This window comes from Prionailurus viverrinus, chromosome E3 (genome assembly GCF_022837055.1).
Source record: "Prionailurus viverrinus isolate Anna chromosome E3, UM_Priviv_1.0, whole genome shotgun sequence".
Taxonomy (NCBI): Eukaryota; Metazoa; Chordata; class Mammalia; order Carnivora; family Felidae; genus Prionailurus; species Prionailurus viverrinus.
In genome coordinates, this window is record NC_062576.1 from 8,157,856 (window position 1) to 8,229,944 (window position 72,089).

The window sequence follows — 72,089 nt, forward strand, 5'->3', positions numbered from 1 at the left end:
TTTCAGGATACCAAGAAAGTACATTAATGATAGCTATATTAGCTTTTAAAAAAAATGTTTATTTAGTTTTCAGAGACACAGAGAGAAAGATAGAGTGTGAGCAGAGGAGGGGCAGAGAGGGGGACACAGAATCCGAAGCAGGCTCCAGGCTCGGAGCCATCAGCCCAGAGCCTGACTCGGGGCTCGAACTCACGGACCGCGAGATCGTGACCTGGCTGAAGTCGGACGCTTAACCGACTGCGCCACCCAGGCGCCCCTATATTAGCTCTTTTAAAAGAAAGTTTATTTATTTATTTTGAGAGAGAGCGTGTGCATGCGTGTGCACACGCGTGCACACACACACACACACACACACACACACACAAAGAGCAGGGCACAGAGAGAGGGAGAGAGAGAATCCCAAAGCAGGCTCCGTGTTGTCAGTGTGGAGGCTGATGCCGGGCTTAATCCCATGAGCCATGAGATCATGACCTGAGCTGAAATCAAGAGTCAGATGCTCAACCGATCGAGCCACCCAGGCGCCCCATAGAGATATTAGCTTTAAGGCAAAATCCAGAGAACAGGAAGCCATGAGTGGGGTCACCCTCAGGAGGGGTCCTCCCTGTCCCTGCTCCCCAGGCAGCCCCCAGGTCTCTCTCTGGTCAGGCTGTTGGGGGAGAGGGGTGGCGGTGGTGATGATGACAGTGATGTTTAAGGGTCCAACAATCAGCAGGTGCATTGCCTCTGTGTACCTTACGGTGAGTTAGAGATAATCAGCACCAGCGGAGACCCCCTGTTCCTCAGGCGCTCAGTGTTCTGTGGAAAAGATAACACCGACTCGAGTGAGCCCATTGGCATGCAAGAGTCAGAAAGCATCTCTCTCTAAGTGCAGAGAGCTGTCAGTAGTGGAGAGGTCAGGCAAGTAGAGCCATTCCAGAAGACTCCAGAAGGTCTGATGATACCCAGAGCGCCCCCCCCTTGCCTCCCACCCACAGAGGGCTGTTCGCAATGTCATTTCACAGCATATAGCACATATGACTCTCACAAGGAAGATTGTGTAAGGAAGTGGAGGCAGACAGGTGACTGAGGCTCAGAGAGTGATCTATCTGGGGCCGCACAGCAAATAATTAACAAGGTGCCACCCATTTGACAGAAGGTTTGTACTGCCCCATCCCTGAACTGGAGGACCTCAGCCCTCTGCACCCCCCAGCCCCACCCCCACCCCCACCCCCTGCTTGTATTCTGGGAGGGGTTCAGATGTCAGGTCAGAGACTCTGGCTGGCACCTATAGTTTTCTTTCTTTTTCCTTTTATTTATTTTGGGGAGAGTGCAAGCTGGGGAGGGGCAGACAGAGGGGGACAGATGATTGGAAGAGGGTTCTGCACCGACAGGCTGACAGCAGCAAGCTTGATGTGAGGCTTGAACTCACGAATCGCAAGATTGTGACCTGAGCTGAAGTCAGACGCTCAACCGACTGAGCCACTCAGGGGCCCCTATAGTTTTCTTTCTAATTTGTGCCCTCCTCTGGGTACTCCAGTTCACTGTGAGGACTGATGAGGTTTTGGACAAGCAAACAGTAGGGAGAAGGAATGCCAACCTGAGAAGGTAGGAAAAACACCAGGACAGGGCTGTGCAGGGGACATGTGCGTAGGAATGCCCCAAAAGTAGGGGCGCCTGTGCGGGATGGCGCGTTGGGAAAGTGAGGGAGTGCCCCTGGGCGACCAAGGCATTAAAGCCTGATGGAGGCTTTTGGACACCAGAGGACCTCTGTGGCCTGAGCAGGGGTGGATTGCCCTGCCAGGGAACACTCTTGTCTTGCCCTGAGAGCCATCCTGGCGTGGCTCCAGCCGGGAGCCCCCCTTTGCCGGAAGATGGGCTGTGGGGGCCCCGGGAGAGGCTGCCCTAGAGCCTGTGTGAGTGAGAGGGCAGGAGCCTCTTTCTGGTGCTTGACGGAGGTGACCATGGAGATTCTGGGGGTAGCTGTCCTCCAGACCCCGGGCTCGGGGGCGGATATGAATAGGGCACAGTCTAGAATTCTCCATTCTCTATGAGCTACAGGGCCCATAAAGACCACACAATGCTGTGGATCGACATGAGGATTGGAAGCCCGTGTCCTGTTTCATGTACATGAAGTTCTAAAGTGTTCACGGGAAGGGTATGGGAGGGAAGCTCCTCGGGCTGGCTGGGGGACAGGGTAGAAGTGTGTGTCGTGGAGGGGCTGGGGCCGGGGCCTGAGGGGTCAGAGCTCTGTGGCCTAGAAAGATGAAGGCGGAAGTAGAAATGCCCAAGCGCAAAATCGAGAAGAGTGTGGTGAGGCTGACAACAGATTTGTCCACAATAGACAAAGGGACAACCTTTGAAACTTGCCTGGAATAAATTTCGAGCAATTAAAAGGAAGTGTTTTACACGGACGGTAATAAACTTACTGAGCAAACACAAGAGGCCTGCTCTGCCTGGGCAGGTGCTCGGTGCTGGGGATGAGGGAGGATGAATAAGCCAGTTTATAGTCAGGTTTATTAGATGGCACCATGGAAACAGTACAGAAAGGACCGCCACCCAAGCCCGGTGGTGCTGGAGCTCAGAGAGGGGCTCGCCTCCAGGGAGGGATCCTGTCTTGCCTCCTCCAGCTTCTGGTGGCCCCGGCGTTCCTTGGCCGTGGTGGCATAACTCTGATCTCTGCTCTCATCTTTGTGCGACCTCCTTCCCTGTGTGTACAATCTTCTTCTCCCTTCTCTCCTAAGGATATGAGTATTTGGATTTAGGGTCAGCCTTAAGTTCAGGAGGATCCAATCCTGAGATGCTTAACTTGATCACATCTGCCAAGACCTTCTTTCTTTTTATTTTTTATTATTTTTTAAGGTTTACTTATTTTTGAGAGAGAAAGACAGTGCAAGTGGGGGAGGGGCAGAGAGAGAGGGAGCCCCTCCAAAGACCTTCTTTCCAAATTAGGTCACATTCCCAGGGGGCTCTGGGGTTAGGACTACCACATATCTTTTGGGGACAGTGGGGGATACAATTCAGTCTGTTCCACCAAGCTTCCACGGCAACCAGAGCAGCTGTCCTGTCTTCAGGGAGGCTGTGGGCAGGGGGAGGGGAGAGAGCTGGGGCGGCTTGGCCTGGCCTCAGCCCTACTGCCACTCTGCCAGGTGGGATCGGCCTTAGAGAAAAGGAGACAGGCCCAAGCCACTGAGCTCATGCATGGCAGGGCTGAAAGTGCTCCTGGGGCTGGGTGACCAAAGCACATCCCAGTGGCTCCACACTCTTTCTCTTGTAGAATCTTCTAGAGGGAGCAGTGTGGTCAGGGCAGGCATCATTCATCTCCCTTTTCCAGGGGGAAATGGACGTTTGGAGAGGGTAACTGCACGAGCTCCTACAGCTGTGTAGTGGCTGATCCTGGAGGCACTCATGGGCCCCGCTCGCACCCTAGCCTTTGGGGCTGCTCCTGTGGTCCCCATTGACTGAGTCCACCTCAGGCACAAATGTATTTTGGAGGTGGCAGGAGGAAACAGTCTCACGTCTTGGTGGCGGTCTTCAGACTTGCTTTCTAGGGCTTTTCCCCAAGAAGGCCACCAAGTGAAAGACTTGGCCAGCTACCTGGCTGCCTTATTCCACTGCTTAGCTTTTTAAAGAAAATCTAAACACCCGTAATGCAAAGAAGTAAAAACTGTCAACAGGGCAGGAAAGTAGCAAATTTTGCTTGTTTGGTAGGAGAGCTAGTGTCTTTGATGGTGAGTTAATGCAACTGCAACATGGGCAAATATGGTTGACCCCTGAACGACACAGGGGTTGGGGCGCTGACTGCTGTGTAGTCGAAAATCCCCATGTTACTCTCGACTCCCACAAAACGTAGCTACTCACAGCCTTACTGTTGACCAGAAGCCTAACCGATAACATAAACAATTGACACGTATTTTGGGTGTTCTGTGTATTATATACTGCATTTCTACGATAAAGTGAGCTAGAGAAAAGAAAGTATTATATTACAAAAATCATAAAGAAGAGAAAATACATTTACAGTGCTGTCCTGGAAAAGATCTGTGGGCAAGTGGACCCGCGCAGTTCAAAGCCGTGCTATTCAAGAGTCAGCTGTAGACCATTTTTGTTAAGCATTTTGATCATGAGTGTGAGGAATCCCAGCTTGGGAATCATTAACCATGAGTGATTTTCCTGCATTTTCCAAGGTGTTGGATACATCTAACCTTTTATTTTTATGGCACATATGTTTTAAACATGATACCATGAGTGCATATTTGTTGTATAACATAGGGAAAATATAGGCAAACAAAAGGAAGAAAATTTTGCTTAACCTTACCACTCAGAGAAACATTGTGAACATTTTCGTATATTTCTGAGTATGTGTTTAGATTTATTCTATTGGCAGTATGTGTTTTAATGGCCATCAATATTCCATTCTTTTTTTATACATATAAATTTTTTAATGTTTGTTTTTGAAAGAGAGAGCCGTCAGCACAGAGCCTGACGCGGGGCTCGAACTCATGAACTGTGAGATCATGACCTGAGCTGAAGTCAGATGCTTAACTGACTGAACCACCCAGGTGCCCCTCAATATTCCATTCTATGGAAGATTATAGTTCTCCAACCAGTCTCTTCTTCCTCTATTCCTGGACACTTTTAGCCTATTCATCATTATAATAAATAATGATGTAATAAACATTCTTGTAAGAAAAAATTTAAAAATCTGCATCAAGTTACTTTGTTTATTTTTTAAGGAAGTTATCCTCTTTTTAAAAAAAATTATTTATTTTAAGAGAGAAAGCTTTGGTGGGGAGGGGCAGATAGAGGGGGGGATATCAAGCAGGCTCTGCACTGTCAGCACAGAGTCTGATGTGGGGATGGGGAGCTCGAACTCATGAACTGTGAGATCATGACCTGAGCCGAGGTCAGATGCTTAACATACTGAGCCACTCAGACATCCCAGGTTACTTTATTTTAGAATCAATGTCTAAAAGTGGGATCACTAAGAATGGTACAAGTCTGCCGATGGTCCCTGGTGCATATTTTCAAATTATTCTTTGGGGGCACCTGGTTGGCTCAGTCAGTTTAGTGTCCAACTCTTGATTTCAGCTCAGGTCATGATCCCATGGTTGTGGGATTAAGCCCCTGTCAGGCTCCGTGCTAAGCACGGAGCCTGCTTGGGATCCTCTCTCTTTCTCTCTCTCTCTCTCTCTCTCTCTTTTCTTCTGCTCCTCCCCACTCTCTAAAATAAAAAAAAAAAAATTCTCCTTTGGAAATATAATACCAAGTGAAGTCCATGGACACCCAACACCTGCTGTCATTATACTTTAATATCACAATTAAATGGGGGTGCAATTTGATAGGTAAAAATAAGTAGCATCTTGCTTTGTTTTGAATTTCTTTGCTCACCGGTGAAGTTTATTTACTTTTTTCTTCTTGTAGGCTGGTTGACCATTTGAAATTCTTTCCTTGGAGAATGGCTGTGCTTCTCCTTTGTCCAGCTTCCTAGGGGAGCATCCCTGACCCTGGAGGTTGCCTTTGGGAAGGACAACTTCACCTGCTCTGCCGCATCCTTTGGGGGCACCATTGCCACCAGAATCCTGGGCTGGGAGGGATCTGATGCTCTTCAGCCAGGGCATCGTTTCCTTGTCCCTCCCAGGAGTGAGTGAAAGCCTTGAGCACTGAAGGAGTTGCCCGCCAGGAGGTGGGAGGTGCAGCAGAGCCTATACCTTGGGGGTCCCTCTTAGTGAACAGGAAGAGGAGGAGCGAGAAGAATAATAAGGGTGTGGTGATGTCTTGGAACCTGAAGGGTATGAGAGATTCCAGAAGGTGAGAGGGCAGCTAGGTGAGATGGACAGGGATTCAGGCACTCAGAGCTCATCAGTGTGCCCTGAGAGGCAGCTGTAGTAGAGCTATGGATATTTTAAGGACAGATTGAATGGCAACTAAATAGAGTAAACGGTATGAATCCAGGAATAAAAATGAAAGACAGCAGGATGTCCGAAGTCCATTTCGATGAGTGTCCTGGCCTTAGTTGGGGTCCCTGGTGGCCCTACATGTCCCTGCCATGGCCTCACCAATCTCTGTGCCTCTACCCTTGTTGCCCCTTCACTCCAGGGCTCTCTTCTTCTAAGGTACAGTTGGGACCATGGCCTTTTCGCTGGGCGTTCTTCACTCACTGTTGCTCTGCCAAGTCCAGAGCTGGCCTCACCCCTGCTTTACTAGCCTTTGCTCTGCCCCACTTCTCTCTCTTGGATGCTATCCTGCCAGCTGGGTGAGCTTGGAGAGAATTTAACCTTTGGAACTCTAGTTAATATTTGAGATCGAAATAGTAATCCCTGCCTCACAGAATAGTATTATGTAACATTAAAACATTAGGAAGAAGGGTCCAGTGGACTTTCCAGTAATCATTTACTCATTTACTTCAGAAATGCTCATTGAACACCCGCTGTGGGTCAGGCTGAACAGGACAGAAGTGCTCTCTGTGACTGGGGAGATTCTGCTCTGGGGAGGGGTGAGGGTCAGCGGATTGTGCAGGCAGTTCCCTACACAACCACTGAGTTCCAGTTGTGATAAGGCTAGTATGGGACTCTGATAGGCGGCCAATATATGCCAGCCTCCCCACCTCTATTCATTCTTTGTGATTCAGAGACACCACCATAAACTGCCTTTATGTGTCTTTTCATTGTTTGACTTGTCACAACAAACACAGTCTACTTTTATAACTTAAAGAGTCCAATAAAATTTATAATGCCTAAATCCATGAAACTCTTTTAAAGAATGGGAAAATAGCAGCCCAGATATTACTTTCTTTTTGAAGTCTTTCTTGATAAGAAAGGCATAGGGGCTGTTCCCCTCCCTCCTCACACCCCCTGCCATGGTCGCTCCCACCTCCCTTACATGTGGACCTCCACTACCCCCACATTGCCCTGGGGGGCCAGGAGCCCCAGCGAGGACTGGTTTGGGGGGGCTGAGTGGCTGGCTATCCCCAGCGTCCAGCTTGGTTCTGGCAGTCACAAGGAACTTCTCTTTGGATGAGAGCCTGGACGAGGGTGGGGCAGAGCTGAGAAGCGGCTTTCCCAGGGGCACACAAGGTAGAGAGATTGAGGACTGCAGTAGCCTATAGGTCAGATACAAAGAAGGCTTCAGAGGGGCAAGTGGATGAGGTGCCCTCAGAGGCAGGAGGACAGAGTGGCCAAGGCTCAAGGGAAGGGTGAGAGGAAAGAGAAAGCGGCTCTGAGGTCCTATAGCCATGCCTGGGTTTACTCTGAGCCTTGCCACACTCTGCTGTGTGTTGACCAGAGCCCCTGTGTGCTGCCTCTCTCTCTGATCCTCATACCCATGACTCAAGGATGCCCCCCACCTTGGCAGCCTCCCCAGCTCAGGCCCTCTGCTCCCATCATGCTGAATTAGGCAAAGTCTAACTTGGAGGCAAGAGGATTGGGCAAAACAAATATATCTATTGTCTTAAAAATAGCCAAGCAATCTTTTCAATCTTTCTCATTAATGTCAAATTCTAAAAGTCTTAGCCATTATTACACCTTTGACCTGAACTCATCCACCAGTGATTTGGTAGTGCTCTTCCCAAGATGATGGTCTGCAAAACCAAGGATCCAGAACTGTTGATGTGAATGACCCAACCTGACTAGTTGTCCACTCCCCACTTACCCTGGATTCCAGTCCTTGTTCAGTTCCTGGCCCCTCCCTATAACAGGGGGTGAAAATGTGGTATCTGGAATGGCAGAGGGTGGCCCTGCCCTGAAGGTTTCCATGGTCATTTCTGCCAGTGGCAAAGGTCCATCCTCACGAGAGGTGAGAAAGGCACAGTTCCAAGGCATCTTTGGGGAGGGAGGAGGAACTGACAGGAGGGACAAGAGGCTGCTTCTCCTGCCCTTTTGAGGAAGTCCCCTTATACCATCTTGTAGAATTCCTAAGACTCCCTAGCTTTATGGCACTATTGTCACAAAGATTCCTTCCATATTTGATCCTACTCATTTCATAGGCAGGACAAAGAGGAGACAGGATTATAGTCCCCCTTTATGTAGGAGAATAGAGTCTTACACGTGTAATCACATGTTCTAAGTGGCGAAGAGATGTCAGAATGAGACCTCCAGTCCCAGGAGGCATTCCCAGCACTCTTACTATTAGACAACTATAGTTTATTGCATGGGCTGTGGGGCCAGGGAGGAGGAATAGCTCACCTGGGCTACAGGGTGGCCAGGTAAAAGTGATAGAGTGGCTAGCCCTTGAGTAAGTGTGTCTGGAGAGAAAGGACAGGCAGTGGGTGAATTATCCATGGCAATGTGCTTTAGCTCTCCTATCTTCTTGGGTCTGTGAGAATTGTTAGGATAGAGTAGGGGGAGTCTCACATGTAAGAGATGGGGAAGAGATTTGTCAGACTATCAGCCAGATGACTTAAGGTGACTATGTGGTTTGCAAATCACAGAATGCGAGGAGCAAAAGAATGTGCATGGGGCATTTGTGTGCGTACAACTGTCCTTTCAAATTGATGCCAGAGTGCCCAACTAAATAAACATGTCCCAGAGTGCTTAGGGGAGAATATGTAGGCAATTTTGGGCAGAATATACATATTTTTGGAGGGGAAACAGATTTGTCAAAATCCACACCCATACAACTACTAATCCAAGTCATAAATCACAATCAACATCCAGATCCTTATCTAGTGATACCTTTCCCTCTAGACAAACTAATATATTCTAGAAAAGACAAAAGTTCTAGATCACCTTTGGTAAGGTGTCCAAATATATAGGTTCCCTGATACTTCTTATAAGTTGTCCTTCAGTATCATAGGTTGACCAGCTATCTGGAACAGATTGTCACTAAGATCGATTAGTGACAATTGTGAACAAATTGTCACACTCCTGCTGCCTCAGCATAGACAGATTTAGGCCTCACAGAAGGATCTACTCTGCACACAGGTACCCCTGATTTGTCCAAGAGTGCAGTTATCTCAGACAGAACCGTTACTAAAGAGGATGGACTTTCTGCTTCCACATCAAGGACCACTGAATCCTTTACTACAAAGGATGATCATGTACAAACAACCACATCCTTTGCGGGGGGGTCCACTTCCTACACCTCCCCATCAGAGCTATCCACGTCAACATTTTTCACTAACACCTCCTACAGCACAGATAATGCAAGTCCTGCCTCTGAATCCCGCATCAGTGAGCTCTCTACCCTCACTGTGGTCACTGAACGAACAGACCCAACTCTCACAGGTGACACAACCATCCGCACCTCTGTGTCAGATTCATCTGAGACCACAGTATCACCTGAGGTTTCTCATGCCACAGGCGCTGCGAGTTCTGTAACTCCATGGAGTCCTGGAGAGGCATCCATCAGCCCAGCTGTCTCAGGACCAACCGCCACTGGCGTCACCCAGATATCCACAGACCTCAGCACCATCTCTGATTCCTCTAAACCCACGGACTCATCTGTAACCACCTTTACCAGAGAATATGGAAGTCCTGAGCCCACCTCAAGTCCCAGTGATGCCTTTTCTACTTCCAGTAGTTTGGGCCAAACCACCATGTTCTTTCCAGTGGCTTCCACAGTCTCCTCAACCCTCTCTGATTCATCAAATCCTACATTTTCACCAGATACCCCCCATACCACTGACAAGGAAAGTCCTTCATCCTCTCTGGGTCCAGGTCCATCACCCACCAGCACTGAGGTCTCTGGACAAACAGCCACGCCTTTCACTAAAGAGACAACTGCCTACACACACATTTCAGATTTGTCAACAACACCGACTTCTGGTGAAACGTCCTACACCCAGGATGATGAAGGGACCACGTCCCCTTCGAGTCCTGGCCTGCTGTCTTCCAACCCTGGGATTTCAGGACAGACAAACACAGGCCTGACCGAGGGGCCTTCTGTCTATACAGACACACCTAATGGGTCCAAACCTACCAGTACCTCGGACAGCACAGTTACCAAGGAGGATGGAAGTTCTGCTTCCACATCTGGGCCTGCTGAATCATTTACCACTTCTGGTGTTGATCCACACACAGGCACAACTTTACCTCCAAGATCCCCTCCTTACACCACCACCTCAGAGGTGTCTGCACCCACAGTTTCGACTCACTCTTCCTACATCACGGATGAGGAAAGTGCTATTTCTCAGTCAAGCTCTAGTGATTTATTTACCACCAGTGTGCTCTCTGAACAATCAGCCAGGACTCTCACAGAGAAGCCAACTGTCCACACCATTTCTGATTCATCTGAATCAACAGCTTCTTCCTACAGCCTCAGAACCCCAGGCCTTGGCAGTTCTGCAGCACCCTCGAGTCCTGGAGAATTCTCTTCCAGCCCAGTTGGCTCACGACTGACTGCATCTACAGTCACCCAGCCACCCACAGAGCACAGCACCGTGTCTGATTCTTCTCAACCTCCAGACTCATCAGCAACCACTTATACCAAGGATGATGAAAGTCATGTGTCTACGTCAGGTCCCACTGAATCTTTAACCACCTCTCCTGGTTCTGGACCACCAGCCTCACCCACAGATATGGAGTCTACTTTCTCCACAAGCATCTTAGAGTCGTCAGAATACACAGTGTCTTCCTATAGTACAGATTCTTCAACTCCATCAGACCATGAAGGATTTCCCACCACTTCCCTGACCACTGGACACAGCGCTACAACTTTTACTGGATTGCCCTCTGTCTTTACAACTATGCCTGATTTGTCCAAAACAACCATTTCTTCTGAAACCTTCTATACCAGGGATGATGGAAGTGCAATGTTCCCTTCCAGTACTGCTCAGATGTCTAGCACACTCTCTGTCTCAGTACAGACAACCACAGGCCTCATGGACGGATCCAGTGTGGATACAGGTACCACCCACTCTTCAGAACCTATAGTTTTATCACACAGCACAATGAGCAAGGAGGATGGGCTTTCTGCTTCCACATCAAGAGCGACTGAATCCTTTTCTACAAATGCTGATCACAGACAAACAACTACAATTTTTGCTGAGAGGTCTACTTTCTACACCTCCCCTTCAGAGTTGTCCACGTTAACAGTTTCCACTCACACCTCTTATAGCACACATAATTCAAGTCCTGCTTCCCTATCCAGCCCCATTGAGCTCTCTACCCCCAGTGTAATCACTGAACCAACAGACCTAACTCTCACTGGTGAGACAAGTGTCCACACCACCGTGTTGGATTTATCTGAACTCACAGTATCAGCTAAGCTTTCACAAGCCACAAGTAGTTCTGTAGCTCCATGGAGTCCTGGAGAGGCATCCATCAGCCCAGCTGTCTCAGGACCAACCACCACTGGCGTCACCCAGATATCCACAGACCACAGCACCATCTCTGATTCCTCTAAACCCACGGACTCATCTGTAACCACCTTTACCAAAGACGATGGGAGTCCTGCATCGACCTCAAGTCATAGTTTTGGCCTAACCACCATGTCCTTTCCAGTGGCTTCCACAGCCTCCTTGACTGTCTCAGATTCACCAAATCCTTCATTTTCACCAGACACCTCCCATACCACTGACAAGGAAAGTCCTTCATCCTCTCTGGGTCCAGGTCCATCACCCACCAGCACTGAGGTCTCTGGACAAACAGCCACGCCTTTCACTAAAGAGATAACTGTCTACACACACATTTCAGATTTATCAACACCATCGTCCTCTTCTGAAACATCCTACACCAGGAATGATGGAGGGACCATGTCCGCCTCATATCCTGGCCAGCTGTATTCCACCTCTGGGATTTCAGGACAGACAAACACAGGCCTGACCGAGGGGCCTTCTGTCTATACAGACACACCTAATGGGTCCAAACCTACCAGTACCTCGGACAGCACAGTTACCAAGGAGGATGGAAGTTCTGCTTCCACATCTGGGCCTGCTGAATCATTTACCACTTCTGGTGTTGATCCACACACAGGCACAACTTTACCTCCAAGATCCCCTCCTTACACCACCACCTCAGAGGTGTCTGCACCCACAGTTTCGACTCACTCTTCCTATAGCACGGATGAGGAAAGTGCTACTTCTCAGTCAAGCTCTAGTGATTTATTTACCACCAGTGTGCTCTCTGAACAATCAGCCAGGACTCTCACAGAGAAGCCAACTGTCCACACCATTTCTGATTCATCTGAATCAACAGCTTCTTCCTACAGCTTCAGAACCCCAGGCCTTGGCAGTTCTGCAGCACCCTCGAGTCCTGGAGAATTCTCTTCCAGCCCAGTTGGCTCACGACTGACTGCATCTACAGTCACCCAGCCACCCACAGAGCACAGCACCGTGTCTGATTCTTCTCAACCTCCAGACTCATCAGCAACCACTTATACCAAGGATGATGAAAGTCATGTGTCTATATCAGCTCCCACTGAATCTTTAACCACAGGGTCTTCCTATAGTGCAGGTTCTTCAACTCCATCAGACCATGAAGGATTTCCCACCGCTTCCCTGACCACTGGACACAGCGCTACAACTTTTACTGGATTGCCCTCTGTCTTTAAAACTATGCCTGATTTGTCTGAAGCGGCCGTTTCATCTGAAACCTTCTATACCAGGGATGATGGAAGTGCAATGTCCCCTTCCAATTCTGGCCATCTGTCTAGCACACTCTCTGCCTCAGCACACACAACCACAGGCCTCGTGAAAGGATCCAGCATGGTTACAGGTACCACTCATTCATCAGAACCTACAGTTATCTCAGAAAGCACTGTTACCAAAGAGGATGGGCTTTCTGCTTCCACATCAAAAACCACTGAATCCTTTACTACAAAGGATGATCACCAACAAACAACCACATCCATTGCTGGGGGGTCCACTTTCTACTCCCCCTCAGAGCTGTCCACACCAACATTTTCAACAACTCACACCTCCTACAGCACAGATAATGCAAGTCCTGCCTCTGAATCCAGCATCAGTGAGCTCTCTACCCTCACTGTGGTCACTGAACGAACAGACCCAACTCTCACAGGTGACACAACCGTCCACACCTCTGTGTCAGATTCATCTGAGACCACAGTATCACCTGAGGTTTCTCATGTCACAGGCGCTGGGAGTTCTGTAGCTCCATGGAGTCCTGGAGAGGCATCCGTCAGCCCAGCTGTCTCAGGACCAAACGCCACTGGCATCACCCAGATATCCACAGACCTCAGCACCATCTCTGATTCCTCTAAACCCACGGACTCATCTGTAACCACCTTTACCAGAGAATATGGAAGTCCTGAGCCCACCTCAAGTCCCAGTGATGCCTTTTCTACTTCCAGTAGTTTGGGCCAAACCACCATGTTCTTTCCAGTGGCTTCCACAGTCTCCTCAACCCTCTCTGATTCATCAAATCCTACATTTTCACCAGATACCCCCCATACCACTGACAAGGAAAGTCCTTCATCCTCTCTGGGTCCAGGTCCATCACCCACCAGCACTGAGGTCTCTGGACAAACAGCCACGCCTTTCACTAAAGAGACAACTGCCTACACACACATTTCAGATTTGTCAACAACACCGACTTCTGGTGAAACGTCCTACACCCAGGATGATGAAGGGACCACGTCCCCTTCGAGTCCTGGCCTGCTGTCTTCCAACCCTGGGATTTCAGGACAGACAAACACAGGCCTGACCGAGGGGCCTTCTGTCTATACAGACACACCTAATGGGTCCAAACCTACCAGTACCTCGGACAGCACAGTTACCAAGGAGGATGGAAGTTCTGCTTCCACATCTGGGCCTGCTGAATCATTTACCACTTCTGGTGTTGATCCACACACAGGCACAACTTTACCTCCAAGATCCCCTCCTTACACCACCACCTCAGAGGTGTCTACACCCGCAGTTTCGACTCACTCTTCCTATAGCACGGATGAGGAAAGTGCTACTTCTCAGTCAAGCTCTAGTGATTTACTTACCACCAGTGTGCTCTCTGAACAATCAGCCAGGACTCTCACAGAGAAGCCAACTGTCCACACCATTTCTGATTCATCTGAATCAACAGCTTCTTCCTACAGCTTCAGAACCCCAGGCCTTGGCAGTTCTGCAGCACCCTCGAATCCTGGAGAATTCTCTTCCAGCCCAGTTGGCTCACGACTGACTGCATCTACAGTCACCCAGCCACCCACAGAGCACAGCACCGTGTCTGATTCTTCTCAACCTCCAGACTCATCAGCAACCACTTATACCAAGGATGATGAAAGTCATGTGTCTACGTCAGGTCCCACTGAATCTTTAACCACCTCTCCTGGTTCTGGACCACCAGCCTCACCCACAGATATGGAGTCTACTTTCTCCACAAGCATCTTAGAGTCGTCAGAATACACAGTGTCTTCCTATAGTACAGATTCTTCAACTCCATCAGACCATGAAGGATTTCCCACCACTTCCCTGACCACTGGACACAGCGCTACAACTTTTACTGGATTGCCCTCTGTCTTTACAACTATGCCTGATTTGTCCAAAACAACCATTTCTTCTGAAACCTTCTATACCAGTGGTGATGGAAGTGCTGTGTCCCCTTCCAGTCCTGCCCAGCCTTCTAGCACACTCTCTGCCTCAGCACAGACAACCACAGGCCTCATGGAGGGATCCAGCATGTATACAGGCACCCCTCATTCATCAAAATCTACAGTTATCTCAGACAGCACTGTTAGCAAGGAGGATGGACTTTCTGCTTCCACATCAAGAACTGCTGAATCCTTTACTACAAATGCTGATCACGGACAAATAACAACATCCTTTGTTATGGGGTCCGCTTTCTCCACCTCCCCCTCAGAGCTCTCCAGAACAATAGTTTCCACCCACTCTTCCTATCTCACAGATTCCGTTATACCCACAGATCCATTAACAACCATATTTACCAAGGATGATGGAAGTACTAGATCAACACTGAGCTCTAGTGAATCGTTTACCAGTTCTCAAAGTGATGTACAAACAACAGAGTCTTTTACTATGGAATCTGCCGTCTCCACAACTGTCTCCAATATGTCATATCCTACCGTTTCCCTCAGTACCTTCTTGACTACTGGCAAGGGAAGTTCTTCATCTCCTTTTGGTCCTAGTGTATCCTCTACATCCAGTCAGTCATCTGGACCGACAGCCACAACAGTCTCCTTTACAGAAGAGAGAACTCTCTACACAAACTTTTCTGATATGTCTACATCAACCATTTCCTCCGAGACTACCTCTGTCCACGATGAAGGAAGTTCTACATCCTCCTCAAGTTCTAACATATTGTCTACCACCCCCACTGTCTCAGCAGAGACAACCACAGGCATCACAGTGAAATCCACTCTCTCTACAGGCACCCCCAATTTATCCAAATCTACAGATACTTTGGCGACTGTTGTTACCAAAGACAATGGTATTTCTTTTTCCTCATTAAATGTCATTGAATCCTCTACGACTTCTGGTGGTGATGCACACTCAAGCACATCTTTTCCTCAAGGATCCACCTTCTATACAATCACCTCAGAGCTGCCCACACCATTATTTTCTACCCATCATTCTTACAGCACAGACAATGCAAGTCCTGCTTCTCCATCAATCCCCAGTGAACTCTCTACTCCCACTTGGATCTCTGAACAAACTACTACAACTCTCACAGAGGAGCCAACAATCCATGCCACCATTTCAGAATCATCTGAATCAACAGTTTCTTTCTACAGCCCCCATCCCACAGACACTAGGAGTTCTGCTACCCCATGGAGTCTTGGAGAGGCATCTACTAATCCAGCTGTCTCAGGAACAACTGCCAGTATGGTCCCCTTGAAATCCACAGGGCATAGCACAATCTTTGATTTTTCTCAACCCACAGACTCATCTGCAACCACTTTCACCAAAGAGGATAGAAGTTCTATGTCCACATCTATCCCCGGCAAATCTTTTACCACCTCTGGTGGTGATGGACAAACAACTTTTCCTCCAGGATCCACATTCTATACAATAACCTCAAAGGTGTTGACACCAACATTTTCTTCCCACTCTTCCTATAGCACAGACAAAGCAAGTTCTGCTTCCCCATCAAGCCCCAGTGACCTCTCTAACCAGACTGTACTCTCTGAACAAACCACCACGACTCTTACAGAGGAGTCAACTGTCTACACCAGTGCTTCTGATTTGTCCCAATCTACTGTTTCCTCTGAAACCTCTTTTACCAGATTTGAAGGAAGTTCCTCTTCAGGTCCTGGCCAGCTCTCTACCACCTCTGGTGTCTCACAAGAGACATCCTCAAGCCTAAGTGATGGGTCTACTGTCTATACAGACACCCCTGATTTGTCCAAAACTACAGTAACCTCAGACACCACCCTTTCTAACGAGAACATAAGTTCTGCTGCTACTTCAAATTCAGGCGAAACTTTTCTCACTACAGGTGGATATCAAGAAACACCCACATCCTTTACTATGGAATCAACTGTCTCCACAATCCTCTCAGATTTATCAAATCCAACAGTTCCACATGGTACCGTCTATACTACTGAGAATGCAAGTTCTTCTTCCCCATCTGGTCCTGGTGAATTAATTTCCAGTACTCTAGTCTCTGGGCAAACACCCACATCCCTTCCTGAAGCATCCACTGTCCACACAACCATAACTGATTTGTCTTACTCCACTGGTTCAGTGGTTACCTCCTCCACCAATGTCAATGGAAGTTTTACTTCCACACCAAGCCCCGGTGAATTATCCACTACCACCTTGGTCTCTGGACAAACAACCACACTTTTCACAGAAAAGCCAACCATCTACACCATTTCTGATTTGTTCAGTTCTACAGTTTCTGTTGACACCTCCTCTACCACTCCTAGTGGGGGTCCTGCACCCTCGTCAGGTTCTGGCTTGTTGTCCTCCATTACCATCACAACCATCACTGAGGAATCAAGTGTCTTCACCACTACCACTTATTCCTCTAATACAATGGATTCATCTGATGCCCCCAATACCACTGAAGATCTTAGTGCATTATCTTCATCAAGGCCCATCCATTCCTTTTCACCCCCAGTCTCTGGACAAATGCCCACCACCTTGGGTGAGAATTTCACTCTTTTCATCACCAGCAGTGATTCTGCCAAACCAATGATTTCTACTTCAATCCCTTCTTCCACAGACAGCCCTAGTCCTGCATCCCCATCAGCTCTCACTTTCTCTTCTACAACTAGAGACATCTCCAGACCAACAGCCACTACCCTCAGAGGAGGATCTACTATTTTCCAAAGCAGCACAGGGTCACCAAAGACAACAATATCATCTGACAGCTCCCAAACCACTACCTCTCATGCTTCTTCTTTAGCCTCAGCTCTTCCTAGCTTGTCCTCAAGGCCAGTCTCTGACTCTTCCTCAGCCGTTACAGCTTCCTCTGGTTTTTCTCCTCCTCTGTCCTCCACTTCACATGGCTCTACCCATGCTCCAGTCCTTGGGTTCAGTACGTCTTCAACTCTCCATCCCCTGTTCACTAGCACCCATACAACTGTGATGACGACCCAGTCTTCAGCTATGACACCAAGTAAGTCTTTTTGTACGTCACTCTGTGAACCTCTCCTGTCCATCTTCTCTCATCAACTAATCAGTTTTGACCTCGTTGTGGTCTTGTTTCATCCTTCCTGGGCCTTCTTGTTGTTAAAGCATGTCATCCACATGGGTGGATGTTGTCTTTTCTTTTTTCTTTTCTTTTCTTTTCTTTTCTTTCCTTTCCTTTCCTTTCCTTTTCTTTTTCTTTTCTTTTCTTTTCTTTTCTTTTCTTTTCTTTTCTTTTCCTTGTAGGGCTCTTGCTTTCTTTGCTCATCTTCTTTCATTTCTTATTTCCATCTTCCCCATTGTCTCTCCTCATTTCCCTCCCCCCCACCTTCCCCGGAGCTTAAGATGGTGGCAGTGGTTCTCATCCTCCTCTTTCAGTACAATGCCTAAATGATGGGACCTGGAATGGGAGATAGTATTTTTTGTCCCTTGGGCTTCCATGGTGACCGCTGTGAATTCTACCCCTTCACAGGCCAGTGCCAGAATGGGACCATCTGGAATGGAAAAGAGTGTGTCTGTGCCCAAGGCTTCTTCGGTTACCAATGCAAGTCCCTTGTGGACTCCTTCTTCCTAGGTAATAAACTTTTCTGAGACCTTCAGATTGTCCCCATATTCCTTAACCACTTAAATAGGAGGGTAACATTGAAAGGACTATCTGCTACCACTGCCTCATTGTGCAGGTAGAGGAGAAAATATGACCTTTGCCTGGGTCTAAATGCAGGTAGAGCATGGGCCTTCTGACTCCTCCTCCCAGGCTCTTTTCACTGGCCCATCTGCCCCTCTCATCAGGATGTTTCTATTCCAACCCTTTCTGGAGCCTTCCACTTAGCTCTCTCTCTCTCTGGGTCATGATCCTGGCCACTAGTTCCTTGTAGTGTTCAGAGATAAGGGGCAAAAGTTTCAGTGACACCTACTTGTCTCTTGAATTTCCATCCACCTGCCTACCCACTTTCTTTGCCTCCATGAGACCAGCAGGAGGAGATTAATCCCAGAAGACATTACTGAGAGGTTGCTGTCTCATGTATAATCTGATCTGTTCCCACAGAAATCCCAGAAATAATCAATGCCACTTTAGGTGTGACAGTGAAAGTGACTAACAAGAATTTCACAAAAGATCTGAATAACATATCCTCCCCAGACTACTGGAATTTCACTCAACTATTCAAGAGTCAGGTAAGAGTAGGGAAATCTCAGATCCCCCAAAGTGGATGTCCAATGTTATTGGGGATACAGGGGCTCATTCTGACTGACTTTGGAGTTTCTCAGCTCATAGATCCCTTCAGTCTTCCCAAGTCCTGAGAGGGGGGCCTCTGAGAGCCCCTTCCTTGAACACCACCTCACCCACATCCTGGAGGAGGTAGCATCCTTATGCCTTCCTTTCCTTCTTTCCTATGGGTTAATCCATGGGTTCCCTGTGGGAAGGGAGCCCTGGGGCTGCCTCTGAGACAGGGAACAGGGGCTGCTGCATCCTCCATTCGTGTATGAACTTGGCTGCTTCATTTCTTTCAGATGGATAAAGCTTACATGGGCAAAGACTTTCCCCAGTACAGAGGCGTGATCATTAGGAGACTGTTGTGAGTATGTGAGGGGTGCAGGAAGCCCCTTCTCTCTGCTCTCTTGTCTTCTCCTGTCTTGAATGAGTATCAGTACCTGGCTGGACCAGAGGGGCCCCCAGCCCACGGGCAACATCAGAAGGCTCTGAGCCATTCATTTATACATTCATTCATCCTTCATCAATTCTGCAAACTTGTATTGAAAGCCTACACTGTGTTAGGTGCAGGGAATACAGTGATCCTGGTCTTCATGGAGTAAAGAGTGGCAGAACACAGCAAAATGGCTATGCAATCTGGTTAGAGTTAATGGTAAGAGACACACAGGGTGCAATGGGAGAGGTCTCAAATGCAAGCTGGGTGAGGTGGAGGGAAATCTTTCTGGAAGAAGTGACAGCTTTAAGCTGAGGCTTAAAGCATGAAGAGGAATGAGCCAGGTAAAGGGAATTGATGAAGGATGGCTCAGTCTCACCCAGAAGTGAGAGATAGGAGGGCAGATTCCAGGAACATAAAGAATAGTTACTGCTTAAGGGCAAAAGGGTCATGGTGGGAGAGGAGGTGGAAAGATGACCCATACCAAGTTACTTAGTCTTTAAGTATCAGCAGTTTGGGCCCACGTGGGAAAATATCTGATTGGCACTGCAGACAGCTCAGTTTGACTGCAGGACTGAGAATGGGTGGACAGGGGATGGAGATTAGAGTGGCCTGGATCAGAGAGGTGACAGTGCAGAAGAAAAATAGTCTAGTGTGAAAGATCTTTAAGAAGCAGGACCAACAAATCATGAGGATTTGATGGGTGTTTGGAGAGGAGGAATGACACCAGATTTCTGGGCTGCTGGCAATGTAGAGTGCCCTTTGATGAGATGAGGAAGGTAAGGAGGAGGAGGATGGGGAAGAAGATGAAGAGTGGGCTATGTGGAGTCTCAAGTGCCTGGGACCCAGCCACATTGAGTGGTTGAGTAATGGAACAGTGTGTGGTGGATAGAAAGTGTCTGCAGCGGAGACACTGGTGTTGGTTTTCCTGGATAGAAGTTGCTGGAAGCCCTGGGAGTAGACCAGATGGCCTGGGAATCATTATAGCATAGGAGTGAACATTTCTCAGGGAAGAATCATGAGAAGCACCAGCATCTAAGGGATAGACAGGAGAAGCAGAGCCCCCAAAGGAAAGTGGAAAGAAGGAGACAGAAGGGAAGGTGGGAAGGGAGCCTGGAAGGTGTCTTCTCCCAGCAAGGAAAGAGGGAGATCTATACTGTCAAATGCCCATGGGGTTCCATGCCTCAGCATCCTCTACTCCACCTTGACCCCCTGCCCAGTACCAGTGCTTGTTTCAGTCTCCATTTTGGCACAAGGTTTTGTTGTTTTACGTACTCCTGGCTCCTGCTCCTGACTTCTCTGTCACAATGTCTGTGTCTGGTGACAGACCTTGTCTCAAGATCTCTCAGTGCCCCATTGGCCTTCTAACAAGGAGCTTCTGGATTGGAATCTTATATTTCTAAAGTGACCTCATGTTTCTTCATTTCTAAAAGCATGCTTGTTTGATTTTCAAAATAAAATCCAACAGCCTCCATTTAAAAAATTTTTAATTTTAAGTATTTTTTACTGTGGTGAAATGCGCATAACAAAAGGTGGCCATTAATCATTAAATTAATCATTTTAAGTATATGGTTTAGTGTCATTAAGTACATTCATATTGTTGTGCAACCAGCATCATGGTCCATCTCCAGAACTTTTCCGTCTTTCCAAACTGAAACTCTGTACCCTTTATTTATTTTTTTTTTTAAAGTTTGTTTGTTTGTTTTGAAGGGGGATAGAGAGAGAGAGAGAGAAAGAGAGAGAATCCCAACCTGGCTCCACGCTATCAGCGCAGAGCCTGACTTGGGGCTGCATCCCACAAACCAAACCATGAGATCATGACCTGAGCCAAAATCAAGAGCCAGATGTCCAACTGACTGAGCCACACAGACACCCAACTCTGTACCTTTTAAACAATAACTCTCAATTCTCCCTCATCCCACCTCAGGCAACCCCCATTCTACTTTCTGTCTCTATGAATTGGATTACTCTAGGGACTTCATATTAGTACTCATGTAAATACTCATACACTATTTGTCCTTTTGTGACTGGCTATTTCACTTAGCACAATGTCCTCAAGGTTCATCCATGTTGCAGCAGGTGTCAAAAATTTCTTCTTTTGTAAGACTGAAAAACATTTCATAGTACTGTGTGCCACATCTTGTTTATCCATTCATCCATCAATGGACCCTTCTTATTTTGCTTCTTTTTAGCTATTGTGAATAATGCTGCTACAAACATGGGTGTATGAATATATTTTCAATTCCCTGCTTTCAATTTTTCGGGATAAATACCCAGAGGTGGAATGGCTGGGTCATATGGTAATTCCATTTTTAATTTTTTGAGGAGCTGCCATACTATTTTCCACAATGGTTACACCATTTGATCCTCCCTCCAACAGTCACAATGGTTCAATTCCACCATGTCTTCACCCAAGAGCTTCCAGTTTTAAGAATGGATTTCACCCAATGGCATTTACTGTGATCACTGATATTTTGGAATCTTAGGTCATTTTACTCTGCAGCTTCCCTCTAGGATGCTAACTGTTGGAGGGAACAGTCTCTAGTCTGTCCTGCCTCTGGGTCACATAGTTAATTGTGTTTCATCACCCTTCTGGCTTTGTGGGCCCCGCTTTCTGGGAGGGTGGGCGACATAGGGTGACTGATGAATCACCAACTCCTGGTTTTAGCAATGGCAGTGTTGTGGTGGAACATGACGTCATCATGGAGGCAAACTACACTTCAGAGTTTGAGGAACTATTTGCAAACCTCTCTAAACTCATAAAGGTCAAGATTATGAATGAGACCAAAAGGCTATCTGGTGATTCTGAAGAGTGCAGAGGTAGGCTCTCCTAAAACCCCTTGACGTTGGTGGGGAAAGGGTAGGAATGCCTCAGCCTCCCCTCACCCCATATCTCTCCTCCTTTCTGGAACTCCAGAGACCTCCCTATAGGGATCCAGAAGCCAGGCCCCATTTCCCCAGACTCCAAAGTGCCCCCAACATCTCCTGTCGTGGGCTCAGATTGTCATCAGCCCTAATGTTTCCATCTGAGCCTGCTTACAGGCCCAGCTGCATCTAGGGATGGGCCATGACCCTAGTAGCCCAGAGGGAAGTGTTTTTGTTTTGTTCTTTCCCACCATGCTTGGCAGCCTCCTCACATCTGTGCTTCAGTGAGGAAGCCACCATCGTGAGCGAGAACGTGATGCTGGGGTTTGACTTGAAGGGTAAGCATCTCTGCAGAGTGGTAGGTGTTGGGGGGGGACAGGGTGTGGGCAGTAAACATGAGGGCTGGTGGCGCTTTAACCAGGCTGTCTACCCTTCCCCACCCCCCACCCCCCAGAGCAATGCACTCAGAAGGCTGCGAAGGACTATGCCCAGTTCTACTTTGTGGATGAGCTGGATGGGAAGCTGGCCTGTGTGACCAAATGCACCTCGGGGACGAAGTTGCAACTGAACTGTAATGAGGGAGAATGCCAGCTGCAACGCAGTGGCCCCCGCTGCCTGTGAGTGTCTAGCCCCTCTAAGGCCAGTGCCCACTCTCTCTAGTGGTAGGACCACACCCTCCACCATAGTTATGGGGCAGGGGTCAGGGTAGGGGGGGACGCAGAAGGAGTTGGGCACAGCTTACAAGACACGTCCTTCCCCACCCATCCCTCTTTCTTCTACCCAGGTGTCCCTTCACCCCCCCCCCCACAAGAGGTGGGGGAGGTGCAGGTTATAGATGTGGGCATTCTAGGAGTGAGCAAGCCCCCTCCTGAGAAAGTTCTAGTCACCAATTCCCAAATCTATATCTATAGATCTCTATCTTTCACTTTCCTTTCAATATCCCAGCTACAGTGCCATTATATCACTCCTAGCTATATATAGCTGGGGCATTAAGCTCAGGAGAGCATACATTAAAGCATGAAATATAAAAATGGTAACAGGTCAGTCAAGGTGCCAGCTAGAGATTAGATGAGTGGGCACAATGTGTCTGGGACAAGGCATCTGACACTCAGATTCTGAATCCTGTTCTGCAATACTGAATCCCCACCTCCTCTCTGCCCCTTAGTCTTGGGGAGCCTCCTAACCTGGGTCCCTCCTAACCAGTGCCTGCCCTTCCTTGGAGGGAGAGCTGGCTTCCTGTGCTTTGGCATTGATTTTTTTCTTTTGCAAGATTGGGTGTGAGGGATGTTGGTGGACTGGCCTGAGCTTGCGTGTGTCTCCAGATGCCCAACCTCGGACACACACTGGTACTGGGGAGAGACGTGTGCATTGAGCACCAGCAAGAGCCTGGTGTACGGGAGTGTGGGGGCCGTGGGAGCACTGCTGGTGGTCATGGTGGTGATCCTGACCGTCTTCCTTGGCCGATCCCAGAGAAAACTGCACAGGTGAGCTTATGGATTTGGGCCCAGGGAAAGGGGGCCACAAGACCCCAAGGCTCTCCTCCTTCCCCTCAGCGTTTGGAAGTCTGCTGGGGACCCAGCCCCACTCAGTTCTGGTTAACAGCACAGGGCAGCCCGCTGATCTGATCTGTTTGGCAGAGATGCGACCAAACACTTGTGTCCTGAAATTGGATTATGTGATGACATTACCTGGTGTTATCACTTTGGCTGCCACAGGGCACCCCTGGGGATGAGCTCTCCAGCATTGCTTTCCCAGCAGTAAAATGGGGGGGGGGGTGGTGGCGGGAATCTACCCTGAGATGGTTGAGAAGCACAGGGCAGAGCACCTCCGGCAGCCAGAGGGGGGTTCCTCTGATTCTGGTCCATTGCTCCCATCTCACCGATAATGGAACTCCTGTGGAAGGGAGGAGGGGGAAGGGCAGGCCTTGGAGATGTTTTGTTTTCTGCCACCACCCTGGGGGCAGGCCCCTCCCTGACCCAGGGCTTGGCAGTGACAGCCCTTTCCAGAAGCCAAAGGTCAGGGCCCTCTAAGCTCCCTCCACCTCCCTGCCGCCAGCTGCTCAGGGTGTTTCTGTTGGCAGGCAAGAATACAATTTGTGGCAAGGAGAAGATCTTCCTGGCGGCTTCCAGAACACAGGAATCTGGGAAGGTACTTCTCACCAGAGGCAAGGGTGGGGGCAAAGCTGGTGGGTGGAGATAGGCCGAGAAGGCATCACAGCCAGACACGATGTGGCTGTGGGGGCTGCGTGGGTCCTGCCAGCTGGTTTTACAGGTGCTGCGCCCCTGGGCTAGGCCAGTTTCTCTGCAGCCTCCTGACCCCTGAGCCCCCCACGTGGTCCTTGCCGACCCTCGTCTTTTCTCTGCTCCTCCCCATGCCCACCCTTTCCCTCTCCCATGCCTTTGCAAGTACTGCACCTCTGTCTGGAAGGTTCCCCTTGCTGGGGGCTCTGCAAGTCCCAATCCCACTCTGTCTCCCACTCTGGTTCAAACACTGCCTCTGCATGGAGCATCCCGTGTGTTCGGGCTCTTCTGATTCCCAGTTGCCGTGGAAAGCCACCATGTCCCGCAAGCCACCATGTCCCGTGGTGCAGGGAGATGAAGAATCTCTAGCCACCACCATCCCTGCCCCTGGGCAAGTCCTGCCCTTCCAGTTCCTCCGGACAAACAATGGGGAGGGGCTACAGGTGGCGGAGAGCAGCCGGATCCTGCCCCCAGAGACCACCCCCTGTGAGAGTCTCAGATGTACTCACAGTTGGTGGGAGGACAGGGCCATGCCGAGGGCTCCATGGGCACAGAAATCTGCCGGGTCCGGCCAGGGCAGGGCGGGATCAGAAGACTGCAGAAGCACCCTCACCTGAGCCAGTCTGCAGGCCGGGCAGTGCTGTGGGCTGGTGCAAAAGCTGTGTGCTTCCTGCTTCCAGGAACACAGATACCAGTGAGGTTGTGGAGATCTCTGTGGGCCGTGATGGAGGGACCCACTGGAGGGGCTTTAAGGGCAGGGAGCCAGACATGCATTTCGAGCAGTTCACTCAGGGTGAATTGAGGGGGGCAGCCCTAAAGTGGGGAGACCAAGGGGATGGCTCTGCTGTAATGTAGGTGAAGGATGATGAGGCTGGGTGGGGACAGGGGGATGGGAGGAGTGGATAGCAGAAGTAATTTAGATGCCAGTGAGCTGGGCCAGGCTTGTTGCTCACAGGCTGGGGAAGGGAGAAGGCCTGGATGGGGGGAGGGACACTGCCTGGTCGGGGCAGAGGCAGCAGGTGGGGGCGCACTGAGTACGGGGGCTGGTGAATAGGGGTACAGAGGCATCACCAGCTCTGGCCTATCTGAAGCCTGGGGAGAAGTCTTGGCCAGTGGGCGGCTGGGAGGCCGCAGGAAGAATACAGGTGCGGAAAAGAGCAGAGTCAAGGGCAGGGTCCCCAGGATGACCTTGAAGGAGGCAGAAAGAAGAAATGGTCGTGGAAGTGGCTGGAGAGCCTGGAGCCTGCGGCTTGGAGGCCGAGGAGTGGGGGATGTGCAGAACTGAGAAAATGGCGGCTGAAAGCACGCCCACTCCAAGAGAAGATTCTGGGGACTGCTGGTTTCTGCTTGCTGTGGTTCCCGTGGCCGTGAGGCAGTGTGTGCCAGTGACCCTCGAGCAGGGCCTTCCTCCTGTTCCACCCTCGCCCAGGTCACCCCTGAGCCTGCCCGTGGCCATGACTTTTGACCCTAGGCGTGTCAGGGGGCTGTGTTTCTCTCTTGTCTTCCTGTCACATGGGGCCAGCCCCCCAGGCTCACTCTCAGCCCGGCCCCTTTTTCTGCAGATGAGAATCTGAAGGAAGACAGATTCACCCTTGAAAACATCTACAGCCATTTCCAGCCCTCTCTGGAGAACGTTGACCCTACTACAGAGGTGACTCAGGGGTCTGTCCCCAGCCCTGCCATCCACCACCCTGGGCTGCCTGGGGGGTGGTGGGCACCCTTGGTCTAGAGGCAGGTAACTTCCATTGGAGCCTCCTGGGCCTCACCTCCTCTCTCCCGCCCCCAGCTCCACATCCAGAGGCCCAGGGTCCTGACAACTGCTCAGTGAGTGAGACAAGAGGCTCCCACCGCTCATCCAGATTTGGACAAGACAGCAGATAGAGCCCACGACAGCGCTACTCCCCACCTCCCCTGTTGGTCCAAAGGAAACTGACATCGGGGCCTGAGGTGGCCCGGCTCAGAGCTGGTGGGCTTGGTCTGGGCCCTGCTGTGAGCCCCCCCTCTGCTTTTTCACACTCCGTCCAGGAGCCCAAGGGCTTCCCAGACACCCCGACATCATTGTTTGCTCCAGAGATGCCCCACTCTGGAATTCCCCCTCCCCCCAATAAAAGAGCTAGGCTTAAAGTAGAGAGCTGTGAGTGGTTTCTTTCTCTCCCCTGCAGGGGCCTGGAGCTCAGGAAGCCCTTCTTGGGGACAGCACTCCTCCCAAGATTAGATGGCAAATCTGGACATGGGACACCCAGCACTCTCAGCCCCTTCTTGTGACCACATGTAGAACATGGAGCACGGAGCTCCTCGCCTGTCTAGGCCAGGGCAGAATCGGGCCCACCTCTGCCTGAGGTCACTGTGGCAGACGAGCCTGGGGTCAGAACTTGGGGGCCTCAGGCCCAGGGAGTGATGGGTGGGAGCCCACAAAAGGCAAGGAAAGGAGTGAGGACTTGGCTCTGTTGACCTTGGGGTAGGGCAAGGTCACTCTGCATGGCCGTGGAAACTTGTGCTCACCTGGGAGCTCACAGATAGATCTCAGGGCCCACAGATCCAAGAATGCAGCCATCCCGGAGCTGGGCACTGGCCTAGGTGTGGCCATGACTTGCACCCCATGTCCTGGTGGGATCATCAGGGTCAGTAATGAGAGCTCGAGAAGAAGAGAGGGGGAGTCACCTTACCAGGGGGCTGGAGGGGAATGATGGGCACCCTTCTCCTCTCAGGTTCAGGCCCAGCCTCTTCTCCAAGGGTGGGAACCTCCCTCCAAGGGTCTTCTCAGTTCTCCCAGGCTGCTTCAGGGCCCTGTGCCTGCCCTTCTACCTGGGTGACAAACCTGGTGGCCTGTGTGCCTGCGTGCTGCCTGGCAAGGGAGGGGCTCCCCTCCCTCTGCCCTTTGGCCTGAAATAAAATCCGCACCCCCAGTCAGGATAGAAGCTCACACACTGACTCAGGTGGGCTGGCCTCAGCTTTCCAGTGTCTCAGGGATCAAAGGGCTCTGGGGCCCATTTATTACTGGGGTTCTTTGGCTGATACTCATTTTGCGCATTCCTGAGAGGGTGAATGGCAGGTGCACTGCCCTCCGAGCTCCAATGTCAAGACTGGTGACCATGATGCTCTGCCTGCTGCCCCTTGTCCTTCAGCTCCTGTCTTGCCATGCTGCTGCTGGGCAGGGTGAGTGAACCCCCACCTCGCCTCTTCTCCCTGGTCTGCCCAGGCTCGAAGGAGGGCTGCTTCCGGGGGCGGGCACAGGTTGGGGTATCCTCTGCCTGGAGCTCAACTCATGTCCCTCACCCTCTCTTCTCCCCAGCTACATTCGGGAGAAGAGCCAGGGCTTTGGGGTGCGTCCAAGTTAGCCTTTCTGAGCTTGCTTCCTCTCCAGAAAGAGAATAAGAACTCGGACTTGTCAGGGCTGGAGGGTTAGACTGAAACTGCCCTCCCTGCCCTGTGGTCCCTGGCATATAGCAGACGCTCAACACCCCCTCCTCCCCCCCACCCCGCCACAGTCCCTGACATATAGCAGATGCTCAACCGATATTAGGGTCTGTCCTTACCCTGTGGATGTGCCCCTCCACCCCCCTGGCCACCTCCCCCCAAACATCCAGGCCTTCCTTTCATAAGAGACAAAAGCCTGAAGTCTCTGCTCTGACTCTTGTTCTGGCCATTTCTGTATCACTCCACCCCTGCCTTGTGCCCCGAGCATGTCCCAGGGCTGTCGGGCATCCCAGAACCAGGAAAGGGGCCACTGCTCTAGCCAAATGGGCACAAGCTGGGGTTTTGGGAGCCCCAGATTCTAAAAATGCAGTGAAACAGCTGTGTGCTATGGGGCAGCTCAGTTCATCTCTGGCTTCAGTGTCTTCCCCTAAAGGACAAGGGTTGGGCCCACTAAGGGTTCCATGGCCATGGGGACTGGGCTCAGGTTGGCAGAGAATGACAGGGGTTCCTGGTCAGACCTTTCAGGGGTTCCCTCTGCCACTCGCCTGTCCCCAGAGAAAGAGGGAGGGGAAAAGGCAGAAACGAAACTGCAGCCCTCAGATTTGCACTCCCTTGAGACGTGCTCCAGGAATGGCCTGGGTGGGATGGGAAGGGGTCTTAGAGGCAAAAGTGGGGGCTCATGCTGGGCCCTGTGGATGTCATTCAGACTGCCATGTCCTGGACTGTGTTTTGCCCTGAGCTCAAAACACCAGGAGGAGCGGGGGCTCCTGGTTCCCTGGACCCAGACCTTGGGCAACTCTTCTCCAAAGAGGAAATGAAGTGGGGGCTGGGAAGAAAGTACCTGTAAATGTAATCCTGGGGCTGGGGCCTCCTTGGCCCAAACCCACCCAAAGGAGACAGGGCCTTCTCTGGAGGCCTACCTGAGGGCTGACTGGCAAATGAAGAGAATGGATGGAGGCAGGGGGCCGAAGTCTGGGACAGGGTGGGGCAGTGGCTTGGCATGGTCTAAAGGGCTGGTTCACTGACCTGAACCCTGCCATCACTTGGCATGGACTCCCAATGGATGACACCCAGAGCTGCCACCTTATTAGTACTGAGAATGACACCCTCTTCCCAGGCACTGTGTGTGCTGTCCAGATTCTTAGTGACTTATCTCTAATAGTGGCATTTTAGGCACTAAAATGGGCCTTAGTTGGGGAAGATGTTTCCAGCTCCTTCTCATTCCTCCACTCCCCTGCTCTCCCCTTTCTGCTCTCTGTTCCTTCTTTCTGGCCCCTCCCTCCACTCCCTCTCCCTCTCTCCCCCTTCTTCTTTTTCTCCTCTTCCCACCCCTTGGTCTCTCCCACATTCTGCACCCTGTGGCTCATCGCATCTCCATTCCCAGTCTCCCCCCTCAGTGAAATGGAGCCTTGAAGACTCTCTGGGATTCTGTGGTCCCCTCTCTGGGCCTGGCATCAGCTGGTCTGTAGAGCCCTGGCCAGCCTTGAATGGCACCTGACTCTCCCATGTGTCCTTTTGGGGACCCAGAGCCACATCCCTTCTCAGGCTACTGGGCTGGGGATGCCTGAGTGGGGCGTGGGCCTTGAGGAAGAATCTGGTGGCCTTCACCTGGCTCTTCCCGGCAGGCACACCCTCTTCTGGCCGTCTGGCCCCTCCTTCCAGCACACCCTGGTTATATTGCTTGTCAACGAAACACAACATTCTTTTTTTTTTTTTAATTTTTTTTTTCAACGTTTATTTATTTTTGGGACAGAGAGAGACAGAGCATGAACGGGGGAGGGGCAGAGAGAGAGGGAGACACAGAATCGGAAACAGGCTCCAGGCTCCGAGCCATCAGCCCAGAGCCTGACGCGGGGCTCGAACTCACGGAACGCGAGATCGTGACCTGGCTGAAGTCGGACGCTTAACCGACTGCGCCACCCAGGCGCCCCGAAACACAACATTCTGGGCCCAGTCGAGCCCCGTCCAGCCCTGGCAAGTGCCTCTTACCTCCCATATCCAGCACAGATGTGTCCAAGGCCTGGGTGCTCAGTCATCTCCTTCTGCTCCCTTCCCCCCCTTCCCTTCCCCAACCTGAGTGCTTTTGCCCACCCATGTCCTCACCACCCTCCTACTGTCATCCTTCTCTTCAGGGAGTCACTCCAGTGGCTACCCCCCCCCCCAACCTCACCTCCATCAACAAGGTCCTTCTCCTCTGAGGAGCCTTCCTAGGGGTCACCACTGACCTCTGTCTCCTTGAATCCACTGCTGCAACCACAGGTGACCAGAAAGAATTTCCCTTCCAGGGCCACCATAACAAATTAGCACAACCTGAGTGGCTTAGAACAACGGAATTTCTTGTCTCACAATTCTGGAGGTCAGAAGTCCAAGACTAAAGTGTCAGCAGGCCATGCTCCCTCTGAAGGCAGTAGGGAAGGAAAGATCTATGCCAGGCCTCTCCCCTGGCATCTGGTAGCTGCTGGCAATAGACATTCCTTGGCTTGCAGGCACGTCACCCCGATCTCTGCCTTCATCTTTCCCTGAGGGGTTCTCCCTGTGCGCACGTCTCTGTGTCCAAACTTCTCTTCTTTTTTTTAGTTAAGTTTATTTTTTTATTTTGAGAGAGAGAGAGAGAGAGAGAGAGAGAGCAGGAGACAGGTAGAAAGAGAGGGAGAGAGAGATTCCTAAACAGGCTCTGCGCGGTCAGTGTAGAGCCTGATGTGGGACTCGAACCTATGAACTGTGAGATCATGACCTGAAACCAAGAGTGTGGCATTTAACCAACTGAGCCACCAGGGGCCCCCAAACTTCCTTTCTTGTGTTTTTGATTTTGGCTATTCTGACAGTGTGAGGTGATACCTCATTGTAGTTTTGATTTGCATTTCCCTTTTGATGAGTGATGTTGAGCATCTTTTCATATGTCTGTTGACCATCTGGATGTATTCTTTAGAGAAATGTCTGTTCACATCTGTCCATTTTTAAATTGGATTATTTGATTTTTGAGTGTTGAGTTGTATAAGTTCTTTTTTTTTAATGTTTATTTATTTGGAGAGATAGAGCTCGCAGGGGAGGGGCAGAGAGAGAGAGGGAGAAAGAGAATCCCAATCCTAGTCTGACAGTGCAGAGCCCAACACAGGGCTTGATCTCATGGCTCATGAGACCTGAGCCAAAATCAAGACGTTTAACCCACCTAGACACCCAGGCGCCCCTGTATAAGTTCTTTATATATTTAAGATACTAACCCCTTATAGGATATGTTGTTGCAAATATCTTCTCCCATTTAGCAGGTTGTCTTTTAGTTTTGTTGATTTTTTCCTTTGCTGTGCAGAAGCTTTTTATTTTGATATACTCTCTGAATTTCCCTTCTTTTAAAAAATGTATTTACATTCATGTCAGAATTTCCCCTTTTTATAAGGACACCAGTCATAATGGTCATAAGCCCACCCTAATGGCCTCATTTTCACTTGATTTCCTCTGTAAAGACCTATATCCCAATAAAGACATGTTCTGAGGTCCTGAGGGTTAGGAATTCAGTATAATTTTTTGAGGGATGGATAAATTCAACCCATGACAATTGACAAGAATCAAAAAAGCTAGATAGCATACTGGTTGTTGAGAATGTGGGAAAGAGACACTGCCAGCCACAGAAAGGGAGTGTGATTGGTACAGTTCTATAGAAGGTCTTTTTTTTTTTTTTAGAAGGTCTTTGAGAAAAAAGGAACACAATATCCAGGGCACATGCTCTTTTGCCTGGCAATTTCCATGTGTAGGAATTTGCCCAATGGATACACTCATATACCAATGCAAAGTCGCAAATACAGGGATATCCATATTCACCTTAGCAAATGACGTGGCGTCTCTCTGTTGCTCTTCTCTGAGTTCTCTTCTGTTCTTTTCCCTGCTTTTAAGGGCTCATGTGATAACATCGGTCCTGCCTTGAAAATGCAGGATAATCTACCTATTTGACCTGATCAGTCAATTGATTAGCAATGTCATACTTGCCAAGTTCCTTCTGCCACGTAACATAACATACTCTTGGAATTAACACCAGGGGGCAGAGACTGTGAGGACCAAAATTCTGCCTACCACACAGCCCAAACACCCATCTCTGAGAGGTAAATTAAATAAATCTATACATCTATATCATGGAGCACTATGTAGTCATTACAAAGAAGGAGGTAGCTTAATATGCTTGAGACAATGAAAAAAAGCGATACACAGAACCATGTATACAGTATGCAACCATACCTCTTTTAAGCGCTTGTTGATGTATATAATATCTGAAAGGTCTCACAAGAAACCAGTAATAGTTGAGTCTGACAAGGACAATTTGGATATAAGGTGGGAGAAAGGCTTATTTTGTAAGTTTTGTATCATATGTATACATTAATTATTCCAAAATCAAACCCTGTTTCCTTTTTCTTCCTCCTTTTCTTCTTCCGCCTCCTCTTGCTTTTTTTTTTTCTTTTACAGCACAGGAAGATAATCTTTACTATATTTTAAATAAAAACAGAGCAGATATCAAGTCCCCAGGTATTTTGATTATTATTCTTTTAAAATAAGGTTTCAGTAACAATAATCAGGAGCAAGACTTAACTGCACAGATATTTTGGTCATTATAATCATCCAGGACACAAAAGCCAGCAACACGAAGTAAAATAAAGGTCATGGCTGTGAGAATTTTTGACGTGCCAAAAATATAGACCACTACATGAAACTCTATCTTTGTATTATCTCAATATTATTCTTTTTCTAAAAAAATTTTTTAAACATTTATTCATTTTTTAAGAGACAGAAAGAGACAGTGCCAGTAGGGGAGGGACAGAGAGAGGGAGACACAGAATCCAAAGCAGGCTACAGGCTCCGAGCTGTCAGCGCAGAGCCTGATGTGGGGCTCGAACTCACAAACTGTGAGATCATGACCTAACCTAAGCCAAAGTCCAGTGCTTAACCAACTGAGCCAGCCAGGCACCCTTTTTTTAATTTTTTAAATGCTTATTTATTTATTTTTGAGAGAGAAAGAGAGCGGGGAAGGGGCAGACAGAGGGAGATAGAGAATCCCAAGCAGGCTCCAGGCTATCAACACAGAGCCTGATGCGGGGCTCTAACTCACAAACTGTGAGATCATGACCTGAGCTGAAACCAAGAGTTGGACACTTAACCGACTGAGTCACCAGGTGCCCCTAAAATCTTTTCCTACATAAATGATGCTGCACACAATAATAGATAATCTGCCAATTTACCATGAGATTGTTGATAGCTTTGAAGAGTCTTGCACATTTGTCATCCAGCACATTAATAAGTAACAATTACTTTTTTAAGGAAGGACACACTGGAAGGGCACCTGGGTGGCTCAGTCGGCTGAGCATCTGACTTCGGCTCAGATCATGATCTCATGGTTCGTGGGTTCGAGCCTCGCGTCCAGCTCCGTGCCGACAGCTCAGAGCCTGGAGCCTGCTGAGGATTCTGTGTCTCCCTCTCTCCATGCTCCTCCCCTGCTCACACCCTGTCTCTCTCTCAAGAACAAATAAAGATAAAAAAAATTTTTTTTAATAAAAAGAAAGGACACACTGGCAAATTGTTAAGTTAACGGCTTTGGCTGAACACTTTTAGTCTGTCACAGGTCAATAGCAATGGTAGAAGCATTGACTACACAGTTCATGGTTCGGTCCTCCCATCTTACACTACAGGTTCCATCAGAGGTGGAAACCCCCCAAAACAGCAACTGGCTGTGTGAAAGCCATATGCGCTCCTCTGGACCACTGCACATGTCACAACATATTTATAAGCATTTCCCAACATAACCAAATGTGTTAAGGTTTGCTCTACTATGCTTGCAGTCTGTTGGTTGATGTTCTTCTGGTTATAATCTTCACCACTGAAGGTCCTATTCATATGCTCTTTAAGGATATTGTTGGTTTCATCAGCATTGAAGCCAGCCTTGTGGCAGTGGCAGTGGTACTTCTCCATGGTGGCACTAACCCCCACAGGATGGAGTCTTCTCTTGTTTCTTGTTTTTTGTTTTAAGTATAATTCCTTACATGAATCCTGAGAATCTCAGTATAGGGCTGTATTTCCTAGGACTGACACAAGATCTTCCTGAGTTCTCTCTCTGCCCAACGCCAGTTTGGCTGGTGGAAAGAGCATTGTTCCCATGCCTACGTGAGAGCCAGGTCTCTTTTCTTCTAATCTTTTCCAGTGGCATTTCCTGGATCTTGGGTAGTTTCTTGAGAAGCATGCTCTGATCAGCCTAGGGCTGATCAGGGACCCCTCTGTGCTAGTCTGCCTCCCAGTAATTCTGTCCTGTGAACTCTAGCTGCCTCATTCTTTCAAGACACTGGTCTACATCTCCTCAACCCAAGAGATCTTGCTGGAAACCCTCTCAAGTCAGTCAGCTAGGGTGATCACAGGCATATCCAGTGTATTGAAAATCATTGCTTCCTGTCTTTGCTATGGTTATCAGGTTATTTGGGGGTGGGTGTTGTTTCCGGTAGGAGGTCGAATCCAGTCTCTGATGCTCCATCTTGGCCAGAAGCAGAGCATAATGTTTTTACAAGGGCCTTTGATGAGTGTTTAATCTATTTTACATACTTGGCCAATTAAATTACTTTAAACATTTTAAGTTACATTTATAAAATTAATACATTACATTTCCCATTTAAAGACTTCAATTGTTTGATTCATAAACAAAATCTTTTCAAGTACTCAAGAAACTCCATAAACCTAATACATTAAAATGTTTATTTTTAAAACTTCCTTCAAACCTTCAAGCCTAATACATTATATATATGGTGGATCTTAAGTACTCTTAAATGTTCTAATACTGTTTATAATCTTGGCAAGATTTTCATGTAAAATGACAAGTCTAAATTGATCACTCAATTGTATATTTTATTTTTTTAATGTTTATTTATTTATTTTTAGAGAGAGAGGGAGAGAGCGAGGGAGGAGCAGAGAGAGAGGGAGACAGAGAATCCCAAGCAGGCTCCACACTGTCAGTGCAGAACCCAACACGGGGCTCGAACTCACAAACTGTGAGATCATGACCTAAGCAGAAACCAAGAGTTGGACACTTAACCAACAGAGACACCCAGGAATCCCTCAATTACGTATTTTAAATTGAAACTACAAGGTTGCCACATTAAGCCAAATTTTCTTGAATATTACAAATATATTAAATCTCAAGTGTGAAAAGGTTATTTGATACAAAAGGTTTGAGTTTCTTGAAGATGATTAGAGTAAGTGTATCTGTTCCTAGGGTTAAATGAAGCTCTTTACTGTATTAGGATATTTTTGTATATGCTATAACAAATATGCCCTAAATGTGTCATCACTCAACCGCGGTAGAAGGTTTTTTCCCTGCTCATGTAACGATAGGAGAGCAGATGTTCCCGGTTGGCAGGTAGGTTTTCTTCATGTCGTGATCCAGGGACCTGGCCTCTTTCTTCCTAGGCTTCACTATCTTCTTGGGCCTCCGTGCTATCTGACTCCAACTGGCAGAGAGATCAAGACCACCAATCAGGACCACCGGGGAAGTTTCTGGGCTGGCCTGGAAATGGCATGCTCAGTTGTGCTCACATTCCATTGGAAAGGACTTAGTCACATGTAAATGCTTCCTCGAAATCTGACTCCCGAACTGAGCAAGAGCTCCCTTTCCCACAGCTGCAAAACCTGAGGTTTGCCTCAACCTCTCAAGATCTTCAAGACCTTATCCCTCAAACCCTGGTCTTCTCGCTTCACCTCTGTGTGAACGAGGTCTTGATGCTTGATTTCTAGACCGTGAAACAAACACTGTGGCCCTTTCCAGGGGAGGCAGGGGTGGGGGTGGGGAGATGAGGTTGGGCAATCACAGAGACTTGGGGAGAATAAAGGACTCGCAAATGAGAAGAAATGTTAGAGCTCCAGGAGACTAACCTCCCTTTCTCTTTTTCAGACATCCCAGAGGACAGGGCTGTATGGGATGGAGGAGGGTGTGTGTCTCAGGGGAACCCCCGGGACCCTCAGTGCAAGGAGATGAAAGAGATCCATGATACAGGTGAGGCCCAGCAGCCCTGGAGATGCTGGGAAGGGCACCTCTGAGCAGAAGGACTAGAAAACTCATAAACCCCAATCCTCCCAACATTTTACAGTCCATGACTACATGGTTTTGAGGGCCTTAAAGATTATTAAAAGTGGATGGGAACCAGCCAGGATATATGGAAAGGGGTTCAGGCTCTGCTCAACTCAAAGAGCCTAGAGGAGGGAAAGAGAGACATGGATATACCTGCAACAAATATTTCTGGTTCATTCAGACAATGGATTTTGAAACCAGATTTTTTTTTTCTAAAAAAGCTACAATAAACACCCCACTTAGTACCCATTACACACACAGACCTCGGTGGACTCTAGAGGGCTTAAAATATTTTCAAAAGCACTGACAAAAGTGACACAATCTGACAACTTTTACAGGAACTGCAAAGGAAGAATCATATCTGACTGACAGTAACAAAATGCTGATAACTTTTAAAAGGAGTAGAAAATCTGGAAGAAATCCCACCATAACCACCTCCAAGTTGTCTGAAGAGGAAACTGTGGTTCTAGCTACCAAACACAATACCAGCAAATTGCGTTCTACAAAGGACTTTTCCTCAACAACCCCCACTGAGAGTCCCACCACAGTGCCTACATCTACAGATCTCCATTCTTCTACTCCCACTAACAACGCCACAACAGTGCCTTCTACAGAGGCCACTTCCTCTCCAACATCCACTGAAGGTGCCACCAAAACCCCTTCCTCTTCAGAGGCCAGTTCGTCTCCACCTTCCAGTGACAGCACTACCACAGTGCCTTCCTCTACAGAAGCCAGTTCATCTCCAACACCCACCGACAGCATGACCACAGTGATTTCTTCTACAGCAGCCACTTCCTCTCCGACCCCCACTGAGAGTCCCACCACAGTGCCTACATCTACAGATCTCAGTTACTCTCCTACTCCCACAGCCATTGCCACACGAGTGCCTTCTTCTACAGAGGCCACTTCCTCTCCAACATCCACTGAAGGTGCCACCAAAACGCCTTCCTCTTCAGAGGCCAGTTCGTCTCCACCTTCCACTGACAGCACTACCATGGTGTCTTCCTCTACAGAAGCCAGTTCATCTGCAACACCCACTGAGAGTGTCACCATAGTGATTTCCTCTACAGCAGCCACTTCCTCCCCAAACCCCACTGAGAGTGTCACCACAGTGCCTACACATCTACACCTCAGTTCCTCTCCTACTCGCACTGACAATGCCACAACAGTGCCTTCTTCTACAGAGGCCACGTCCTCTCCAACATCCACTGAAGGTGCCACCACAACGTCTTCTTCCTCAGAGACCAGTTCGTCTCCACCTTCCACTGACAGCATGACCACAGTGATTTCTTCTACAGCAGCCACTTCCTCTCCAACCCCCACTGAGAGTGCCACCACAGTGCCTACATCTACAGATCACAGTTCCTCTCCTACTACCACTGACAATGCCACAACAGTGCCTTCTTCTACAGAGGCCACTTCCTCTCCAACATCCCCAGAAGGTGCCACCACAACGTCTTCTTCTTCAGAGGCCAGTTCGTCTCCACCTTCCACTGACAGCACTACCATGGTGTCTTCCTCTACAGAAGCCAGTTCATCTCCAACACCCACTGAGAGTGCCACGACAGTGATTTCTTCCACAGCAGCCACTTCCTCTCCAACCCACACTGAGAGTGCCACCACAGTGCCTACATCTACAGATCTCAGTTCCTCTCCTACTCCCACTGACATTGCCACAACAGTGCCTTCTTCTACAGAGGCCACTTCCTCTCCAACATCCCCAGAAGGTGCCACCACAACGTCTTCTTCCTCAGAGACCAGTTCGTCTCCACCTTCCACTGACAGCACGACCACAGTGATTTTTTCTACAACAGCCACATCCTCTCCAACCCCCACTGAGAGTGCCACCTCAGTGACTACATCTACAGATCTCAGTTCCTCTCCTACTCCCACAGCCATTGCCACACCAGTGCCTTCTTCTACAGAGGCCACTTCCTCTCCAACAACCACTGAAGGTGCCACCACAACGTCTTCTTCTTCAGAGGCCAGTTCGTCTCCACCTTCCACTGACAGCACGACCACCGTGATTTTTTCTACAACAGCCACATCCTCTCCAACCCCCACTGAGAGTCCCACCACAGTGACTACATCTACAGATCTCAGTTCCTCTCCTACTCCCACTGACATTGCCACAACAGTGCCTTCTTCTACAGAGGCCACTTCCTCTCCAACAACCACTGAAGGTGCCACCACAACGTCTTCTTCTTCAGAGGCCAGTTCGTCTCCACCTTCCACTGACAGCACTACCATGGTGTCTTCCTCTACAGAAGCCAGTTCATCACCAACACCCACTGAGACTGTCACCATAGTGATTTCTACTACAGAGGCCACTTCCTCTCCAACCCCCACTGAGAGTGCCACCACAGTGCCTACATCTACAGATCTCAGTTCCTCTCCTACTCCCACTGACATTGCCACAACAGTGCCCTCTTCTACAGAGGCCACTTCCTCTCCAATATCCACTGAAGGTGCCACCATAACGTCTTCTTCTTCAGAGGCCAGTTCGTCTCCACCTTCCACTGACAGCACTACCACAGTGTCTTCCTCTACAGAAGCCAGTTCATCTGCAACACCCACTGAGAGTGCCACGACAGTGATTTCTTCCACAGCAGCCACTTCCTCTCCAACCCCCACTGAGAGTGCCACCACAGTGCCTACATTTCCAGATCTCAGTTCCTCTCCTACTCCCACTGACATTGCCACAACAGTGCCTTCTTCTACAGAGGCCACTTCCTCTCCAACATCCCCAGAAGGTGCCACCACAACGTCTTCTTCCTCAGAGACCAGTTCGTCTCCACCTTCCACTGACAGCATGACCACAGTGATTTCTTCTACAGCAGCCACTTCCTCTCCAACCCCCACTGAGAGTGCCACCACAGTGCCTACATCTACAGATCTCAGTTCCTCTCCTACTCCCACTGACATTGCCACACCAGTGCCTTCTTCTACAGAGGCCACTTCCTCTCCAATATCCACAGAAGGTGCCACCACAACGTCTTCTTCTTCAGAGGCCAGTTCGTCTCCACCTTCCACTGACAGCACTACCACAGCGATATCTTCTACAGCAGCCACTTCCTCTCCAACATCCACTGAAGGTGCCACCACAACGTCTTCTTCTTCAGAGGCCAGTTCGTCCCCACCTTCCACTGACAGCACGACCACCGTGATTTTTTCTACAGCAGCCACATCCTCTCCAACCCCCACTGAGAGTGCCACCACAGTGCTTACATCTATAGATCTCAGTTCCTCTCCTACTCCCACTGACATAGCCACAACAGTGCCTTCTTCTACAGAGGCCACTTCCTTTCCAACAACCACTGAAGGTGCCACCACAACGTCTTCTTCTTCAGAGGCCAGTTCGTCTCCACCTTCCACTGACAGCACTACCACGGTGTCTTCCTCTACAGAAGCCAGTTCATCTGCAACACCCACTGAGAGTGTCACCATAGTGATTTCTTCTACAGCAGCCACTTCCTCTCCAACCCCCACTGAGAGTGCCACCACAGTGCCTACATCTCCAGATCTCAGTTCCTCTCCTACTCCCACTGACATTGCCACAACAGTGCCTTCTTCTACAGAGGCCACTTCCTCTCCAACATCCACTGAAGGTACCACCACAACGTCTTCTTCTTCAGAGGCCAGTTCGTCTCCACCTTCCACTGACAGCACGACCACCGTGATTTTTTCTACAGCAGCCACATCCTCTCCAACCCCCACTGAGAGTGCCACCACAGTGCCTACATCTACAGATCTCAGTTCCTCTCCTACTCCCACTGACATTGCCACAACAGTGCCTTCTTCTACAGAGGCCACTTCCTTTCCAACAACCACTGAAGGTGCCACCACAACGTCTTCTTCTTCAGAGGCCAGTTCGTCTCCACCTTCCACTGACAGCACGACCACCGTGATTTTTTCTACAGCAGCCACATCCTCTCCAACCCCCACTGAGAGTGCCACCACAGTGCCTACATCTCCAGATCTCAGTTCCTCTCCTACTCCCACTGACATTGCCACAACAGTGCCTTCTTCTACAGAGGCCACTTCCTCTCCAACATCCCCAGAAGGTGCCACCACAACGTCTTCTTCTTCAGAGGCCAGTTCGTCTCCACCTTCCACTGACAGCACTACCACAACGATATCTTCTACAGCAGCCACTTCCTCTCCAACCCCCACTGAGAGTGCCACCACAGTGCCTACATCTACAGATCTCAGTTCCTCTCCTACTCCCACTGACATTGCCACAACAGTGCCTTCTTCTACAGAGGCCACTTCCTCTCCAACATCCACAGAAGGTGCCACCACAACGTCTTCTTCTTCAGAGGCCAGTTCGTATCCACCTTCCACTGACAGCATGACCACAGTGATTTCTTCTACAGCAGCCACTTCCTCTCCAACCCCCACTGAGAGTGCCACCACAGTGCCTACATCTACAGATCTCAGTTCCTCTCCTACTACCACTGACAATGCCACAACAGTACCTTCTTCCACAGCGTTCAATTCCTCTCCAACATCCACTGACAGTGCCACTACAGTGATTTATTCCACAGAAGACACTTCCTCTCCCACCCCCACTGAGAGTGTCACGATAGTGCCTATATCTCCACAGGCCAGTTCCTCTCCAACTACCACTGCCAGTGCCAGCACAGTGAGTTCTTCTACAGGAACCAGTTCCTCTCCATCCTCTTCTGAGACTGCCACAACAGTGCCTTCTTCTACAGATGCCACTTCGTCTCCAACATTCACTGAGAGTGCCACCAGCGTGATTTCTTCTACAGCAGCCACTTCCTCTCCGACCCCCACTGAGAGTGCCACAACAGTGCCTACATCTACAGAGCCCAGTTCCTCTCCTACTCTCACTGGCAGTGTCACCACTCTGCCGATATTTACAGAGGCCAGTTCCTCTCCAACTTCCACTGAAGGTGCCGCCACAACGTCTTCTTCTTCAGAGGCCAGTTCGTCTCCACCTTCCACTGACAGCGCTACCACAGTGCCTTCCTCTACAGAAGCCAGTTCATCTCCAACACCCACTGAGAGTGCCACGACAGTGATTTCTTCCACAGCAGCCACTTCCTCTCCAACCCACACTGAGAGTGCCACCACAGTGCCTACATCTACAGATCTCAGTTCCTCTCCTACTCCCGCTGACATTGCCACAACAGTGCCTTCTTCTACAGAGGCCACTTCCTCTCCAACATCCCCAGAAGGTGCCACCACAACGTCTTCTTCCTCAGAGACCAGTTCGTCTCCACCTTCCACTGACAGCACGACCACAGTGATTTCTTCTACAGCAGCCACTTCCTCTCCAACCCCCACTGAGAGTGCCACCACAGTACCTACATCTACAGATCTCAGTTCCTCTCCTACTCCCACGGATTTTGCCACACCAGTGCCTTCTTCTACAGAGCCCACTTCCTCTCCAACATCCACAGAAGGTGCCACCACAACGTCTTCTTCTTCAGAGGCCAGTTCGTCTCCACCTTCCACTGACAGCCCGACAACCGTGATTTTTTCTACAGCAGCCACATCCTCTCCAACCCCCACTGAGAGTGCCACCACAGTGCCTACATCTACAGATCTCAGTTCCTCTCCTACTCCCACTGACATTGCCACAACAGTGCCTTCTTCTACAGAGGCCACTTCCTTTCCAACAACCACTGAAGGTGCCACCACAACGTCTTCTTCTTCAGAGGCCAGTTCGTCTCCACCTTCCACTGACAGCACTACCACGGTGTCTTCCTCTACAGAAGCCAGTTCATCTGCAACACCCACTGAGAGTGTCACCACAGTGATTTCTTCTACAGCAGCCACTTCCTCTCCAACCCCCACTGAGAGTGCCACCACAGTGCCTACATCTCCAGATCTCAGTTCCTCTCCTACTCCCACTGACATTGCCACAACAGTGCCTTCTTCTACAGAGGCCACTTCCTCTCCAATATCCACTGAAGGTGCCACCATAACGTCTTCTTCTTCAGAGGCCAGTTCGTCTCCACCTTCCACTGACAGCACTACCACAGTGTCTTCCTCTACAGAAGCCAGTTCATCTGCAACACCCACTGAGAGTGCCACGACAGTGATTTCTTCCACAGCAGCCACTTCCTCTCCAACCCCCACTGAGAGTGCCACCACAGTGCCTACATTTCCAGATCTCAGTTCCTCTCCTACTCCCACTGACATTGCCACAACAGTGCCTTCTTCTACAGAGGCCACTTCCTCTCCAACATCCCCAGAAGGTGCCACCACAACGTCTTCTTCCTCAGAGACCAGTTCGTCTCCACCTTCCACTGACAGCATGACCACAGTGATTTCTTCTACAGCAGCCACTTCCTCTCCAACCCCCACTGAGAGTGCCACCACAGTGCCTACATCTACAGATCTCAGTTCCTCTCCTACTCCCACTGACATTGCCACACCAGTGCCTTCTTCTACAGAGGCCACTTCCTCTCCAATATCCACAGAAGGTGCCACCACAACGTCTTCTTCTTCAGAGGCCAGTTCGTCTCCACCTTCCACTGACAGCACTACCACAGCGATATCTTCTACAGCAGCCACTTCCTCTCCAACATCCACTGAAGGTGCCACCACAACGTCTTCTTCTTCAGAGGCCAGTTCGTCCCCACCTTCCACTGACAGCACGACCACCGTGATTTTTTCTACAGCAGCCACATCCTCTCCAACCCCCACTGAGAGTGCCACCACAGTGCTTACATCTATAGATCTCAGTTCCTCTCCTACTCCCACTGACATAGCCACAACAGTGCCTTCTTCTACAGAGGCCACTTCCTTTCCAACAACCACTGAAGGTGCCACCACAACGTCTTCTTCTTCAGAGGCCAGTTCGTCTCCACCTTCCACTGACAGCACTACCACGGTGTCTTCCTCTACAGAAGCCAGTTCATCTGCAACACCCACTGAGAGTGTCACCATAGTGATTTCTTCTACAGCAGCCACTTCCTCTCCAACCCCCACTGAGAGTGCCACCACAGTGCCTACATCTCCAGATCTCAGTTCCTCTCCTACTCCCACTGACATTGCCACAACAGTGCCTTCTTCTACAGAGGCCACTTCCTCTCCAACATCCACTGAAGGTACCACCACAACGTCTTCTTCTTCAGAGGCCAGTTCGTCTCCACCTTCCACTGACAGCACGACCACCGTGATTTTTTCTACAGCAGCCACATCCTCTCCAACCCCCACTGAGAGTGCCACCACAGTGCCTACATCTACAGATCTCAGTTCCTCTCCTACTCCCACTGACATTGCCACAACAGTGCCTTCTTCTACAGAGGCCACTTCCTTTCCAACAACCACTGAAGGTGCCACCACAACGTCTTCTTCTTCAGAGGCCAGTTCGTCTCCACCTTCCACTGACAGCACGACCACCGTGATTTTTTCTACAGCAGCCACATCCTCTCCAACCCCCACTGAGAGTGCCACCACAGTGCCTACATCTCCAGATCTCAGTTCCTCTCCTACTCCCACTGACATTGCCACAACAGTGCCTTCTTCTACAGAGGCCACTTCCTCTCCAACATCCCCAGAAGGTGCCACCACAACGTCTTCTTCTTCAGAGGCCAGTTCGTCTCCACCTTCCACTGACAGCACTACCACAACGATATCTTCTACAGCAGCCACTTCCTCTCCAACCCCCACTGAGAGTGCCACCACAGTGCCTACATCTACAGATCTCAGTTCCTCTCCTACTCCCACTGACATTGCCACAACAGTGCCTTCTTCTACAGAGGCCACTTCCTCTCCAACATCCACAGAAGGTGCCACCACAACGTCTTCTTCTTCAGAGGCCAGTTCGTATCCACCTTCCACTGACAGCATGACCACAGTGATTTCTTCTACAGCAGCCACTTCCTCTCCAACCCCCACTGAGAGTGCCACCACAGTGCCTACATCTACAGATCTCAGTTCCTCTCCTACTACCACTGACAATGCCACAACAGTACCTTCTTCCACAGCGTTCAATTCCTCTCCAACATCCACTGACAGTGCCACTACAGTGATTTATTCCACAGAAGACACTTCCTCTCCCACCCCCACTGAGAGTGTCACGATAGTGCCTATATCTCCACAGGCCAGTTCCTCTCCAACTACCACTGCCAGTGCCAGCACAGTGAGTTCTTCTACAGGAACCAGTTCCTCTCCATCCTCTTCTGAGACTGCCACAACAGTGCCTTCTTCTACAGATGCCACTTCGTCTCCAACATTCACTGAGAGTGCCACCAGCGTGATTTCTTCTACAGCAGCCACTTCCTCTCCGACCCCCACTGAGAGTGCCACAACAGTGCCTACATCTACAGAGCCCAGTTCCTCTCCTACTCTCACTGGCAGTGTCACCACTCTGCCGATATTTACAGAGGCCAGTTCCTCTCCAACTTCCACTGAAGGTGCCGCCACAACGTCTTCTTCTTCAGAGGCCAGTTCGTCTCCACCTTCCACTGACAGCGCTACCACAGTGCCTTCCTCTACAGAAGCCAGTTCATCTCCAACACCCACTGAGAGTGCCACGACAGTGATTTCTTCCACAGCAGCCACTTCCTCTCCAACCCACACTGAGAGTGCCACCACAGTGCCTACATCTACAGATCTCAGTTCCTCTCCTACTCCCGCTGACATTGCCACAACAGTGCCTTCTTCTACAGAGGCCACTTCCTCTCCAACATCCCCAGAAGGTGCCACCACAACGTCTTCTTCCTCAGAGACCAGTTCGTCTCCACCTTCCACTGACAGCACGACCACAGTGATTTCTTCTACAGCAGCCACTTCCTCTCCAACCCCCACTGAGAGTGCCACCACAGTACCTACATCTACAGATCTCAGTTCCTCTCCTACTCCCACGGACATTGCCACACCAGTGCCTTCTTCTACAGAGCCCACTTCCTCTCCAACATCCACAGAAGGTGCGACCACAACGTCTTCTTCTTCAGAGGCCAGTTCGTCTCCACCTTCCACTGACAGCCCGACAACCGTGATTTTTTCTACAGCAGCCACATCCTCTCCAACCCCCACTGAGAGTGCCACCACAGTGCCTACATCTACAGATCTCAGTTCCTCTCCTACTCCCACTGACATTGCCACAACAGTGCCTTCTTCTACAGAGGCCACTTCCTTTCCAACAACCACTGAAGGTGCCACCACAACGTCTTCTTCTTCAGAGGCCAGTTCGTCTCCACCTTCCACTGACAGCACTACCACGGTGTCTTCCTCTACAGAAGCCAGTTCATCTGCAACACCCACTGAGAGTGTCACCACAGTGATTTCTTCTACAGCAGCCACTTCCTCTCCAACCCCCACTGAGAGTGCCACCACAGTGCCTACATCTCCAGATCTCAGTTCCTCTCCTACTCCCACTGACATTGCCACAACAGTGCCTTCTTCTACAGAGGCCACTTCCTCTCCAACATCCACTGAAGGTGCCACCACAACGTCTTCTTCTTCAGAGGCCAGTTCGTCTCCACCTTCCACTGACAGCACTACCACAACGATATCTTCTACAGCAGCCACATCCTCTCCAACCCCCACTGAGAGTGCCACCACAGTGCCTACATCTACAGATCTCAGTTCCTCTCCTACTCCCACTGACATTGCCACAACAGTGCCTTCTTCTACAGAGGCCACTTCCTTTCCAACAACCACTGAAGGTGCCACCACAACGTCTTCTTCTTCAGAGGCCAGTTCGTCTCCACCTTCCACTGACAGCACTACCACGGTGTCTTCGTCTACAGAAGCCAGTTCATCTCCAACACCCACTGAGAGTGTCACCATAGTGATTTCTTCTACAGCAGCCACTTCCTCTCCAACCCCCACTGAGAGTGCCACCACAGTGCCTACATCTATAGATCTCAGTTCCTCTCCTACTCCCACTGACATTGCCACAACAGTGCCTTCTTCTACAGAGGCCACTTCCTTTCCAACAACCACTGAAGGTGCCACCACAACGTCTTCTTCTTCAGAGGCCAGTTCGTCTCCACCTTCCACTGACAGCACTACCACAGTGTCTTCGTCTACAGAAGCCAGTTCATCTCCAACACCCACTGAGAGTGTCACCATAGTGATTTCTTCTACAGCAGCCACTTCCTCTCCAATCCCCACTGAGAGTGCCACCACAGTGCCTACATCTACAGATCTCAGTACTTCTCCTACTCCCACTGACATTGCCACAACAGTGCCTTTTTCTACAGAGGCCACTTCCTCTCCAACATCCACTGAAGGTGCCACCACAACGTCTTCTTCTTCAGAGGCCAGTTCGTCTCCACCTTCCACTGACAGCACGACCACCGTGATTTTTTCTACAGCAGCCACATCCTCTCCAACCCCCACTGAGAGTGCCACCACAGTGCCTACATCTCCAGATCTCAGTTCCTCTCCTACTCCCACTGACATTGCCACACCAGTGCCTTCTTCTACAGAGCCCACTTCCTCTCCAACATCCACTGAAGGTGCCACCACAACGTCTTCTTCTTCAGAGGCCAGTTCGTCTCCACCTTCCACTGACAGCACGACCACCGTGATTTTTTCTACAGCAGCCACATCCTCTCCAACCCCCACTGAGAGTGCCACCACAGTGCCTACATCTACAGATCTCAGTTCCTCTCCTACTCCCACTGACATTGCCACAACAGTGCCTTCTTCTACAGAGGCCACTTCCTTTCCAACAACCACTGAAGGTGCCACCACAACGTCTTCTTCTTCAGAGGCCAGTTCGTCTCCACCTTCCACTGACAGCACTACCACGGTGTCTTCCTCTACAGAAGCCAGTTCATCTGCAACACCCACTGAGAGTGTCACCACAGTGATTTCTTCTACAGCAGCCACTTCCTCTCCAACCCCCACTGAGAGTGCCACCACAGTGCCTACATCTCCAGATCTCAGTTCCTCTCCTACTCCCACTGACATTGCCACAACAGTGCCTTCTTCTACAGAGGCCACTTCCTTTCCAACAACCACTGAAGGTGCCACCACAACGTCTTCTTCTTCAGAGGCCAGTTCGTCTCCACCTTCCACTGACAGCACTACCACAGTGTCTTCGTCTACAGAAGCCAGTTCATCTCCAACACCCACTGAGAGTGTCACCATAGTGATTTCTTCTACAGCAGCCACTTCCTCTCCAATCCCCACTGAGAGTGCCACCACAGTGCCTACATCTACAGATCTCAGTACTTCTCCTACTCCCACTGACATTGCCACAACAGTGCCTTTTTCTACAGAGGCCACTTCCTCTCCAACATCCACTGAAGGTGCCACCACAACGTCTTCTTCTTCAGAGGCCAGTTCGTCTCCACCTTCCACTGACAGCACGACCACCGTGATTTTTTCTACAGCAGCCACATCCTCTCCAACCCCCACTGAGAGTGCCACCACAGTGCCTACATCTCCAGATCTCAGTTCCTCTCCTACTCCCACTGACATTGCCACACCAGTGCCTTCTTCTACAGAGGCCACTTCCTCTCCAACATCCCCAGAAGATGCCACCACAACGTCTTCTTCTTCAGAGGCCAGTTCGTCTCCACCTTCCACTGACAGCACTACCACAACGATATCTTCTACAGCAGCCACTTCCTCTCCAACCCCCACTGAGAGTGCCACCACAGTGCCTACATCTACAGATCTCAGTACCTCTCCTACTCCCACTGACATTGCCATAACAGTTCCTTCTTCTACAGAGGCCACTTCCTCTCCAACAACCACAGAAGGTGCCACCACAACGTCTTCTTCTTCAGAGGCCAGTTCGTCTCCACCTTCCACTGACAGCATGACCACAGTGATTTCTTCTACAGCAGCCACTTCCTCTCCAACCCCCACTGAGAGTGCCACCACAGTGCCTACATCTACAGATCTCAGTTCCTCTCCTACTACCACTGACAATGCCACAACAGTACCTTCTTCCACAGCGTTCACTTCCTCTCCAACATCCACTGACAGTGCCACTACAGTGATTTATTCCACAGAAGACACTTCCTCTCCCACCCCCACTGAGAGTGTCACAACAGTGCCTATATCTCCACAGGCCAGTTCCTCTCCAACTACCACTGCCAGTGCCAGCACAGTGAGTTCTTCTACAGGAACCAGTTCCTCTCCATCCTCTTCTGACACTGCCACAACAGTGCCTTATTCTACAGATGCCACTTCGTCTCCAACATTCACTGAGAGTGCCACCACCGTGATTTTTTCTACAGCAGCCACTTCCTCTCCGACCCCCACTGAGAGTGCCACAACAGTGCCTACATCTACAGAGCCCAGTTCCTCTCCTACTCTCACTGGCAGTGCCACCACTCTGCCGATATTTACAGAGGCCAGTTCCTCTCCAACTTCCACTGAAGGTGCCGCCACAACGTCTTCTTCTTCAGAGGCCAGTTCGTCTCCACCTTCCACTGACAGCGCTACCACAGTGCCTTCCTCTACAGAAGCCAGTTCATCTCCAACACCCACTGAGAGTGCCACGACAGTGATTTCTTCCACAGCAGCCACTTCCTCTCCAACCCACACTGAGAGTGCCACCACAGTGCCTACATCTACAGATCTCAGTTCCTCTCCTACTCCCGCTGACATTGCCACAACAGTGCCTTCTTCTACAGAGGCCACTTCCTCTCCAACATCCCCAGAAGGTGCCACCACAACGTCTTCTTCCTCAGAGACCAGTTCGTCTCCACCTTCCACTGACAGCACGACCACAGTGATTTCTTCTACAGCAGCCACTTCCTCTCCAACCCCCACTGAGAGTGCCACCACAGTGCCTACATCTACAGATCTCAGTTCCTCTCCTACTCCCACGGACATTGCCACACCAGTGCCTTCTTCTACAGAGCCCACTTCCTCTCCAACATCCACAGAAGGTGCCACCACAACGTCTTCTTCTTCAGAGGCCAGTTCGTCTCCACCTTCCACTGACAGCACGACCACCGTGATTTTTTCTACAGCAGCCACATCCTCTCCAACCCCCACTGAGAGTGCCACCACAGTGCCTACATCTACAGATCTCAGTTCCTCTCCTACTCCCACTGACATTGCCACAACAGTGCCTTCTTCTACAGAGGCCACTTCCTTTCCAACAACCACTGAAGGTGCCACCACAACGTCTTCTTCTTCAGAGGCCAGTTCGTCTCCACCTTCCACTGACAGCACTACCACGGTGTCTTCCTCTACAGAAGCCAGTTCATCTGCAACACCCACTGAGAGTGTCACCATAGTGATTTCTTCTACAGCAGCCACTTCCTCTCCAACCCCCACTGAGAGTGCCACCACAGTGCCTACATCTCCAGATCTCAGTTCCTCTCCTACTCCCACTGACATTGCCACAACAGTGCCTTCTTCTACAGAGGCCACTTCCTCTCCAACATCCACTGAAGGTGCCACCACAACGTCTTCTTCTTCAGAGGCCAGTTCGTCTCCACCTTCCACTGACAGCACGACCACCGTGATTTTTTCTACAGCAGCCACATCCTCTCCAACCCCCACTGAGAGTGCCACCACAGTGCCTACATCTACAGATCTCAGTTCCTCTCCTACTCCCACTGACATTGCCACAACAGTGCCTTCTTCTACAGAGGCCACTTCCTTTCCAACAACCACTGAAGGTGCCACCACAACGTCTTCTTCTTCAGAGGCCAGTTCGTCTCCACCTTCCACTGACAGCACTACCACGGTGTCTTCCTCTACAGAAGCCAGTTCATCTGCAACACCCACTGAGAGTGTCACCACAGTGATTTCTTCTACAGCAGCCACTTCCTCTCCAACCCCCACTGAGAGTGCCACCACAGTGCCTACATCTCCAGATCTCAGTTCCTCTCCTACTCCCACTGACATTGCCACAACAGTGCCTTCTTCTACAGAGGCCACTTCCTCTCCAACATCCACTGAAGGTGCCACCACAACGTCTTCTTCTTCAGAGGCCAGTTCGTCTCCACCTTCCACTGACAGCACGACCACCGTGATTTTTTCTACAGCAGCCACATCCTCTCCAACCCCCACTGAGAGTGCCACCACAGTGCCTACATCTACAGATCTCAGTTCCTCTCCTACTCCCACTGACATTGCCACAACAGTGCCTTCTTCTACAGAGGCCACTTCCTTTCCAACAACCACTGAAGGTGCCACCACAACGTCTTCTTCTTCAGAGGCCAGTTCGTCTCCACCTTCCACTGACAGCACTACCACGGTGTCTTCCTCTACAGAAGCCAGTTCATCTCCAACACCCACTGAGAGTGTCACCATAGTGATTTCTTCTACAGCAGCCACTTCCTCTCCAATCCACACTGAGAGTGCCACCACAGTGCCTACATCTACACATCTCAGTTCCTCTCCTACTCCCACTGACATTGCCACAACAGTGCCTTTTTCTACAGAGGCCACTTCCTCTCCAACATCCACTGAAGGTGCCACCACAACGTCTTCTTCTTCCGAGGCCAGTTCGTCTCCACCTTCCACTGACAGCACGACCACCGTGATTTTTTCTACAGCAGCCACATCCTCTCCAACCCCCACTGAGAGTGCCACCACAGTGCCTACATCTACAGATCTCAGTTCCTCTCCTACTCCCACTGACATTGCCACACCAGTGCCTTCTTCTACAGAGGCCACTTCCTCTCCAACATCCCCAGAAGGTGCCACCACAACGTCTTCTTCTTCAGAGGCCAGTTCGTCTCCACCTTCCACTGACAGCACTACCACAACGATATCTTCTACAGCAGCCACTTCCTCTCCAACCCCCACTGAGAGTGCCACCACAGTGCCTACATCTACAGATCTCAGTACCTCTCCTACTCCCACTGACATTGCCATAACAGTTCCTTCTTCTACAGAGGCCACTTCCTCTCCAACAACCACTGAAGGTGCCACCACAACGTCTTCTTCTTCAGAGGCCAGTTCGTCTCCACCTTCCACTGACAGCACTACCACCGTGATTTTTTCTACAGCAGCCACATCCTCTCCAACCCCCACTGAGAGTGCCACCACAGTGCCTACATCTACAGATCTCAGTTCCTCTCCTACTCCCACTGACATTGCCACAACAGTGCCTTCTTCTACAGAGGCCACTTCCTCTCCAACATCCACAGAAGGTGCCACCACAACGTCTTCTTCTTCAGAGGCCAGTTCGTATCCACCTTCCACTGACAGCATGACCACAGTGATTTCTTCTACAGCAGCCACTTCCTCTCCAACCCCCACTGAGAGTGCCACCACAGTGCCTACATCTACAGATCTCAGTTCCTCTCCTACTACCACTGACAATGCCACAACAGTACCTTCTTCCACAGCGTTCACTTCCTCTCCAACATCCACTGACAGTGCCACTACAGCGATTTATTCCACAGAAGACACTTCCTCTCCCACCCCCACTGAGAGTGTCACAACAGTGCCTATATCTCCACAGGCCAGTTCCTCTCCAACTACCACTGCCAGTGCCAGCACAGTGAGTTCTTCTACAGGAACCAGTTCCTCTCCATCCTCTTCTGACACTGCCACAACAGTGCCTTCTTCTACAGATGCCACTTCGTCTCCAACATTCACTGAGAGTGCCACCAGCGTGATTTCTTCTACAGCAGCCACTTCCTCTCTGACCCCCACTGAGAGTGCCACAACAGTGCCTACATCTACAGAGCCCAGTTCCTCTCCCACTCTCACTGGCAGTGCCACCACTCTGCCGATATTTACAGAGGCCAGTTCCTCTCCAACTTCCACTGAAGGTGCTGCCACAACGTCTTCTTCTTCAGAGGCCAGTTCGTCTCCACCTTCCACTGACAGCACTACCACAGTGCCTTCCTCTACAGAAGCCGGTTCATCTCCAACACCCACTGAGAGTGCCACCACAGTGCCTACATCTACAGAGCCCAGTTACTCTCCAACTACCACTGACAAGGACACACCAGTGCCTTCTTCTACAGAGGCCACTTCCTCTCCAACATCCACTGACGGTGCCACCACAACGTCTTCTTCTTCAGAGGCCAGTTCGTCTCCATCTTCCACTGACAGCGCTACCACAGTGCCTTCCTCTACAGAAGCCAGTTTTTCTCCAACATCCACTGAGAGTTCCACCACAGTGATATCTTCTACAGAGGCCACTTCCTCTCCAACCCACACTGGCAGTGCTACCACAGTGACTTCTTTGACAGAGTCCAGTTCTCCAACCCTTACTGAGAGTGCCACCCCTGTGCCTACATCTACAGAGCCCAGTTCCTCCTCAACTCCCACTGACAGTGCCACCACAAGGTCTTCGTTGACAGCAACCAGTTCCTCTCCATGTTCTCCAGAGCCCAGTTCCTCTCCTACTCCCACTGACAGTGCCATCACAGCATCTTCATCAACAGGGGCCAGTTCCTCTCCAACTTCCACCAACGGTGCCAGCACAGTTCCTACATTTTCACAGCCCAGTTCCTTTCCCACTTCCACTGACAGTGTCACCGCAGTGCCTTCCTCTACAGAAGCCAGTTCGTCTCCAACATCCACTGAGAGTGCCACCACAGTTATTTCTTCTACAGAAGATACTTCCTCTGCAATCCCCACTGGCAGTGCCACCACAGTGACTTCTTTGACAGAGTCCAGTTCTTCTCCAACTTCCACTGAGAGTGCCACCATGGTGCCTACATCTACAGAGCCCAGTTCCTCTCTTACTCCCAGTGACAGTGCCACTACTGTCCCAATTTCTACAGAGGCCAGTTCCTCTCCAGCTTCCACTGATGGTGCCACCACAACGTCTTCCTCTTCAGAGGCCAGTTCGTCTCCACCTTCCACTGACAGCGCTACCTTAGTGCCTTCCTCTACAGAAGCCAGTTCGTCTCCAACATCCACTGATAGTGCCACCACAGTCATTTCTTCTACAGCAGCCACTTCGTCTCCAACCCACATTGAGAGTGCCAGCACAGTGCCTACATCTACAGAACCCAGTTCCTCTCCAACTACCACTGGCAGTGCCACCACAGTGACTTCTTTGACAGAGTCCAGTTCTTCTCCAACCCCCACTGAGAGTGCCACACCAGTGCCTACTTCTACAGATCCCAGTTCCTCTCCAACTCCCACTGAAACTGCCACTGCAACAGCTCCTTCATCAGAGGCCAGTTCCTCTCCAACATCTAGTGACAGAACCACCACAGTGTCCTCTTCAACAGAGGCCACTTCCTCTCCAACATCCACTGACAGTGTCACCACATTGCCTTCCTCAACGGAGGCCAGTTTCTCTCCAACTGCCACTGACAGTGACACCAGTGTGCCTATATCTACAGCAGCCACTTCATCTCCAACTTCCACCGACAGTGCCACCACAGTGACTTCTGCGACAGAGTCCAGTTCCTCTCCAACTCCAACAGAGAGTGCCACCACACTGCCTTCCTCAACACAGCTAAGTTCCTCTCTAACTCCCACTCACAGTGCCACCACAATGCCTACATCTACAGAGGCCACTTCATCTCCAGCTTCCACTGATAGTGCCACCACAGTGTCTTCTTCGACAGAGAGCAGTTCCTCTCCAACTTCCACTAACAGTGACACCCCAGTGCCTCCTTCTACACAGGCCACTTCCTCTCCAACTCCCACTCACAGTGCCACCACAGTGCCTTCTTCTACACAGGTCACTTCCTCTCCAACTCCCACTGAGAATGCCACCACACTGCCTTCCTCAACAGAGCCAAGTTCTTCTCCAACTCCCACTGACGGTGCCACCACAGTGCCTACATCTACAGAGGTCACTTCATCTCCAGCTTCCACTGATAGCGCCACCACAGAACCTTCTTCGACAGACGCCACTTCCTCTCCAACTTTCCCTGTCAGTGCCACCACAGAGTCTTCTTCTGCAGGGGCCAGTTCCTCTCCATCTCCCACTGACAGTGCCATGACTGTGCCTTCTTCTACTGAGGCCACTTCATATCCAACTTCCACTGACAGTGCCACCACAATGCCTTATTCTACAGAGGCCACTTCTTCTACAACTTCCAGTGAAATTGCCACCACAGTGCCTTCCTCTACAGAAGTCAGTTCCTCTCCAACTTCTGACAGTGCCACCACAGTGCCTTCTTCTCCAGAAGCCAGCATGTCACCAACTTCTGTTGACAGTGCTATCACATTACCTTCTTCTACAGAAGCCAGTGTGTCACCAACTTTTGCTGAAAGTGCCACCACTCTTCCCTCTTCCACAGTGGCTACACCGTCTCCAACTCCTCCTGACAGTGCCTCCACAGTGCCAGCTTCCACAGGGGCTCATACATCCCCAACACCCTCCCCTGGCAATATCACTATATCAGCAACTTCCATCGGGGGCCACACTTCCCCAACATCTTCTGTAGGCAGCACACTTTCAACAAGTGCTTCTCACACCACCTTACCTGTATCCATTCCTGGTCACTCCAGTTCTGCAACAACTTCTGCCTCCTTTACATCTGTGACTCCTGAGGTTGTTACTACCACTTCTCTGTCCACCTCGATCTCTGGGACAACACCCAGCACACAGAGGAGTACCTACACCACAGTCCCGGTTGTCTCCACTAGCTCGACCACTGTTACAAGCAGCACCCCTACCCCAACATCTACTGCTCCAGCAACCACACCAAGTAAGCAATTTCTTGAGTTTGCCTTTTGAAGTTTACATTTCTTTTCAATCTGCCCCCATGGGTGGTTTTCTTCTTAAAGTTTTACCCCTCATACTCTTCTTTTGCTCTTACTGGTTTCCCGTGAGATCAAACATCCTCAGTGTTGTCACCCTGTCTCTGACCTCTCTGTCCTGCCCGCTGTTTCTTGAGCTAAGTCTGCTCTTTCGTACAACACACTTTACCTCTCTGCCTGGACACCTTCAATCCCCAAAAAGTGTCTGTACACCCCATTCCTTCCTTTTGTACTCTGCAAGCCTCTGTCCCCCTGCATTTTATATTCTATAATCTCGTGAACTTCATATTTTTCATTTGGATTTCACATCTTTTTAGTGTTTTTTTTTTCTCATTGATTTTGCTTATGCTTAAGTGCAAAGGTTTTTTGTTTCTGTGTTGGAGGAAGGTGTTGCCAAAAGTATTCACATAAGCCTTTGGCAACTATCTCTCTGCTACCATTCACTTATTTGGTTTTCTCTTATTCTCTGAGCATCCACCATAGAAGCCAAAGAGGGTTCGCTTTTATCAGCTCTGAACTCTGCCTCTATCCCTTCAAATGTTTTCATATCCTTATGCCTCCCTGTCTGTTCTCTGTCTCTAGCTTCCACTCAGTTCTCTTCATTCTGGGTAGTATGAGACCTGCCCCACTCCACACCTACTGTTATAATAAGCTGTCATTATATGATATGTAACATATAATATATATTATACAATATACTGTTATACTTGTGAGATTTATTATCACAGTGAGAGAGGATATTTGGCATACATTAAGAAAAATATACAAGTTAAAATACTTGAAGACATTTCATGGTTTAGATGAACTATAGATAAGCCCAGAGACATATGGTCTGTGTCTGCCTGGAGCACTGCCCAATCCTGTCCTGAATTCAGGAAAATGAAGGGCAGCTGTTCAGCGTTTGGCTACTGCATTTTCTCAGTGCTTTGTGAATTCTTCCTCTGGTGAGTTCTTTGCCTGGCTTTGATTTTATGTGGCTTTGTTCTTTGGTTTCTCTCCAATGTGGCATTGTCTTGTTGAGCTCTCTGGTTCTCCAAGAGAGGTGCTGAGCATCTTCAGAGAGAAGGTCTGGACCTTGCATCTCCAGGAAGTCCCACAGATGTCTCATGGTGAATGCACAACCAACAGGCCCATAGCTGGTGCTGATCACCTTTCTGAAGGCAGATGGTCTCCCTTCATCTTCCTCCTATTCCCTGGAGGTCGGCTTCCCTGTTGACTCTTGGGCAACAGGTGACAGACCCCAGTAACTGTTTTTGCTGCTATGCACAAGCTTGTGCTCAGCACTTGGATTAGGTCTAGACATCTTCAGTAACACACAAGAGAGACAGACAGACAGACAGACTTAGGATTTATGGATCTTTATTGTGCCCAGGAGACCACTCTTGACTCAACTCTTCGATTCTTCCTGAATTTCTTGGACCAAACACCTGTAACCAGAAGCTGTGTGCTATCATGGCTATGGTGTGGCCCATGCACTCTGAGTCTGGTGGGGGAGGTGAGGAGTAGACCAGGAGGTAGAGGTGGGGCAGGTCTTCATAAAGTATGTGCATACCTTATGTGCCTTCCTTCACATAACACACCTGGAATACTAGTCTATACAGGTACAGCTTTTTTCAAGAAAAGCCAAAGAGAACAGAACTGTCACTTTTCCAGGTTGGTAGATATTGAGAGTAGTCTGTAACCACCTTTTTTCTATTTAAATGAAGTCTACACTCCTCCCTCAAACTACACATCCCAGAAAAATAAAAAGGAACGATGAATAGTCATAATGGTCACAATTTCCAGTATGAGCTCTTTTGAAGCAGGTATTGAAGAGACAATTACATACTCATTCCCAGGCTTGCTGGAATCCTAGATGGGTCAAGTTCCTCTGGGTTCTTTCAGTTTCTAGTTCCTCTTTTCTTTTCCTCAGCCTTGACTGTGCTGTCCCTCACTCCATGACAGCACCAGGTTTCCTGTTCCTTGCTTTTTGGTGCTAAAGTAATTCATACTGAAATACTCCAAGACCAGGTCAAGTCTGGCCTCCACATGGACCCTTGAGCATGTCTCTTATTCTCTCTCCAGCTCACTTGCCCCATCTGTAAAGTGGGCATGACACTAACTGTTCTGCCCACCTCAGGGTCTCATAAGAATATCAAATTAGATGGTGTCTGTGAAAATGTGTTGCAAGCTGTAAAATGTTCTGCAAGTATGTGTGGGTAAACAGGGTCTTGTCCCTTTCAGTGATCTGCTTAAATGGAGGGACATGGGATGGGAAGACCTGTATTTGCCCCACCGGTTTCCAAGGAGACCAGTGCCAGCAAGAGATCATGCTCTGCCAGAATGGAGGCTACTGGGATGGAATCAAGTGCGTGTGCCCTGGCCTCTTCCAGGGGCCAAAGTGCGAGGACGTAGTCCCGAGCATTGAGATGGGTGAGTAAGACAGCAGGGCCCTGCTGTCCCCAACCCTGGGCCCAGCCTCCACACTGGGCCCCCATTCCTGCCCCTCTGCATGCCCAGGAATGTGGTCTCTTTGGGGGCAACCATTTTACTCAGTAGTAAGAAAGTTGAAACATTAAAAAATGAATAAAGCAAGAAGGCACAGTTTGGAACAAAACACAAATTTGGTGCGGAATTTTACCTTAAAGTACACTTCAAATAAGTGAGTGTGTGATTAAGCAGAATAGAAAAAAAAAAATGTGTGGAATTCTCTAAAAGAATCTAAGACTTGAGAGCCCCTCAGCTCCATCCCAAAGCCATGAGAAGTGCAGTGTACTCCCCACCTTACAGGGGCACTCTAGTGAGACCTGAGTGGGGGTCAGGGTGATGGTCCAGGGAGGAATTGCTGGAGGTGTGGGTCTCTTTGGGAAGGAGACCCTCAGGGGGCTCTGTCCTCAGTAAATGGTGCTACTGTCTGACTCCTTCAGAGCCTCCGCCGGAGACCGTCTCTGCCCAGGTAGACATGACCGTGACAGTGACCAGTATGGAGTTTACCAAAGACCTAGAAGACCGGACTTCTGAAGCATTCAAAAACTTCAGTAACATATTCGAAGAAGAGGTGAGTCTGGGAGAGCAAGTCCCTGTGCGCCACTCAGCTCTCCCCAGGGAGGAGTCTTTAGACATGAAGAAAGCAGTTGAGGGCTTTTCTCATGTTAGGGGTCTGTGTTTCTCTGCTCACCCTTTTCCTCAGGGCTTGCCAGAGAGAGGGGAAAGACAAAGCAAGATTCCATGTAAGGGCTACCAGGGGCCTCAGGGGTGGGGATGGTGTCTGAGAAAGGACTGCTCCATCTGGACAGTGTGCCACTGCCAGCTTCTGGTGGGGGGTGCGGGATGCAGCCAGTCCATCCTCTGCCCTCCTGAGATTCTATGGAAAGGCCTGGCAGGCTCCAAGTTGGGGCCTCTGGGATGACACAGTGACCTCCTTGCCTTTCAGATGGAAACTGTTTATAAAGGAATCCCTGAGTATGACGGAGTCAACATCACAAAGCTGTCGTGAGTATCTGTGACTCCTGGGAAAAAAGTCTTGGGGTGGAAGCAATAGTCATAATTATTACAAAGACGATTGTAACTGTGCCTCCTGTATTAGTTTGCTAGGGCTGTCATAACAAAATACCCTGGAAATTTATTTCTCACAGTTCTGGAGACTGGAAGTCCAAGATCAAGTGTCCAGTAGGTTTGGTTTCTTCTGAGTCTCTCTTTGGCTCGCAGACAACCATCTTCTTGCTGGGCCCTCACACAGTTTTCCTCTGTTCATGCACATCCTTGGTATGTTTTTGTGTGACCAGACTTCCTCTTCTTTTTGTTTTCTTTTTAAGTTTTTATTTACTTATTTATTTAGCAATCTCTACACTCAACATGAGGCTTAAACTCATGACCCCGAGAACAAGAGCCACACCCTCTTTCCAACTGAACCAGCCAGGCACCCCCAAAATTTCCTCTTCTTTTTTTAAAATATATTTTTATTTTATTTTATTTTTTATGTTTTTATTTTATTTTTGAGACAGAGAGAGACAGAGCATGAGCAGGGGAGGGGCAGAGAGAGAGGGAGACACAGAATCCAAAGCAGGCTCCAGGCTCTGAGCTGTCAGCACAGAGCCTGATGCAGGGCTTGAACTCACAGACTGTGAGATCATGACCTGAGCTGAAGTCAGATGCTCAACTGACTGAGCCACGCAAGCACCCCTTTAAAATATATTTTTAATGTTTATTTATTTATTTTGAGAGAGAGAGAGAGAGAGAGAGAGAACAAGCAGGGGAGGTGCAGAGAGAGAGGGAGAGTAAGAATTCCAAGCAGGCTCCGCACTGTCAGTGTAAAGTCTGATGTGGGGCTCAAACTCATGAACTGCGAGATCATGACCTGAGCCGAAGTCAAGAGTTGACCTCATTTTAACTTAATCATATCTGTAAAGGCCCTGTTCTCAAATACAGATATGTTCTGAGGTGCTGGGCGTTAGGGCTTCAACACATGAATTTTGGGGGAACACAATTCAGCCCATAACACCCTCCAACAGTTATAGTTTCACACATATTTTCCAATTTGGAAGCTCATAACCATCCTGCGAGTGAAGCCAGCAGGACTCTTCCCATTGCACAGATGAAGAAACTGAGGCCTAGAGAGAGGCAGTGAGTCGCCTGAAGGATCATTTTTGGAGTGGTAGAGCCAAGACTCAAACAGAAGTCCTCTTATGCTGGAGACACTGACACACAAGAACACCTGGAGGTTACTCGTGGGATGGACACCCCATTTGTCTTCAGGGATGAGGCCAAATAACTTAGCTTGAGAGGGAACCACAGGGACATGGTATCCATGTCCACAGTTGTCCAGTATTCACTTCCACTCATCTTGCACAGGATTCCAGCTCTGTTATTGACCTCAACTTCTTGAAACCCTGCAGGTATCTTGGGTTTTCTACTCTACTTCCTTGGGCCAGATATGAGGAGACAGCTGGGCTCTGAAGGCTCCAGAGAGGTCTGGGAGCGGGTATTATAAGTGAGAAAAATTCACCTCAGAATCTTGGAAAGAAGAATCTTTCTTTCCATCTCTGGTGTGGGAACCATCTCTCTGGTGTGACCCTCATGTTACAGATGAGGGAACAAAGGTCCCATGGTGCCAACTAGCTGGTCAAAGATTACCCTGATACTCAGGGCCAGTGCCAGGATTTCATCCTGCACCTCCTCACTCCACTACACCTGCAAGGCCTTGATAAAGCCATGTTTCTCCACGGGAACTTCCAGAACAGGGACTGAGGACAGTGATGGAGCCTGGGAGATGCCTGAGGGCATCACCACATCATGTCCTTATTGAGAAAGATGCCATTGAGCTAGAAGATCCCCTGCTCCCCTCTAACTTGTTATTCTATGGGTTATTCTAATTCTACTATTCTATATATTATAAGTTTAATTATTATATCATATAACTCTATTATTCTATATTATATTATTCTTTATGTTGTTCAGGAGTATCACCACTCCTCATCTTTTTTTGTGTGTTTAAGTCTCTGAATATAGCGGTAAGGAAAAAGCAATGGAAAAAGAGTGCTTTTGGCTTCTAGTATTTAAGAATCCTGAATTGTGAGCATGGGAAGGCTGGACTTGTTGCTGTATTTTTAAACCCAGAAAGCACTCAGTCCTGGAGTGCAAATAATTCCTAATCTATGTGAGACAGAAGTAATGCATGTTCTAGAATAAGAGCTTGTTGACCTCCAAGCATTTCTGATTCTGTTTTGTGCATACACAAGATGGAAAGCTTTGGGGATTCGGAGTTAGGGAAGAGGAATGGACTCAAATAGAAGCTGTGAGTGTGTCTGAAACCAGTCTCTTGGTGGCTTTGCCCCTGGTTTCTCCTAGCTCCTAAGCAAAGAGTAGGGAGAGATTTTTGGCTAGAATTTTAACCTTTTAGGTGTCAGAGATTCACTTTAGAATTGGCAGAAGTGTATGTGAGTAGAAAATATGTATATATGCACTTTCAAATCTTTGCATTCTCTTAAGAGACTCACAGACCTGCAGCCTGCCACCCAGCAACTCATGAATCCCTTAAGAGTCCCTGTGTGACCTCTTACCTCTTAAGGACACCTTGCCAGCAGCTGCCCAGTCTCTTGCTGGAATGTATCTAATGATACCTTGACCTTCCACAGTCCCATCTCTCTATCCATCTTTGCCCTCAAGCTTTCCCACAGGGCTGCCCAGAACCTAACCTTTGAGACAGTCCTCTTAGGTACAGGTTGTGGTATGAGCCCTATGGGGAGGTGCTTAGCACAATGCCTGGAATGAGCCTTCACCCAGTGAACACTGTGTCATCATTTCAACCATCCTCCCCCAGCTCTGCCTTCCCATGAGGGCAAAGAGGGCATGGGAAAAGGGGTGGAGAAGTAAGCACCTATTATGACCTAGAAGGATGCTCATAGACATCTTTTCCTCTCCTCAGTGCTGGCAGTGTGGTGGTGGAACATGAAGTCCGTCTGAAGGCCAAGTTCACCCCAGAATACAAGGAAGTTTTGGATAAGGTCACCCAGGAGGTGACAGAAAAAATCCAGAATGTAACCAAAGAACAAATAAGCATAAATAATATCTGCAAAAGTAAATTCCTAGGCTTCTGGGAGGGGCATGAGGGGGTCCTCAACGAATCCTTAAGCTTTGTCATCCCTGGGTGGTGGAGGGGGAAAAGGCAGGTGTACATGCAGGCTAAATTCCGTGGGCACCAGCTTGTGGGAAAATGAGAACAAGCATGGCTTGTTATGTACAGCAGATTTTTCTGAATGTAATGAGTCATGTGGGAATCTTAGCAAAGGTGTGTGTGGGAGAAGAAGGACATGGGGAAGGCACGGGGCACTTGGAGGGTCACTGTTCTGGAGAGCTAGGAGTGAGGCTGGCATTCCCAATCGTCAGGGATGGGTTTCCCACCACTCCCTATCACAGCCCCACTCCCCCACCCCCTACTAAGCAAGTTTGTTGTAAGGGGCTCTATGTGTCTCCTTTCACAGCCAAACTGTGTTTCAACACGACTGCCACTAAGGTGCAGAACATCACAGTTACCCAATACGACCCTGAAAGTAAGCGACTGGGGGGGCTCCAGGGAGGGCGGGGGAGGTGGGCAGTGTGCCTGGCTTCCTGGTCACGGCAACTCCTCCGTGTCCCACAGAGGAATGCCAGAAGAAGGCTGGGAAAGAATATGCTGCCTACTTCTTCGTGGAGTACAAGAATCAGAAACCAAACTGCATCAACCGCTGCATGCCAGGCTTCAACAACTCCATGGACTGCCACTTTGGGAAGTGCCAGCTAGAGACGAATGGTCCTCGGTGTTAGTGAGTGTCCCACCACCCCACTCTAGCTTGGTTTTCCTCTTTCCCCCCTGGGGACCCCACCCTTCAAGGCTCTGCCTAAAGGCCAAGGTCATGTAGTGGGTCCTGGCCTCTCTTGAATGCAGCCAGCCACAAAGGACATGCATAGGCAGAGCCCCAAGGCCAGGTCTCAGTAATCTCAGTAGCACCCCTCCCCTCGGGTTTATGCAAGGATTGTGTCAAGCTCTGAAGAAGCAGAAGGAAAGCTCCAGCCTTGGGAAATCCCCAGTCAGTTGGGGAAGACAGGGTCTGGCTTCCAGGGGGAGACCAGCATACCCTGCTGATGAAATAAGGGGACGCACCCACATGAGGAAGGCGGAAAGCCCGTAAACGCTGAGTCACAGGAGTGTGCGAGCAAAGAAAGGCATTGCCTACTGAAACTAAAGCAAAAAGAGACCAGGGGGAAGGAGTCACAAATATGCAAAGGCCTGAGAATATGTCCTGGGAAGGTTTCTTGAAAGAAGATTTTGCAAGCTGGTGTGGGGAGGAGAGGAAAAAGTGTATCTCCAGGGAAGAGAGGGAGCTTCAGAGGCAGAGCGCATGCTGGGGATCCAGGAGGGGGAGTTGCTTTTCTTGATGGAAAGGGTGGCTGATAACATGACGGTTAGTGTGTGGATAAAAGGGTTGATGTTGGGGTCTCAAGTTCCTGGGTACAGCCCAGGGCAGTGCCAGAGTCAGGCCAACTGTTCTAGATCCTGGGCTGCAAAACCTGAAAGTATTGGACTGAGTATCGGGCTTCTGTGGTGTGGGAAGCTGGACTTTGCTTCTGTCCACCCCCTCGGGGCTCCTTGTTCACCCGTGGGGTCGGCCAGCTCTGAGGCAGGGAGGCTGCAGGTGTTAGCTGGCCCTGACTCAGGATGCTCTCTCTCCCTACTTTCCCCCTCTGTCCATCTCAGCTGCCTGAACACAGACACTCACTGGTACAGTGGAGAAACCTGTGAGTTCAGCACCAAGAAGAACCTGGTGTTTGGGTTGGTGGGGGCAGCCTTCGCCGTGGTGCTAGTCGCCCTTGCTGTTCTCTTGCTGTTCGTGTTCCGTTCCAAGAAAGAGGTGAACAGGTGAGTCACTGCTGCCACCTTTTCCACTTGCCTCCAACTCTTCCTTTTTTAGTCCCTCTGCCTTCAATCGTTCATCCTCAGGGTGGACAGTGGGGGAGCTGAAAGCAGGAACATAGCCAATCCCCAAATCTGCATGCTTGTCCTCTGCTCATAATGGAATCTCTCTGGGGCTATTTCTATCAATAGGCAAAAGTATAAAGTGACTCAGTTGTACAAGTGGCATGAAGAAGATGGAGGACCGGAACCTGGGACCTTCCAAAACATTGGCTTTGACATCTATGAAGGTATCGGAGATCCTCAGTGGACTCAAAATGTCTCCACGTGTGGACACACACATGAGAGGCACGTGGGAGGACTTAAAAGAGCAAAGGGAACAGTATTTCCATCTCTAAAACATTTGGTTACACATCTGTACCCCTATTTCCACCACTGGCTCCTGCAAGGCCCTGAATGAGGTGTAAGCATTTGCACAGCATAACTAGACCATTGGGGGAAGCACAGGTTACTGGATGATTATAGATTTCTCCAGAACCTAAAACTGCCTATATGGACACCAATAGACACCTAGGAATAGGTGAGCTAACTGATAGGTGAGTTCTAGCTCAGCCACGTGAATAACTGTGGATTTTGTCAGGTTAAATGTACTTGTTCAAATTTTGAGAAATCAAGTCTTTACATTCTAAAGAAGGGAAAAATAGAGTGGGGAAAGCATTTTTGCCAAGCCACAAATAGATAAGAAAAGAGGAACAGATGATAAGGAAAGGGATGACAAATAGGAACACAAAACAAGATGGCAGGAAATAATCTACCATATCAACAACAACAAATATAAGTGGATTAAACACTCCAGCTAAAAGAGGGAATTTTTTTTAAAATCTAGCTATTTCCAGTGAATGAAAGGCAAAGAAAGGACACAGGAAAAAGTATGGAAAAGGACAAAAAGGAGAAATACTAATACTATACTAATACTAATACTATAGCTATATTTGCTGCAGGCAAATAAACTCTAAAACAAAAAGAATTATTAGGGATCAAAATGATCAGTATCTACTAGGAAATAGTCTTACTCTGTTAAGAAGATATAACAAGTCCAACTCATGTGCCCTATAAAGGGCAAAAATTGACAAAACTATAAGGAAAAGTTGATGAATCTAACAACATAATGGGAGGGTTTTTATTTTATTTTTTTAATGTTTATTTATTTTTGAGAGAAAGAGGGAGAAAGAGGATGAATGGGGGAGGGGCAGAGAGAGAGATGGAGGAGACACAGAATCTGAAGCAGGCTCCAGGCTCTGAGCTGTCAGCACAGAGCCCAGTGAGAGGTTCAAACTCTCGAACCATGACAGCACGACCTGCCAAAGTCGGAAGCTTAACCAACTGAGCCACCCAGCTGCTCCACATGATGGAGGATTTTTAAAACATCTCTGTTAGTAGTTAATTAATCAAACAGATGAAAAATCATCACGGATATAGGACTTTCATACAAAATAATGAATAGCCTTAACATAATTACCATAGATTGAATTCAATGACTGAAACGTATGTATTCATTACAAGAACATACAGAAAATTTGTAAGACTCACCACACACAAAGCCATAAAAAGTCTCAAGAAATTTCAAAAAAAGCTATTTAAATCAGACTATATTATCCAACCAGAATGCATATAATTAGAAATTAATAACAGAAATATTTCTGGAAAACAAAACTAAAAATCCTGTACCTTTGGAAATTAAATTATTTTTTCATTTTATTTATTTTAGCGAGAGAGAGAGCACAATCAGAGCAAAGGGACAGTGGGGAGAAAGAGAGAGAGAGAGGAGAGGGGGGTGAAAGAGAGACAATCTTTAAAAATTTTTTTTTTAACATTTATTCAGTTTTTGAGAGACAGAAAGAGAGCATGAATGGGGAAGGGGCAGAGAGAGAGGGAGACACAGAATCAGAAGCAGGCTCCAGGCTCTGAGCTGTCAGCACAGAGCCCGACGTGGGGCTTGAACTCATGAACCATGAGATCATGACCTGAGCTGAAGTCGGATGCTTAACCAACTGAGCCACCCAAGTGCCCCAAGATAGAGAGAGAATCTTCAGCAGGCTCCACAGTCGGTGCAGAGCCTGACACAGGGCTCGATCTTATGACCTTGGGATCATGACCCGAGCCAAAATAAAGAGTCTGGATGTTCAACCAACTGAGCCTCTGCTCATCATAAAACAATTTCCATTTCCTGGTAAAGGTATCCAGGCAAACACACAGAAATCATTTTCAATGATAAAACATTAGAAGTCATTCCATTTGAGGAACCTGGCTGGCTCAGTGGGTGTAACATGTGACTCTTGATTCCAGGGTACTAAGTTCGAGCCCCACGTTGGGTGTAGAGATTACTTAAAAAAGTAAAATCTTTAAAGATAGATAGATAGATAAATAAATAAATAAATAAATAAATAAATATCATTCCATTTAACCAGGGGTTCGTAAACTTTTTCTACAAAGGGCCAGATAGCATATTTTGGGCTTTGTGGACAATATGATCTCCATCACAACTATTCAAACATGCTGATATAGCATGAAAACAGCCATAGACAATATATAAATGAATGATAAGTGTGATTGTACCCAATAAAACTTTTTGACCCTTCAAAACTGTAAAAAAAAAAAGTTCTTAGTTTGTGAGTCATATAAAAATAGGTGTCAGACTCACAGGCCAGAGTTTGCCAACATCTGCATTGAACCAGAAGCAAGTCACAGATGCCCTCTATTACCAGATCTATTAATTATTGTCCTGAGTGTCCTAATCAGTATAATAAAAAAGAAAAAGAGATAAAGGTTTAAAGATTGGAAAGAAAAATGTCTGTCATTTGCTGACATATTTCTATGTCGTCTAACAAAAATCCAAGAGAGTGTTATCTCACTAGAAGTAATAGAATTTATCAATTTGCAAGACATAAGATCAATTGCATGTCTATGCATCAGCAACAGATCATTTAATTTAAAAAATACTCCTTATACAGCAACAAATATATATAATACCTAGGAATATATCCAACAAAAGATATTGAAGACTTTCCAGTGGAAACTGATAAAATTTTATTTAAAAACATTGTAGAGGGGCGCCTGGGTGGCGCAGTCTGTTGGGCCTCTGACTTCAGCCAGGTCACGATCTCGCGGTCTGTGAGTTCGAGCCCCGCGTCGGGCTCTGGGCTGATGGCTCAGAGCCTGGAGCTTGTTTCCGATTCTGTGTCTCCCTCTCTCTCTGTCCCTCCCCCATTCATGCTCTGTCTCTCTCTGTCCCAAAAATAAATAAATGTTGAAAAAAAAAAAACATTGTAGAAATCCTAAACAAAGGATGTCCATGAACTGGGGTATCAATATTCTAAAGCTATCAAATGGCGCCCCCAATCCAAGGCCAAAACTTAATGGGCTTTTCACAAACTTAAGAAGCTGCTTGCCAAGTGCTTGTGGTTTTTCTTTGTTGAATTTTTAATGTGATTTTCCACATCTTCCGAGAACCAATCAACCCATTTGCTGAGGTCTGGTAATTTAGGTAGGCTGTCATGTTTGCAATGGTTTTCGGTTTCCTGGGAAGAGGGGATACACCTCTCACCCTGCAGTGGGTGGGATTAGAGGTAAAGACAGGAGCTTGTCTTCCTAACTATCTGCTTCTGTGGGGCTTTCCTCCTGTCCAGATCAAGAGGACTCCATCCACTTGGACACCATTTATAATAACTTCCAACCCTCCTTGGACCACATAGACTCTGAAACAAAGGTAAGAAAGGCATGGGTGAAGTGCTAACCTCCCCTACCCTGAGTCCCTAGATCCTCTCCTACCATGGGGAGATCTTTAGGAAAGGAAAGTCATGTTTATGACTTGTTAGCCCAGGTGACCATCTAGGTCTACATTTCTGGGAAATAAACATAACTCAGAGTGCCAACAGGTGGGAGAAGGAGCTAAGCAGCAGGGTGGAATCTAGCTTCTCTAGATCCCTGAGGCTCCAGGCTCAGAGATTTCTTTTCACTTTAAGTATGTCCTTGATGGCCAGCTTATTTAGTTTACTTAGTTGTTTTAATTTTGAAACCCACCTAAAAGTAAAAATAGTAATGCACTAAATACCTCACCTAGACCAACAATGTTTGACATGTGGCCACATTTTCATTGCATGGCATTGTGTGTGTGTGTGTGTGTGTGTGTGTGTGTGTGTGTATAACATACATTATCACCAAGTTTTGCTGAACCATTTGAAAGTCAGTTGCAAACATGAAGACATTTTATCCCTAAAAACTTCAGTACACACCCCCAAATACCATTAGCATTCCCAGTAAGTTGATGATAATTTCACATATAATCCAATATCCATTTTCCCAATGAACCCAAGAGCATCTCATATTACTCATATTACTAGTTTTTTGAATGTGAAAAAATTTCACTCCCTGACTTTTGTTGAGTCTCCTTGGTCTCTTAAAACCAGAATTGGGGCGCCTGGGTGGCTCAATCAGTTGAGCATCTGACCTCGGCTCAGGTCATGATCTCACGGTCTGTGAGTTCGAGCCCCGCATCGGGCTCTGTGCTGACAGCTCAGAGCCTGGAGCCTGCTTCAGATTCTGTGTCTCCCTCTCTCTCTGACTCTCCCCCATTCATGCTCTGTCTCTCTCTGTCTCAAAAATAAATAAACACTAAAAAAAAAAACAACCATAATTGATTCCTACCTTTAAAATATATTGACTTTTTTTTTTAACAGTCTAGGATGATTGTCTTAAGGAATGTCCCACATTTTGGATGTATCTAATTATTTCCTTGTGGTGCCATTTAACTTGCCCCTCAATCCTCTCTATTTCCTATAAACTGACACTTAAGCCTAGAGGCTTGATTAGACCCAGCTTAGACATTTTTGTTAAGCGGATATCATGGATAATGCTACTGCATCACCTCATGAGGTACATAATGTCAGGATGTCCTACTATGATTGAGGCCAAGATTGGTCACTTGGCAAGGGGTGACCACTCATTGATTGCCATCTTAATTTTATTTCAACTGGATGGATGTTCAAGGGCAGACAAAATGCCCTCTAAGTATTCATACTTCAGAAGAAGTGTGATTAGCTTCAGGCACTGTACTCCTTAAAGAAAGCCTTGGGGCGAAGATACACTTCCTAGCCAGGATACCTTTAAAACTACATAAGTCGGGGGTGAGTGGGGAGACAATTGGTTTGTACTAGAATCTAGGTTATAGGGTAAGTTCTAAGCTGAGCACTTCCCCAATCCCAAGACTCTTATGTTTCCAAATCTCAGGTTCCTTATAAACCTAGCCTTCACCCGGTTCTATCTCTCTTTCCAGATCAAAATTCAGAGGCCCCATGTGATGATGACATCGATTTAAGGCAAAGGCAGTTTCACGTGGAGCTGGGAGTGAGGAAATCTCACTTTGGCTAAGCCTGGTGGAACATTTCCACATTGAGAGCATTCCATGGAACCTGATGAAAACAAAACCCGCACCAAGGAGGAACAGGAGAGAGACCACAATGCTGGCAAACTCTCAAAACACCATGGAGAAACTCCTGTGGGCTTGTCATGATCTCAGGCGAGGCACTCCTGTTCACACAGGGAAGTTCTTCCTCCCTCCTGCCTTGCTTCAGCACCAAGGACAGCACCCAAAACCAACAGCTTGTAGTGGTGCTCACTTAAACACGGAACTGAACTTTACATTATACAAAACGCTCTTGCAAGATTTATTGCCCCTCATCTTCATGAAAAACATTGAGAATTTTCTTTGAATATGTAGGATTATTAGTATTTCTAAAGTTCTAATATTTATCTATAGGTTCTGATTTTTGTTAGTATAATAATATATATTTCTAATAACTAAAAATAACAAATGAAGCAAAGTTGTTACATTTTTCATGGTTCCACGTTCTTTATCCAGCTGATACCCTATACTAGTTCCTGTTTCTCACCTGCCAGGCTCTCTCTCCTCCCTTCCTCCAGGATGTGGGGTCTGATGAGTTTGGCCTTAAGCCGAAAAGAAGAAAATCTGCAGCCAGGAAGAGTGCCATTCTTGACGTTCCCCAGCATCATTTGCTGGCCACTGAGGATGCCATGAGACAGGACTCACACACATTCACATGATACAGGGACTTCCATCTGGGAGAGAACTGAGTTCCCCTTCTGGAGATAGGCTTATGTTTCTTTCCATAGATCTGCAGAGATAGTCTTGGGGTTTTTTTTGTTTTTTCTTTTTTCTTTTTTCTTTTTTTTTTTTTTCCTGATTTCTACTCAACTCCCTATGTTAAATTTGGGAAAAGTCATATTTGACAATTTGGACTCAGTCTTGCCTTCTGGTGAGGACTAGGTTGTTTCTTTCTTTTCTTTTTAAAATATATATTTATTTATTTTGAGGGAGAATGTGAGCAGGGGGGAGCAGAGAGAGAGAGAGAGAGAGAGAGAGAGAGAGAGAGAATCCCAAGCAGACTCTGTGCTGTCAGTGCAGAGCCCAACACAGCTTGATCTTACAACCTTGAGATCATGACCTGAGCTGAAATCAGGAGTCTGATGCCCAACTGACGGAGCCACTCAGGTGCCCTGAATAGGTTGTTTCTTTTTTCTTTTTTTAAATTTTTAATGTTTATTTATTTTTTGAGAGACAGAGAGAGAGACAGAGTGTGAGCCAGGGAGGGGCAGAGAGGGAGACAGAATCCAAAGTAGGCTCCAGGCTCCAAGCTGGAGAGCTCCAAGCGCTCCAGCAAAGAGTCTGACGCAGGGTCCGAACTCACAAATGGTAGTATCGTGGCCTGAACCAAAGCCAGAGGCTTAACCAACTGAGCCACCCAGGCACCCCTTAAAAAGTTTTTTTAATGTTTATTTTTGAGCCAACTAGGTTGTTTCTAAAGTCCCCCCTGTTGCTGTCATTCAAAAAAAAATTTTTTTTAATGTTTTTATTTATTTTTGAGACAGAGAGAAGACAGCATGAACATGGGATGGGCAGAGAGAGAGGGAGACACAGAATCTGAAGCAGGCTCCAGGCTCTGAGCTGTCAGCACAGAGCCCCACGCGGGGCTTGAACTCACAGACTGTGAGATCGTGACCTGAGCTGAAGTTGGACGCTCAACCGACGGAGCCACCCAGACGCCCCTATTGCTGTCATTTTAAACATTTTTAAGATGCTTTATTACTATTCCTGCCATGCAGCTCAGGATTCATTTTGTTCTGGAAGATGTCTCCTCCCACAGGCTACCCCATTTAAACCTTAACCTAAAACAGAGCCTAGGCTCTCTGCTGCCCCCTCATGATCACTTGGAGCATCTCCAGGCACTGGTCAGGTCACCGCCATCCCCTCCTGGCTTCCGTCATGGGAAAGCCATCAAAATCCCCAGCTCTTAAAACTGAACTTAGACCATTCAGGCTGCTGTAACAGAATATCATAGGCTAGGTGGCTTATAAACAACACACACTTATTTCTTACAGTTGTGGAGGCCAGGAAGACCAATACAAGATGCTGACAGATTTGGTGTTTGATAAGGGCTCACTTTCTGATTCACAGACAGCCATCTCTTTGTGTCCTCACATGGCAGAAAGGGTGAGGGAGCTCTCTGGGTTCTCTTTTACAAGGGCACTAATCCCATTCAGGAGGGCTCCACCCTCATGACCTACTCGCCTCCTAAGAGGCCCTACCCACTAACACCATCACATTGGAGATTAAGTTTCAACATATGAACTTGGGGGTGGGGGGAGACAAACATTGAGTTTATAGCCCACGCTGAATCCAAATGTCTGCCTTTTCAAAGCTGGCTCCTACTTCACACAGGCCCAGACATCAGTGGTCATGGGAGGGGCCATTTAAAAGAACTGCAGACCCCACGTCCAGTTCAGAACTACATCATCCACCTCAACTTCTTCCTGCTCTCTCTTCATATCTGTTCAGTGGAAAGGCAGGATTCACTAACTAGACATATAGTTGGTTTGGGTCCAAAACTTGGCCATCCATTTACTACCTGGATGAACTTGGGAAAGTAAATTCTCTGTGGACTTCAGTTCTCTTATATTAAAATACTGACTGACCACTCCCTTTGTGCCAATCACCATTGTATATTTTAATTCATTTATTCCTTACAAGCCTATGAAGTGGGAACCATCACCATCCTCATCATATAGATGAAGGAGTCAAGGCAAAGACACATTCAGTCACTTGCCCAAGATCATGCAGCCAGTGGATGTGAAGCTGGAGTTACAAACCAGGGAGTCTGGCAGTCAAGCCTGTGTTCTTGACCAGCAATTATGTACCCTCCCTGTGGGGCCACTGTTGGGATTAACTGGGTTAATTCATGTAAAGTGCTTGGAACAAAGCCTGGCACATAGAAATTTCTCAGAAGGAAGGAAAAAAGGAAGGGAGGGAGGAAAGAAGGAAACATTAGTTATTAGTGCATCAGCTTCTTCCCTCACAATTCTCTCCCTGGTATCCCTTCTCTCTTAAGGCCCTTTTTCCTCTCCTCCTCCAACCATAGAAGAGCCATGGGCGGACTGGGGGCAAGATGAAAGGAAAGCCCTGTTATTTTGCAGAAACATGGAAATCCAAAGATGCAGAGATGCGCAAAAGAAGATTGGAAGCAGAAACACAAAGCATGAAGAGGAGGGTCTGGTGGAAGCTCAAAGAAAGGCAAAGAGGAATTTGGGAACCACCCCTCCAGTCTCACCTTTGGCCACCTGCACCATCCCCACAGTTAGGTGGTTCCACGTACTACCCTTGGGTGCTGCTCTTGCCCTGACCTATGGGACCTTATGGGCATCACCTCTGGCCCCACCCATTGCCTTGTCAGCCTCATGGCTTCTCTCCTTGTAGCCTGCCCTCCTGCCAATCACTGCTTCCCATGCAGCCACTGGCTCCTTTCCAATAGTGCTGTTCACCTGTTCAAAAACACTGATGCCCCTACCCTCTTATTAAAGCAAGATCCATGCTCCTTAGGGTCTTCAAGGTTCCTAGACTTGGGGTCTGCCTTCCCTCTTAGCTCCATCTCTCCCTTACCTCTCCACCTCAGGCTCTAAGAGCTCTATGACCCCACTGCATAGACTGCTGCAATACCACCCTCTGCCTTTGGCTGCTTCTTCAGCCTGCAATGCCCTTTTCACACCTTCCTCTTTAGAACCTGACTCATCCCACAACCCCAATTTCATCTCCTCCAGGAAGCCCTCCGTGATAGAACCCTTTACAGTCTCTCTCATCTATGTTTCCATGTCTTAGTCAGCTTAGGCTGCCATAACAAAATACCAACACTGGGCGGCTTAAACAACAGACGTTTACTTTCTCATAGTTCTAGAGACTGGAAGTCCAAGGCCAGGGTGCCAGCAAGATCACATTCCTGTGAGGGCTCTCTTCTTGGCTTGCTGTGTGCTCACGACTGCTTTTGTATGCAACACACACAGGGCACAG

General features: G+C 48.8%; 1 protein-coding gene and 1 pseudogene across 1 annotated transcript; one reads left to right on the forward strand and one right to left on the reverse strand.

The window, feature by feature from the left end:
* The first annotated feature begins 2,241 nt into the window (after positions 1–2,241).
* On the forward strand, positions 2,242–27,609 carry MUC12 (mucin 12, cell surface associated). Its single transcript, XM_047839202.1, has 15 exons — positions 2,242–2,289; positions 9,362–9,520; positions 17,398–17,444; positions 17,872–18,029; positions 18,501–18,628; positions 18,965–19,029; positions 21,767–21,918; positions 22,227–22,301; positions 22,418–22,580; positions 23,286–23,447; positions 24,044–24,111; positions 25,766–25,854; positions 25,990–26,027; positions 27,329–27,359; positions 27,496–27,609. Exons 1-15 carry the CDS (start codon positions 2,242–2,244, stop codon positions 27,607–27,609), a joined length of 1,497 nt encoding a protein of 498 aa, XP_047695158.1.
* A 5,607-nt stretch (positions 27,610–33,216) lies between these two features.
* On the reverse strand, positions 33,217–33,569 carry LOC125153930 (dynein light chain Tctex-type 3-like; annotated as a pseudogene).
* Between the last annotated feature and the right edge of the window lie 38,520 nt (positions 33,570–72,089).

Excerpts from the sequence above, each read along its gene's own strand:
- MUC12 (XM_047839202.1), top strand. The coding sequence starts at position 2,242 with ATGAAGGCGGAAGTAGAAATGCCCAAGCGCAAAATCGAGAAGAGTGTG. Across the intron at positions 17,445-17,871 it reads GTCTTCAGCTATGACACCAA|TATTTTTTGTCCCTTGGGCT; the intron begins GTAAGTCTTTTT and ends AATGGGAGATAG. Across the intron at positions 22,581-23,285 it reads CGCAGTGGCCCCCGCTGCCT|ATGCCCAACCTCGGACACAC; the intron begins GTGAGTGTCTAG and ends GTGTGTCTCCAG.